Genomic DNA, 61,994 nt, shown 5'->3' on the forward strand with positions numbered 1-61,994 from the left:
TCTTTCACAACAGTAGCATCACCTCCTGTAGGATGCAGGGCTGTTCTCTCCAGCTCTGCTCCTCCCCCACTCAGAAACTTAACCCATAAGACAAGCATACATACAGAAGACATTCCCCATCAACAGCTTTCAGTTAGGGTTCTTCTGAGCATGTGCAATATCCTGCTGGGTTTTTCAAAGGCACAAGACCACTGTGAGCTCTGACACATGCTCTGTTCTCACTGCCCAGTATTCATACCAGATGCCTTAGGTCAGTGGCTTAGCTACTACAGAAAGTAGGGAGGACAGAGAAAATGTGTATAGTATGTGAATATTGGAGGGATCCTATGCAAAAAAAATATCTACAAAGGACACTATTGGGACAATGATGAAATAGGAATATAGGATATACATTTGATAATGACATTAAGCTGCTTAAATTGAATTACTGTATTGAAAGACTATCTTTTTTGTTTTTTTTGTTTTTTTTTTTTTGCTTTGTTTTTCAACACAAGGTTTCTCTGTGTAGCTTTGAAGCCTGTCCTGGAACTTGCTCTGTATACCAGGCTGACCTCGAACTCACAGAGATCTGCCTACTTCTGCCTCCTGAGTGCTGGGATTAAAGGCGTGTGCCACCACCCAGCCTGAGAGACCATTTTGCAGCAAATCATACTGAAAAATGAAGGAGGAAAACAGCATGGCATGAACATGCTGAATAAAAATAATACATAAACACATTAAGAGAAACCAATGGCACATTTTTTTAATCCAGCAGGCAAGAGACAGGGTTAGGTGGACCTCTGAGTTTGAGGTTAGCCTGATCTACAGAGTGAGTTTTAGGGCAGTCAGGACTACACAGAGAAACCCTGTCTTGAAAAACCAAAAGAAGGGTGGAAGTAAAATCAGAGTACAAATGAATAAAAGTTTGTTTATATCAATGACAGTGATACAGGACTCATGGGAACTATCTTGCAACTTGATTGTAAATTTGAGCTTACTTCAAAATAAAATATTTGACATTTAATACGAATGAAATTAAACAAGAATTAAGAGAAACCAAAAGTGTGTTTGGATGTACTAAATTGAGCATAATGATAATGAACAGGAAGATCTCAAGCTCAAGACTAGCCTGGGTTACATAGCCAAAATGAGGTCAGTACTAATGGCAATGTAACACTATCTCAGAAAGAAAGAGAGAGAAAACAATGTATTTAAGTTACTAAATTTTGTTTTATAGGAAAGGAAAATACACCTATTTCAGCTTTCCATTTCTAAATTCTATTGTTTTAATTTTTGAAAAATGACCTCATACAGAAGCCAAGCTGTCTCATACTCACAGCTCCCTCCCTCCCACCCCCAAGCCAGTCCAGTGCTAGGATTCTATGTCCTTAAGGAATTGTGTCATTATAGAATTTGACAGTGATCACTGAAGAACCAGCACTAGGTTTACCTCAACTTGTTCTGTATTTGTAAGATAAAATGTTGAGGGCAGAGCTTTTCAAATGGAGAGAGGCATTTGCTTTTAGTTTAGTAAGTCATAAAGATGGTTTTGAAAGAGAAAGATCAGTCTACGACCGTGCCACTCTGAATGTGCCTATCATTTTCTGATAAAGAATAAAATGAGTCCATTGATCTCTATGGGAATTGAGTCATATCATGTAGGGGAAAATCTCAACCACAGGATAGACATCTGAGTGAATCACCTGAAAAAGTTTACTGGGAACAGAATGTGATCCATCAATACCTCCATGTCCACACTTAAAAAAAACAAGACTAGGAGGTGTGGATGGGGAGGATGGTAGATGGGAGGTCGGGGGAGGAAAATGGAGGAGACGGGGGTGAAACTGTGGTTAGTATATAAAATAAATGAAAAAAATTAAGTAAAAAAATACAAAGAAGGCATCTGTCCTTCAGACAGCAATCCACAACTAAGACAGGACAAAAGGTTTAAATAAAGAGGACATTTGAAATGACACATGGGAAAAAAATAAATCAGCCTTTCAAAGAAAAAAAAAGTGAGACAACTCTTAAACTGTTTTACATCAAGTCATTGATCCAACCACATAATTCCTATAACTGCTGATACACATAGAGACAAGTCAGTAGGTGCAAGGTGTTCAGACCATATGTGGTGTTCAATAAATGTCTGTTGAAACAATAGAAACTAAGCGATTAATGAATTCATGTTTTTCATCAGACTTCTTTGTCCTCAGCTGAGAAGGCAGAGGAGGTACCAGTGTAAGAACCCACCCATTTTCCATTTTCCTCTCAGACACTAGACAACATTTGACCAGGAAGAAGAGGGAAAAGGAAGGGAGTTGACAGTGGGCTGGGAAAGAGCGTGGAGAATAGAGGGAGAAGAGAAGCATCCACCTCAAGTGTACTGACAAGTACACAGAGTGAGCTTCTACAAACCAGATTGCAACACACTGTCTGACAGCTTCATCCCTCCAACCAGACACAAAAGGCCATGGTCAACCACAGCTCCCCAGGGGGATTCCTCCTGCTGGGATTCTCTGAACACCCACGCCTGGAGAAGATTCTCTTTGTGGTTGTCTTGTGCTCCTACCTCCTCACCCTCCTGGGAAACACACTCATCCTCCTGCTGTCCACCCTGGACCTCAGGCTCCACTCTCCAATGTACTTCTTCCTCTCCAACCTCTCCTTCCTGGACCTCTGCTTCACCACAACCTGTGTCCCCCAGATGCTGGTCAACCTCTGGGGCCCCACAAAGACCATCAGCTTCCTGGGATGTTCAGTCCAGCTCTTCATCTTCATGCTTCTGGGGACAACAGAGTGCATCCTCCTGACCGTGATGGCCTTTGACCGCTACGTGGCTGTCTGCCAACCCCTGCACTATGCCACCATCATCCATCCCCGCCTGTGTCGGCAGCTGGCAGCTGTGGCCTGGGCTATAGGTTTGGCCCAATCCATAATCCAGACACCTCCCACCCTCAAACTGCCCTTTTGTGCCCATAGACAGATAGATGACTTTTTATGTGAAGTCCCATCTCTAATTCGTCTATCTTGTGGGGATACTACCTATAATGAGATCCAGATGGCTGTTGCTAGTGTCTTCATTGTGGTTGTGCCTCTGAGTCTCATCCTTGTTTCTTATGGTGCCATTGCCAGGGCAGTGCTGAGGATAAGCTCTGCAAAAGGGCGTAGGAAAGCTTTTGGGACCTGCTCCTCCCACCTCATTGTGGTCACCCTCTTCTACAGCTCAGTCATTGCTGTCTATCTGCAGCCCAAAAATCCCTATGCCCAAGAGAGGGGCAAGTTCTTTGGTCTCTTCTATGCAGTGGGCACTCCAACACTTAACCCTCTTGTGTACACCCTGAGGAACAAGGAAGTCAAGAGAGCATTCTGGAGGCTGCTGGGGAAAGATGGGGAGAGCTGAGGGATAAATACTTGTGTGCTTTCTGAATTAAAATGAATTTGAAACTTAGTGAAAAAAATTGAGTTCCCAAGTCTACTTACTTTTTCATACCTATCCAAGCCACAACAGTGGACCTAGTGAGTGACAAATTATAGTGGGAGGGGGCTAGTGAAAATGGAGAAGCAAAAGAGGATTCGAAAGAGGAAGAGTGCTAGATGTTTCTTTCAAAGTGAAGCATTCTTACTGGAATCATCAAAGAGACAACTTATTGGGCTCAAGAAATTTAGAAAGAAAACATGTTACAAAATCCAGGAAGCTCATGAAACTTACAGGACTCCAGTGATTCCTCCTTGAGTAGCTATAACCAGTAAACAATTGGAAGAGAGGAACCTCTCCAGAGACCTAGCTCAGAGACCTAGCTATAAGCAAGTTATACACCAGACTCCAGTAAGAAAACTTACATGTATCTTCATCCATGCATAAGTGAAGCTTTTTAGAGATGAAGCTACAGTTGTAATACATCACTCGTGCTCTATAAGTAACCACAATAAACCCATTAGATGATCAAGCTGTCTTTGAATGGGATAGCTTGTTTGTTCTACCTTTGTTGCCCTATCTAGGGTTTATTCTCATTTCTCTAGAGACAAAAGAAAGAGGGAGAGGATAAAGACAGACAAATGGGCAGATAGAGAGACAGAGATAGAGGAGGTATCTTTATTCCACATTTACAACGTGGTTAATATTTACCTCCTTATGTTTGCTTTCTTCTCCAGTTTTTAATTGCCTTCATTTTGTTTACAGATTATCAATCCTCTGTGTTCATTTCTTCTAGTTGTCCTTACCTTCATTACATACTTACATACTTCATTATAGGATTTTGTAGTTTGTTTTGTTTTTAGTTTTTTCAAGACAGGACATCACTGTGTAGCTATCGTTGACTGGGAACTCACTATGTAGAGCAGGCTGGCCTCAAAGGTATGTGTCACTTTAACACAAAGACATAACCCATAGAATCTGGAGTTTTCTCCACTGTATAACTAGAAAGAAGTCAGAGATGATCCCATTAAGACAAAACAAAACAAGACAAATCAATCAAACAAACAAACTCTAATCCAATGACTTTCCTACTCAAAGACAAGAGAATTCAGGGAACTGGTACACTTTTTGAAATGTGAGAAACACCTAGAATGTGATTATCTCTCCCTTTGTTCCTTCCTACATGGAATCCTTTCTGAGGTCAAACCAGAGACAGAACTTGTCCAGAGACCCAGATGTTCTTATTGGTAACCTTAGGAAAGAGTTCTTCTTGAGCCTTACATCCTTGCCTCCTGAGAAAAAATCAGAGGGGGACTCTTGTTCTGGGCCATAACTCTTTATCATCTTGTTTTCTAGGATAAAGAAAGACTAAAGAAAACAGATAAAGTAGTATTTCAATTCCAGGAGTTTTGGTGGGTTAAGGAGATGAAACAAGAAGCATAGAAATCCTTGAACCTCCCATTCTACTCCAAGATGATAAAATATCCCAGATGAAGTCAACCCACCCAGAGAGTCTGTCCTAGAGAAGAGCTTTCTGTCCAGGGATAAAAGTACATGAGGGAATTTGTCAGAGCTTTGGAAATTAATAATGCTCTATAGATGCAAAACAAACTCAATATAAAATCTACTGTGGGGGCCGGAGAAATGGCTCAGCATTTTAGGTCACTGGATGCTCTTGTAGAAGGACCCAGGTCCAGTTCCAGCATCCACTATTGGTTTAAAACTGTCTCCAGTTCCAGGGAATTCTATACCATCTTCTTGCTTCCCTAGGTACCAGGAACCCATATAGTACATTTACATACAGTCAATGCTCATAAACACAAAATAAGAACAAATAAATTTTAAACGTATACCATGTAATGAATAAATGTTTCTTTTAAAATCTACAGCGAATCCTTTTTTAAGATTTATTTTTGCGTGTGTGTGTGTGTGTGTGTGTGTGTGTGTGTGTGTGTGTGTGTGTATGCATGCATGCAGACGCCAGATCCTCTGCTCTTGTACTGCTGATGGTGCAGTTAACATTCAGTGGAAGCAGAGGGCTTGGGATATACCTTTGCCTAGCATGTGTGAGGCTCTTAGCACTAGAAGAAAAAATGGGCTTGGAGAGATGGCTCACCGATTAAGAGAGTGTACTGTTCTTGCAGAAGATCCAGCACCTATATCAGAAGGTTCACAAGCCAGGTCCAGGGAATCTAACATCTCTGGCCTCTATAAGCACCTGCATGTGCACACACCTACTTGCATACACACCTATACTTGTAATTAAAAATAAATACATATTTTTTAAATTCAGTGGGTACAATGGCTAGGTGAAAAGCTTGGAAAATCTCCCTGAAAATCATCACTGTATCTAAACTAAATAAACCTCACCATTTCAAGACACTGGAAATAAGCCAAAAGCATGCAATGAATTCTATTTATTCAAAGTAATTTACTGAAACTAAGAAAGAACAGTCTGAGACATGTTAGTCTGGAGCTGGTCCCAACATGCCTCCACAGATGGTACGAAATCAGGTTATTCAGGCAGGCCACAGGGATCAGGAATTCTGGTGAGGATGGAATTGCTTTTATTTGTATCAGGCAGAAAAGGAAAAATAATATATATTTGGAAGTTACCAAAAGCAATAACACCTCAGTGGGAACAACTAGGAAATGTCAACAACAGAGCTGGTCTCAGACTGCAGGGTTGTTTTGATCAAGTATCAACAACAAGTTCTAAACAACAAGTCAACCAAAGCCTTAGTCCAATTCAGCAAATCTCTGGTGTTTGGAACAGCTAACTACAGAGCCCTTTGCACTGTTTATCTTGCTGAACACCCAGATAGAAAATAAAGCCAATGTAGACTTGTAAGCTGCTTGAACTTGGAAAGTGTTTCCCAAGTTACATGTAAACCTGTCATAAAAGAGTAATACACATACTGGCTCAAAGGGTTTAAGTACAAAAACTCCAACCAACCACTGGCTGAGCAAAACTAGCTTTTGTTTCCCTGGGGAAATACATAAGAAGCCCACCTCTAAAACATAATTTGCATTTGTCATGGTGGCACATATCTGTAAGATAATCTGCAACAAAATAAGTAATAAAAGTTGAGCCTGTGGCCCAATGATAGAAAGAACACTTGCTTAGCATGCTGGGGGCCCTAGGCTCAATTTACAATAATAAAAATAAAAAACAATGTTTAAAAGTTTAGTTATCCCTAAGTAGAAGTAATAGCTACACACAACAAAGAAAACAAATTTCACAAAATTTAACCGCAAGAGAGATTCAACAAATAAGCAGAAAATATCAGTGGATGTCATCCGTTAGATGAGGGTTGATCACAATTGAGAATTGCTGCGTATTATCCAAAATATCTCATTTTTAGTGGTGCCTTGTGGCACATGCCTGTGATCCCAGCACAAGAAACTCTGGGTCAGGTGTACTGTGTGCAGTTCAAGGCCACCCTGAGTTACACAGTGAGTACTGGGTCATGCATACGTATTGGTAACACCCTATCTCAATAAAAAGTCCAGTTTTAACCCCAACATGAAACGTGCAAATATATGTATGAACGTTGTGATGTTAGACACAAAAGAGGGCTGTCAATAATGGTTTCTGGCAGGTCCCAATGTTGGGCCGGGGGTGGGGGCTGCCAAGTAAGTAATGAATGAATACGCATTTGTTCAGATGAACATATTTTTTAATCCATAGCAATTGTCAGAAAGAGAGAGAGAGAGAGAGAGAGAGAGAGAGAGAGAGAGAGAGAGAGAGAGAGAGAGAGAGAGAGAGAGCCAAGTTCACTCTGTGTGTTCTGGCAAGGTCCCACCCAGGAGGTCAGGCGAAGATTAAAATCTACCTACCCAAGAGCCACAACGTGGAGTGGCCTGCATCTTCCCAGCCTTTCCTGGGGCGATGGGCAGGGGCCCAAAGAACAGGTCAGAGCACCAAAGAAATTCAGATATGCTGTTGCCCTGTTGCGGGCTGCTGCTGAGTCCTCCTCTGGGGAAGTCCTGGGCTGCAGGAGCCCAGAGCTGACCTTGCCTTGGGTTTGTACCCCAGAGGACTAAAGGAAACCGATGGCTGCAGGGTGGCCGCCACCCAAGCTGTGCTCAGTGAGAGTAAACCTGGGCTACCTTTCCCGAATAGTGGTCTCCGTGGTGCAACCACTGTGGCTGGATTTCCAAGGTGAACCACAGCCATTCCAGACGCTGCTGCCGGGAGCCAGTCTCCGAGTAGACAGCTACCGAGGTCACCCTTGGCTCTTCAGGGATGCGAGGACAAACGACAGGCTCCTGGTTAACAAATCTGAGTTATTTGTGCCATCTCTCAATATTGACCGGCGGCCTGTCTTTGCCAACATCACCTGTTAGAATGGATAATTACATGGGTGGAGTGACAGGGACAACCAAGCCTCCATCCTTTACAGATGGCATCCACTCACCCTTGGCGTTATAATATTCCTTTGGATTATAATAACATGGTTCTGGATTTCCTGCCACATTGGAGAAGAGAGTGTACATTTGGGACTTATAGGCTTCTGTCCCTCAACACACCAAAGAGCAATGTAGAGGATCTATAATCTAAGAAAATATTAACACTCAGGTTACACATTTAGAGACTGCTGAGATGGTTGTCAGGTGTGACCGTGGATCTGAACCAACTACTAGGATGTGGACCTCATATCCTAACTCTAGGAGGTACAATTGCCTACATCAAATGAGGGGTAGATAGATGCCTTTACCTTTCTACATATACGCAAGTGTACACACACACACACACACACACATACAAACATACATGTAATGCAGACTTGTGTGGGTAAATCAGAATGTTTAGATGCTGGGTGGAAGGGAACAGATGTAACCCTTGTCATCTCTACTAACAGAAAAAGAACGGTTGACCTTGTCACTTATTCCAGTAATGGTTATTGCTAGCATACTTTCTCCGGAGAGTCCATTGTCCCCTCTACCATAATTACTAGCTAATTGTCTGTGGGCTGTGGAACCCTTGGGTCTCAGCTGAAATAATGAACTGTTTCTCTCCATAGGATAGGAGTTCTGGGATCTCTCTCTTTCTCCACAACATACCATGTCAGACTTTCTGCCACCAGGGTCACTAAAACAGATGCTAACTGCTCTACAGACTGTTTGCCAAAACCTTGCTAGTTAAGAGATGCCTCTGCCCCATTTGGCCTCATTTACCCCATAGAAAAGGCAGTAGACTTGGCTGGGGGAATGAATGCTAAGCCTTCATGTACAGTGTTTGCTATGTTTACACAGTACTCCTGGCATGGAAGATTTAGGTAATTATAATTTAAAAGCTATATCATAAAATATGAGAATTTAAGAATCAAATAAGTTAGTTCCAACAAATCACATGAGCGTGTGCTCAATAAAGAGCCTGGCTATAAAGCTTAGTGATTCTTATTGCAACCAGAGGTCTAGTTTCTCACTTCAAGTTTTCTTGATGTCCACGCACAGACCAGGCACCATTAAGAATTTCATTTTGGGCAATTGCTGGCAACCAAAGCAGATCTTCTTCAGATGGGGGTAAGTAGAATATTTGCTATCCTCTTATGAAATTCTGACTTCCATGTGACCTTAACAATAGAGTTCTAGATGTGGAGTTCAAGGGAGTGGGGTCTTTTATCTGCTAGTTTTTGGGGTTCTATTACTTTGGGAGTTGATTTTAGCTTTTGAGGCAAGTGTACCCCAGACTGGTCCCAAACAAAATCCACCCACTGCTACCTTTATATTTCCAAGATGACAGACATTAGGTACTACAACAGGGTGAGTTTTATCAGCCACATTAAATCACACTGATATTTTGGATAGGAAAATGCCACAGACTACCATAGATCTGCAATAGGTATTTTCCTTCTGTACTCCCGCAAGTATGGGAAAAATTCTCTAGAATTTTTTTGAGTGGGAACCTGAGAAACTTTATTTGCCCTGAGATAGTTCACTGTAAAAATTCACAGTAAAACTGATGAGATCTTTGCAAAGCTTCTTTGGAAGTCAGATGTCCAGGGAGCTGTTTGCCATACTGGGCACAAGTGATGCACAGTTGGAAAGTGCTAGTAGCAAAAGCAGATAATGATTTCCAGACCTTCATCAATCCCTTCAGGTGACCAGCTTCCGTCAATCCTGATGACCTGGATCCAACCCCATGAATTTGTATGATAGAAGTAAAGCAATTCCCACAAGCTCTCCTCTTACCTCCAACATATGCTCTCTCTCTCTCTCTCTCTCTCTCTCTCTCTCTCTCTCTCTCTCTCTCTCTCTCACACACACACACACACACACACACACACACACTAAATGCACTGTATCTTAATAAGATTTATTTATTTTATATCATGTATATGTGCATTTTGCCTGCATGTTTGTATGTTTACTCCATGGCTTGGTACCTCTAGAGACCAGAAGAAGGCATCATGTCTTCTAGAACTGGAGTGAGGGATGGTTGTGAGCCACTATGTGGGTGCTGGGAACTGACATATGGTCCTCTGCAAAAGAGCAGGTGCTCTTAAACGCTGAGCTATCTCTCCAGCCACTGTGCAATGTATTTTTTAAAGAAACAAAAGAGATGAGAAGACAGGGAATAAGTCATGTAAAGTCAAGAATGGTAGTTTCACCTTTGAGGACAGATAATGGGAAGCCAGGGAAGGGCACACCCACTAAGATACTTGGGATGTCTGTTTACAACCCTAATCTGGTTACTGGAAACATTACAAGGTGAACTCCTTACTGTAGATATTTGCTTTGTATGTACTTGGTTTGAATATGAAATAGTAATAATGAGAAATATTCTGTAAGAGCAAAAACAAGTGGGGGAAGAAACGAAACCAGAAGGTTCCAGAAAGAATGAGTGAGTGAGAGCCCTGTAACTGAGAGTTCTTCCATCTTAGAATGCTTCAGGCAAGGTCCCCACCCACCCATTGCTTCCCTGTCATCTGCCAGGCCAGAGAACCCTGTGTCCTCAGTTCTGCTTCCAGAGGAGCTTCAGCCCTCTCATCTGTCACTAGGCTGGCCTGATATGCTCCACTATTTCCAGTCACTTCACTGATGAAATTTTCCTGGATGAAATTCACCCTACTTTAGGAATTCACCTCATACACCTGCATGATTGGCATTTACATCCAATTGGGCCACAGTAATTTTAACAAGCCACTCTTGTCTCCTGTCTGTTAAATTTTAATGAGGACTGAGTGACTGGACCAAAGCTACTTCCTAGCCAGGGTAGCATTTAGTAATAGATAGTAAAGAAGCCAGGACAACTGAAATGATCAGCTATGTATGAATGGAGTCTCCCAAAATGAAAGAAAATCTCTCACAAACATAACACATTCTGAGTCAGACTTGGTAGCTCACACTTATAGGCCCAGCATTCCAGAAGCTGATGGAGGAAGATTACCTGGAGCCAGTGGCCAGCTTATACTTCAAACCCTATTTGAAACAAACAAGCAGACAAACAAAAAAAAGACTCATTCTGTCTCTGACACGCTGTCTTACAAAATAAGAAGTATAACATAAATAAAATATATTTTTAGTTATGCCAATAAAAGTATTCACACAGAAATGAAGAAACTGAAATTTACAGAGATACAACCTGAAAATTCATTCAAAGCAATTGGTTTAAATTCCTCTCTCTCTCTCTCTCTCTCTCTCTCTCTCTCTCTCTCTCTCTCTCTCTCTCTCTCTCCTTCTTCTTCTTCTTCTTCTTCTTCTTCTTCTTCTTCTTCTTCTTCTTCTTTCTTTCTTTCTTTCTTTCTTACTTAACTGCAGATTTAAACCACAGTTCGTGCTTAGCAGTTTTCTGCACAGAGGTGCATTCATAGCCATAAAACACAGTACTTAACTAGTTTCTCCAAAAGATAACAGGCATAGAGACAGCATAGAGACAAAACAGAAAAGCACTGAGAATATAGGACACCCAGCACATTTCTACCGAATGAGTGAATGAATTGTTTAACCAATCTGACATCAGCATTCTCCACCCTCAACCAGGAAGTCATAGGAACAGTGTGAGCCTACACCACATTCTTGGTTTCCTCATAGCCACTAGACAACATTTGGCCAAGAGAAACTGTCGAGGTCAAAGACCTGCTTGTGGTGAGACTGGAAAGGGAGCTTGGGAGAGCAGAGGAAGAAGAAATGTCCACCTGGCAAGTCTTGACAATGTCCTGAGAAGCACATGAAGTGAGTTTTCATCAGGCCCCTTAGATCACACTAACTGGCCGGGAGGAACGGTGGAAGAGGCCAAGTTAAGTGATGGGCCTGGAGAAGGGAGCCTGAGAACCCCGAGTCTAGCTTGTGTGTCCTGATAAGGGTGCATCTTTATCACACGACTCTGACAGCTTCATCCCTCCAACCAGACACAAAAGGCCATGGTCAACCACAGCTCCCCAGGGGGATTCCTCCTGCTGGGATTCTCTGAACATCCACACCTGGAAAAGATTCTCTTTGTGGTTGTCTTGTGCTCCTACCTCCTCACCCTCCTGGGAAACACACTCATCCTCCTGCTCTCCACCCTGGATCCCAGGCTCCACTCTCCAATGTACTTCTTCCTCTCCAACCTCTCCTTCCTGGACCTCTGCTTCACCACAACCTGTGTCCCCCAGATGCTGGTCAACCTCTGGGGCCCCACAAAGACCATCAGCTTCCTGGGATGTTCAGTCCAGCTCTTCATCTTCATGCTTCTGGGGACAACAGAGTGCATCCTCCTGACCGTGATGGCCTTTGACCGTTATGTGGCTGTCTGCCAACCCCTGCACTATGCCACCATCATCCATCCCCGCCTGTGTCGGCAGCTGGCAGCTGTGGCCTGGGCTATAGGTTTGGCCCAATCCATAGTCCAGATACCACCCACCCTCAAACTGCCTTTTTGTGCCCATAGACAGATAGATGACTTTTTATGTGAAGTCCCATCTCTAATTAGGCTCTCCTGTGGGGACACTACTTTTAATGAAATTCAGTTGGCAGTTGCAGGTGTCATCTTCCTGCTTGTGCCTCTGAGTCTCATCCTTGTTTCCTATGGTGCCATCGCCAGGGCAGTGCTGAGGATAAGCTCTGCAAAGGGGCGCAGGAAAGCTTTTGGGACCTGCTCCTCCCACCTCATTGTGGTCACCCTCTTCTACAGCTCAGTCATTGCTGTCTATCTGCAGCCCAAAAATCCCTATGCCCAAGAGAGGGGCAAGTTCTTTGGTCTCTTCTATGCAGTGGGCACTCCTACACTCAACCCTCTTGTGTACACCCTGAGGAACAAGGAGGTCAAGAGAGCATTCTGGAGGCTGCTGGGGAAAGATGGGGAGAGCTGAGGGATAAATACTTGTATGATTTGTGAATTAAAATTAGTATGAATTCATGGTTTCATGTTATCAGGTTGTATTCCTACCCAAGATACCCTAGGAGGTAGCCTATAATCTCACTGACCAAGTACCAGTGGTCATGACCAAGTATCAGAGGGGCAATGGGTGGCAATTGAAGTTAAAGGTGTCAGCCCACCAGGAGATGGATATCTGATGAGTGAAATTCACACAGGCAAGGCTCTAAGACCACAGAATCCAGAATGTCTTTTGCTTCTGCTGTGTCTTTACATGTTTGCTGCTGCCATCTTTCTCTGGTATCTGGCATGGTGTGAATGGGCACAGGGAGATCCCCACTTCCTGTTATGTAGTGTGTTTATCCCATGGAAACATCCTGTTCTACTGGGGATTTTTACCTGTGGATTATTATGAAGATGATTTCTTCCTAAACTGTACTGTCTAATTGATAACAACAATGTTAGTTTAAGCAGAGTTTTGAGGATAAACAATAAAACAAAGAAGTGTCACACAGCTAGAACACGTGAGTTTCTATTGAGCAGCCACATAGACTGTGGCTTAGGTTAATGATTAAGGGAAACAATTGAGTCCCAGTAGCCCAGCTAGCTTAAATTCTTTTAATCTTACTGTTGGGAAATGTGTTCATAGATTTTGGAGTGCATAGAAGCTGAAACAAAGCTTCGAAAATAACTTAAAGTTAGACTAAGATGTTTTTGTGAAAAACCAAGAAGACAATCTAAAATTTTAGAAAGGGCACAGTCAGTTGAATAAGGAACTCTTTAAGGGAAGGGAGCAAGAACAAAGCATCCCAATTATTATCAGTTAATGTGCCTTTCTTGCTAGGATTGGTTGATGACCAAAGGTGATGATTAATTTATTATACATCAGGAGATTGATATCCTCCTGAATATATATAATTGATGAGTGGATGTACACCCTAAAGATTTAAAATAGAGATGACTGATTCTTTTTCATATATAAAAGTTGAGATTTGTGATTCATTTAAGATTCCTTATAAGATTACCTTTCAAGATGAGAAATAAAGTGGTTGATCCTTTCTTTGTAACTGCAAAATGCAGCCTGACAGTAAAAGAACTGGGGGAGAAAAATGTCTTGCTTGCTTATACTCTGTTAATCTATAATGAGTTGCTTGGGTATCAATGTACATGGGTTCTTGGGACAACTTGTTTTTTACTTAATACATAAAATGTTTAATGGTATCAAGGGATGTGGAAAACATGCCGTTTTTTTTACTTGTATTCATTGTAATCATTCACTTGAAAAAAACAGAATGCAAAGAATGAAAGATTTGCCAGGCGGTGGTGGCGCACACCTTTAATCCCAGCACTCGGGAGGCAGAGGCAGGCGGATCTCTGTGAGTTCGAGGCCAGGCTGGACCGACAGCCTCCAAAACAATACAGAGAAACCCTGTCTCATTAAAAAAAAAAAAAGAAAAAAGAATGAAAGATTTGCTAGGGCATATAAGTGTAAGGGAAAATAGAGATAATGAGAAGGAAAACATCAAGAATGAGAGAATTAGAAGGAAAACATTAAGAAAGATAGAAGGAAAGCATCAAGAAAGACAGAGGGGACAATTCTGGATAGCGATAAGAATAGAGAAGAGAATGCAAGAGAGGAAGAAAGGAAGTCATCAAGAGAGTGTGTGTCTTTTACTTTTACCCCAGCAGATAAAAAAGTCTGTGGATTCCCTTTGAGTCCTGCACTGCTGGAGGTTGGTGTCCCAAGAAGCAAAATAACAAAGGGGGGGGATATTCTTAGCAACATCTTGAGATATAAGTTGATGGTTACCAAAAATAATGGCAGCCACTGAGAAAGAGCAAAGAGCAACTCTCTACTATGAAGTCCACACACACACACACACACACACACACACACACACACACACTGTCAGTGTGCTCTATGCTGAATCTATAGACAGTCTCTTCCTCATTAAATCAAGCTCTGCTTCACATCGGCCCACACTAGATTACTTTTCTTCATCCCGTCTTCTCTTACGTAGAAGTCTGTAAAAAGAACTCCACAGGCGGCTGCAGGAAGAAGCACGGAGTTGCATCTATGGTCCGCATTCTACCGCTCCTGACAATACAGTAGGGTATCTCCTTTTGATTCAGTGTCATCCTTTTATATAAATAATAAACTGTCTGATGTTAAGGTTAATTCTTATGTAATGAGACAGAGAAGGAAAAGGAGAGGTTGTCTTCAATAACGCAGCAACTGGTGAGGTGAGGTGTTCCTATAAATAACTCCTCACCCACATTACTGTAAGAAAACATGATATAACTCACTGGGTTGCACACGAAAAAAGGACATGAAAATAGATGGGGGAAGGGGAGAACAATGGGAGAAGTGGAACAACAGAAAGTAATAGAGGATGAATATAATCAAATTACATTGTGTACATATGTGAACATGTTATAATGGAACTCAGTGTACTAATACAAGGTAATAAAAAATTTAAACCCAAGTACTTAATTTATGTAAACTATACCTGAATTTTAACAAAGAGATAAGAAATAAAATGTAATACTTGTATATTGAGAGGGTTGAAACAAGACTTAAGAGAAATAAATGGGACACCCAAGAGGACACCATAGATAAAATAATGCCAATATGACCCCTAGGTGACAAAAATGAGTGTAGGGTGACCCGTTCAACACGAATATTCTAATGGAATGTTAACCTCCATCTTCTCCACTCTTAAACATCATTGTCTACAGCGGCTAATTAATCATCAGTGGGCAGAGGCCCCAGAGTCCTGGCAAAAATAATGAGCACGTGTCCCTATGGGATGGGAGTCCAGGGATTCCTTCTTTGTATCTCCAGTGCTAGTGAAAGGGAAAGTAACTTCCTGACTTTGGCAGAAAAATGGTGGTAAGATGCAGTTAGTGTCTGATCTTGGAATCAGTCTCCTTTTATTCAAGTCTCAGCTCAGATTATATTATCCTAACTAAATTACTTAACCTGTCTATGTTTCCATGTCTTCATTGGAAATCAAAGGCAAAACATGATAGTTGCATCCTGGTAATGCCATTGGGAAGTATACAGAATGGTATTCACAACAGCACTACTGCTCAGCCCTAATGCCCGTGCTTTCAAAGGAGTACAAGTCATCAATTTGCTCTCAGTTTTCATGCTGTGAAGATCAAGTGGAGGCTCCATTCAGACCAGAAGTTCCTCATTGAGGGGAAGCCTTGGCTGCCAACAGGTGAGAAGATTATGACCTGGCCATGGTAAGTCCTGGGATTTTTCTTCTCCTACAGTCCATCAAAATCTCCCATGTCTTCAAGGATGGAGCCATGTCTGGTGCACATAGTATTGTCCCAAACAAATGATTTAGCCTCTCTGTGTTTCTCTTCACTGTAAACAAGGGTAGAATACAGTCATTGTGTCTGTGTTACACAATTGATGCAGAGTGCTTGAGTACCTGATAGGAAGCCAAATGGTTCAGAATCCAGAGCTGGCCTTATTGGCTGTGTAGTGTTGGGCAAGTTGTTTCCATGCTCTGACACTGCTCCTCTATAAAAGGGACAACAATGCTAATGATTACTCCAGAAATGAAGCATGGGGCCAGACCTTCAGAAAGCTCTCAGCAGATGGTAACAGTCATGATGTGGACACCATCAAGAGCAGATATGACAACCCCTACCCTGCACCTTATAGAGCATGGCTAGGTCTTTAGACATCAGTAAAGAAAAAGGACACATCCATGAAGATAGACATAACTGGAAGACTGTCAAGTAACATTTGAGTTTTGGTAATGTCTCAGAATTAGAAGATCATGTAAAATGGGGAATGTTTTGAAGCACAGCAAAAACAAAGCAAAATAAACAAACAAACAAAAAATGAAAACAAAATAAAAAACACAGGCAAAGGATGATGAACATTTAAGACCTTTAAATAATAGACACAAAGTGACTAGGAGAGAGGAAATCCAGGTATGCAGGAAGGGTATTGGAGAGTCCGCAGCTGAGTAAGAAGCCCCTGAGTTGCTTTTTAGTAACACAAGAATGCAGTGCTATAAAACAACATAGGATAACTTATTATAAATAATCCAAGTAAGACTGATTGCCTCCTAAGGAGTAGGAAGTGAGTTTGGTCAGGAGGGGCATGCAAAGGGCTTTTAAGACTTTAACAGCCTTTTGCAGAAATTATTAACAATAAAGCCCTTGAAATTCAGGTTGAGGGAAAAGAGTGGGAGGAAGAAGAAGAGGCAGAAGGAGACTCTGTGAAACTGGAGGAGGAAAGATGGCACAGAATTTTTTTATTGCCTTTGAGACAGGGTCTCTCTGTAGACCTAGCTATCCTGTAACTCACTACAAAGACCAGACTGGCCTTGAATTTATAGAGATATGCTTGCCTAAGCCTCTAGAGTTCTAGGAGTAAAGGGTAGCACCACCATACCCGGCTCACCCAGAGCTTCTAAACATGCAAGGAGGGACCTGTGAGAAGACAGAGTGACCCACTGCCTCTGCAGGTCCCACCCTCAGCCTGCAGGGATCCTGCCTCTTAGTTGTCACAGTGGCTGACACTGCCTGCCACCTCTAAGGTGGGCTTCATTGCCCCAGATCTCCCCTCTTTCACAACAGTAGCATCACCTCCTGCAGGATGCAGGGCTGTTCTCTCCAGCTCTGCCCCTCCCCCACTCAGAAATTTAATTCATCAACCAATAAGACAAGCATACATACAGAAGACATTCCCCATCAACAGCTTTCAGTTAGGGTTCTTCTGAGTATGTGCAATATCCTGCTGGATTTTTCAAAGGCACAAGACCACTCACCTTTCCAGCCTGTGAGCTCTGACACGCGGTCTGTTCTCACTGTCCAGTATTTGAAGCAGTTCCATAGCTAAGTGACTTAATGTGGACTGCTACAGTAAACTGGTAAACTTAAAATAGTATATGAATTCTGACTTAATCCTATGCAAAAAGCAATCCTATTTACCTGGTTGGGTTTTTTTTGTTTGTTTGTTTTGTTTTTGTTAACATAATACAAGCTAGAGATATATTGGAAGAGGATCCTCAGTTGAGAAAACACCACCATCATCCTGCCTATGGTCAAGTCTATAAGGCATTTTCTTCATTAATGGTGGAAAGACATACCCTACTGTGATGAGGTGGTTCTGGATTATATAAGAAAGTAGGTATAACAAGCCATGGAAAGCAAGCCAGTGAGTAGCACTCCTCCATGATCTCTTCTTCAGTTCCTGCCCTGACTTCTCTAAGTGATGAGGTATAAGTTGAAATACACCCTTTCCTTCCCAAGTTGCTTTTGGTCATGGTGTTTTATCAGAGCAATAGAAACCCTAACGAAGACACCTCTGAAGGTAGTAGAACAATAGACAGCTTTGGAGTATAGGGTGTTTGTGAAGTAACAGTACTGTATCAATTATAAATTCTTTGAATTATGAGCTGGAGAGATGGCTCAGAGATTAAGAGCACTAGATGCTCTTCCAGAGGCCCTGAGTTCAACTCCCAATAACCACATGGTGTCTCGCAACCATCTGTAATTGCTTCTGATGCCCTCTTCTGGCATAAAAGTGTGTGTGCAGATGAGCACTCACATACATAAAACAATAAATCTTAAAAAAATAAATTCTTTGAATTCACTTCCTGTACAAAGTTTATTTCAGAGACCACGTTGTTGTAGCCAAAGCACAACAAAATATGAAGGAGGAAATTACCTTGATGCCAGCAACTTGCTCTCAGTGACTCAATGATACTCTGGGAATATAGTGTGAGTGAAAAAAAAATAACTTAAATGGTGAATCTTTTAAAAAGGATTCTTTAGAACCATTCTGATAAGTTTTACGAATACATAAACTTACTTTAGAATTAAATATTTGAAAATGTATCTTAATGATATTAACCAAGAATTATGCAAAACCAAACTCTATTTTGGATGTCCCATATTTCAATATTATGGTGCTGAGACAGGGGGAATCTCAAGCTCAAGTCCAGTCAGGACTACATAGTGAGTTTTACATCGGTCTCTGCAATGTAGCAATACTCTGTCTTTAAAAAAAGAAAGGGAGGGAAGAAGGATGGGGGAGGGAGGAAAAGAGAGAAGGATGGAGGGAGGGAGAGAAGGAAACAGGGAGGGAGACTAGGAGGAAGGAAGAGAGAGATTGGGAAGGAGGGAGGAGTAAATTGTACTTAAGATAAAATTTTTCCCTTATATGAAAACAAAATAACTAAATGAACCTCCTTCAGATTTTCATTAATAATTTGTATGGCATTTTAGTCATTTTCTTCTTGTTGTTGTAGTTTTATTTTGTGTGGCAGGACCTCACTCTGTAGCCCAAGCTGTCTCAAACTTCTCCTACCTATGCTAGACCAATGCCAGGATTGTGCTTTCTCTTTTCCTTTTCAATTTTTTTTTTTGGTTTTTCGAGGCTGTCCTGGAACTAGCTTGGTAGACCAGGCTGGCCTCAAACTCACAGAGATCCGCCTGACTCTGCCTCCCGAATGCTGGGATTAAAAGCGTGCACCACCAACGCCCGGCTCCTTTTCAATTTTTTTAAAAAATTATTTTTATTGTTTTTAATAATGTGCATCTGTGTGTGAGTATGCACACATGTCTACAGGTGGCTGAGGAAGCTGGAGGAGTCTGATCCCCTGGAACAGGAAGTCTGGGTAGTTGTGAGTGTGTCAACATGGGTCCTGGGAGCCAATTAAAGTTTTCTGTGAGAGTGGCTTATGCTCTAAACCACTTAGTCATCTCTCCAGCATCATGAATCTGTGGTACTTGAGGAATTATGGCAGGTGGTGTCAAATGGAAGTGGCTGTAGATCTAACCCTTTTTTCGCAAATTTTTCCACACATATATTAAGAATTTTAGGTAAGGGTTTTTCACTTGAAGGGAAAATAATTGTTCCAATTTATGAGCTGTAAAGATTGTTTTTTATTTAATTTTGTTTTATGTTCATGAATGTTTATAAATATTCAATCTGCAAATGTGCACTAAATAGAACACAAATGCCACCGGAAAGTAAGATAAATCCTTGCTAATGTTTATCATCAGATCACCAATCAGCCACACAATTCATTGTCATCCTGGCCACACAGAAGGAACAATTTCAACAGGCCAGTGTTCACAGCATGACATATGCTTAGCAAATGTTTGTGGTGATGGGGAAGATTAAAAAGTGAATTCATGTTTTTAATCAGTTTCTTTTGCCCTTAACCAAACAATTGGATGCTCCAGTGGGAGGAACCATTTGTTCCTGGTTTCCTCAGGACCACTAGACATTTGACTAAAAGCCCAAGGAGAAGACCATGAGCAGCAGGACAACACAAGGAGCTCCTGGGTCATGTGCCCAAGACAGCAAATGTCAAATAGCAGAATTTCATGACATTGAATCATGATGACAGGAGAGCAACTCCAGCTGGATTCATAGTAGAAAACAGTCATGGTCAACCACAGCTCCCCAGTGGGATTCCTCCTGCTGGGATTCTCTGAACATCCACACCTGGAAAAGATTCTCTTTGTGGTTGTCTTGTGCTCCTACCTCCTCACCCTCCTGGGAAACACACTCATCCTCCTGCTGTCCACCCTGGACCCCAGGCTCCACTCTCCAATGTACTTCTTCCTCTCCAACCTCTCCTTCCTGGACCTCTGCTTCACCACAACCTGTGTCCCCCAGATGCTGGTCAACCTCTGGGGCCCCACAAAGACCATCAGCTTCCTGGGATGCTCTGTCCAGCTCTTCATCTTCTTGTCCTTGGGAACCACCGAGTGCATCCTCCTGACCGTGATGGCCTTTGACCGCTATGTGGCTGTCTGCCAACCCCTGCACTATGCCACCATCATCCACCCCCGCCTGTGTCGGCAGCTGGCAGCTGTGGCCTGGATGATGGGGCTGCTTCAATCTTTAGTTCAGACACCTCCCACCCTCAGCCTGCCCTTCTGTCCCCACAGGCAGATAGATGACTTTTTATGTGAAGTCCCATCTCTCATTCGACTCTCCTGTGGGGACACTACTTTCAATGAGATTCAGTTGGCTGTGTCCAGTGTCATCCTTGTGGTTGTGCCTCTAAGCCTCATCCTTGTCTCTTACAGTGCCATTGCCAGGGCAGTGCTGAGGATAAACTCAGCTGAAGCATGGAAAAAGGCTTTAGGGACCTGCTCTTCCCACCTCATTGTGGTCACCCTCTTCTACAGCTCAGTCATTGCTGTCTATCTGCAGCCCAAAAATCCCTATGCCCAAGAGAGGGGCAAGTTCTTTGGTCTCTTCTATGCAGTGGGAACTCCTACACTCAACCCTCTCATTTATACCCTGAGGAACAAGGAGGTAAAAAGGGCATTCTGGAGGCTGTTGGGGAAAAATGGGGACTCCAAAAATACCTAACAGAGAAATCTTGGGGCAGGAGAATTGGTAGGTCATCTTGGTAGACACATTAAAATCTTTTTAATGAAACCAGGGAGAGATCGGTAATTGGAGCATGAATGACTGGTGCATACAACAGGAGAGATGTGAAGACAACAATGGGGACCTGAGTTACCTACTTAGGAGTCTTGCTTCAACTCTAGTTCCGCTCATGTTTTATCAGTATGTACAGTTACTATAATGTAGTGAAGGATTTTGTAACCATGTGGCTTTCAGTTGGTTTGACAGACCCCCACTGATGGTAAGTATTTCTAGCCTTGCCAACATTAGATATCCAATAGTTGGCAGCCTTGTCTCAACAGAGTTCAGTGAATAGCAGGCCTGAACCATTTCCTAATGGATAGTTTTCTTGCAACTGCAGGATAACCTTGACCAAGAACTCTAGAGGCCAAGAATTCCTTCCACCATTGATGCTTCAGTACTCTAGAATCTGGTGGGTCAGATGTGCAAAGCAGCAATGGTACAATAGCTCTTGCTCTGTGGTCTAGTCATTCACCAGTAAGTGGTTCTGTGACAAAAGCCCATCACTGAAATTTGCTTCACAGGCATTAGTGGTTTATTACCAGTGGTGCTAAATGTGAACACAGGAATCTGTTCTTACTGTGAAAGGATGTCACGTCAGGGTCCAGACTATCAAATCACTAACAACTTCAAAATTTTGAGGAGCCCTAGATCTTTATGGATTTTATTTCCCACTCTCTGAACTATTAGAAATGTCTCCAGTACACATCCCTTCTGGTTGACTCTGCTTAACCAATGCAATTTCAATTAAGCTGATGATTACATTTTCTGGCATACTAAAAAACAGTTGTTAAACTTAATCGCGATTAAAGAGCAAATTAGACAATTGTCAGTAGTAGCTAATACTTTCAAAGTCCTGTGAAAACACTTCATGTGGCAAATTCTACAAACAAGTGATGAAGATCCTAATACAGAATACTTTGTATAAAATTCTCAGAAATTTTACATCCTGAAGAAATGTTCTGAAAGCCATAAATAAGTTGCTTATCAACAAATCTTATTAAAATAAGCCTTGGGGTGTTATTTCTAATTTCACTATTAAAACTACAAGTAAAATGCTTTAAGTCTTTTTTAGCAATAATGTGTATTTTAGGTAATGTATATTTAAAATAAAATTTAGGTAATGAGTTTTGCTACATTTATTTCAAACCATGTTGAATCAATGAATGGACTGAAAGTCTTTGAATATTAGAGGGGTTAATACTTGTGTGGCTTTTAAACTTTCAAATTAATGGATCTATGAAAATGAGTTTCTGAAAAGTTTGGAAATTTGCAATTGATTTCATGTGATAGGCTTGTGTCATACAGGTGTGTTCGTGTGTGTGTATGTATGCACACGCACATGCATGCACACGTACACACATATATGTCTGCAGGTATATGGAGAACTCTAGAAAATGTTATTTTATGTGGATTTATATCTTTAAAAGCTTGTGAATGCTTGAGGGTATATATGAAATCATGTGTGTGCAGGAGTCCTCAGAGGCCAAAAGAAAGCATTGGATGCCCTGAAACTGGAATTATAGGCAATTGTGAGCTATAGTGTGTGTGCTAGGATTTGAATCCAGGTGCTTTGTAAGAACAATAAGCACTCCTAACTGCTGAGCCACATTTTTAAATATTTCATGTGAATCATCAACAGTTCTGAACATATTTCTAGAACTTTCTTAACTTTCAGACAATATTTAGAGTAGCAAATGTTACCTTTTTCATATTCTGAAAATATATTCATGAGCAAATTATCATAACCAAGTTTATAAGTTTGCTCAATTTTCCTTTAATAAATGGTCATTATTATCATGTGCCTACAATTAATATTCTCTTCCTCATATAAATCTTGTCATGTTTATTGTTACAACTTTCTTTTCAGTCCAAATTTGTGCTTACTCCTAATGCTGTTTTTCCAGAGACCACCACAATCATTCCTTTGTCCTAGAGAGGAAAAAATATTATGAGGTTGGAGAAGTGGCTCGATATTTAAAGTACTTGTTCCTCTTCCAGAAGACTCAAATTCTGTTTCTAACACACTCAACAGGCAACTCACAAATACATGCCAGCCCAGTCCCATGAGATCAGAAATCCTCTTCTGGCCTCTGTAGGTATCTGTCTTAAACAGCATACACGTAAATAAAAAATCTTATTTTAATTATTTAAAAGAATAGAATTGTTATAATAAAATATGTCCAAACATCATTAAAAAGTAAACTTGTAGAAACCTAAATTGAAATAAATTGTATTCAAACAAAGATAATAAATATTTATATTCATGATTTCCTAGTTGTTTTATTTATGCTCTGTGGCCATTTGTGTCCATGACTTCTAGATGATAAAATATTGTATCATTCACTGACCACAGTGTGTAACTGTCCATTTCTTTCCAATTCTATGTAGTTGTGATATATCATCTCAACAGGTTTATTTGTTTGGTTGATTAGCTGGGAGTTTTTTTGTTTGTTTTGTTTTGTTTTTGAGACAAGGTCTCCTTATATAGCCTTATCTGTCCTGGAACTTGCTATGTAGAACACTCTGACCTTGGACTCACAGAGATCCATCTGCCTCTGACTCCTGAGTGCTAGGATTAAAGATACAACGTATAATGCTGTTCTCCTCCCTCTGTCGAGTGAATATAGATTCATGTTTTTACCGTTGCTACAACTGTGACTCAACACACTAAAGAACCACTGTGGAATCTGCCAACTACTAACTATATGCATTTGAGTTCCATATTCAGAGCTCAAAACTAAGATCCAGTTATAATCATGGCCCTGATACATCCACCTTCATTTGAACTAGGAAAATGGAACATATATTCACATTATGATGCTTGGTTTGCATTAGATGAGCGGTAGACAAGTATCCAAGTCAAACCTAGGATTTGATCATCCTGTGTTATTACAATGCAGGATGTTTCAGAAGAATTAAGCAGAAGCGGGGGAGGGAGTTTGAGAGATGCTTAAAGTATAATCCAGTGTAGATAAATGAATGAAGAGGAATGTCTGGATGATTGTTGTGGGATATTTGATCTCACTGTGACATCTCGAGCCTGTGTTAATACAACAGTTAACTTAAAATCAGGGGTTGGAGACAGCAATTAGCCAACCAGACTTAGCCATAGAGAAGCCGGGAATATGGATAGAGAAGACACACAGGAAGGAGTAGGGAGGGACTTGGAGATTTCCTGCTTCTTCAATCTGGGATACGTGGAGAGAGGTGCTTTCTGGATCTCCATTAAAAAAGGGAAGGTCAGCTGGTCACTTCTCCGATTCTTTGATCTATCAAGTTTTCACTCCAATATCTGATTCCTCAGTCTTTATTGTTACTAGAACAACTTACATAAAAACAATAGATGCTGGGTGGAGGGGACAGATGTGGCCCTGGTTATTCCAAATACTATCCTATTGAGAGAGAGATGCAGTGGGTGAACTATTGACCTACTGCAGTGGGGACTATTTGCTGTCATGTTTCCTCCAGAGTCCCATGCCCCCTCTATCATAATTACTAGCTAATTAATTGTCTATGGACTGTGGGACCCTTGGGTCTCAGACGAATTAATGAGCTGTTTCTCCATAGGACAGGAGTTCTGGGATCCCTCTTTCCACTAAATACCATGTCAGGTATTCCACCACCAGGACCACTAAAACAGGTGCTAACTTCTCCATACACCAAGGGAGAAGGCCATTTCTCTTGACCTCATTTGTGCTACAGAAGGTAGTGTATTGTAGTTGTTTACACAACTCTGATTTCTTACAAGTAATATTCCCTTAGCTTGTTGATTTAAACTTTCTTTGCTTCAACTTCTCATATTAGGAAGGTGCAGATATGTAGAGTTGTGGGGGATAATCTTAAGTGTGTAGACAAATGTTTAACACCCAGTTTGGCTAGAGGTGTGCAGGGCCTTATTTTGAAGTATTTGCTCTGTTTACACAATGTAAATATTCCTGGCAAGGAAGATTCCAGCTAATGATGGCTTAATAGCTAACTCACAAAACCTGAGAATTATCAAGAGGCGCTATGAGCTAGCTTTAACTCGTTGCATATTCATGTACTTAGAAAACTGCCTAGCAGTAAACATTAACAATTCTTATTAATACTAAGATCTAGCCACCCTTTCAGAACTGAGTAACCTCCTTATATTCAGTTTTCTTCTTGATGTTCATGAGGGGACTAGGCAATTGCTAGCCAAAGAGGCTATTCTCTGGTTGAAGGTAAGTAAAATGCTTCTATTCTGTAAATATTAGATGTATACTCAACAACCAAGCCTCAGGCTGTAAGGCAAGTGAATCCAGGGATTTTGTTTATTTGCCTCTGTATATTGTTATTGGAGGAGGCTCCTTAAAAAAAAAGATTTCAACTAGTGTGTGTGTGTGTGTGTGTGTGTGTGTGTTCATGTACATGTCAGTGTTTGCAGAGGCCAGAAAAGAACACTGGATTCCCTGGAGCTGGATCTATAGGACCTTGTGAACTGCCTGACATGGATGCTGGGAACAGAATGTTGGCTCTCAGGAAGGGCACCAAGCACTTTTAACTGATGAGCCAACTCTCCAGCCCATTCTGGGGCCCAAGCTGGCTTCAAGTTCACTATCCTCTTTCCTATGCCTCCTAAGTGCTAGCATGAAAGGAATGTGCCACCATGCTTGAACTAAGAGGTGAATTGTTATCACCTGTATTGAATCAGGTGGTCGCATGGTTTCATTCCTTCAACCTCTGAATAGGAGCAAACCACGGTCAGCACTGTTCCCCAGCAAGAATCCTCTTTCTGTATTTCTCTGAACATCAGTTCTGGGAAGTGTTCCCTAGAATCTTGGGCCTAATATCTATTGAGTGGGTGACCTGAGAGATGTTATTTACCCTGACAGTTCAATCCATTATAAAATTGGTAAGATCATTACAAGGATACGACGAAACCAGATGTTCACATAGCTGTGTACCACAACTGGCCCAAGGCAAACAGTCCACAGGTGTAAAATTCTATTAGAAAAAGGAGGGAATTATTACCAGACCTTCAATGACCCTTCAGATGACAAACCCCTGCCCTGGCTTGTAGCACAATGTTGCCACCTTAAAGCTTAAGAAAAAAGACAAATGCACAGACTAACAAATGCCAGGAAGACAGCTGGGTAGCGGTATGTACTTCAATCCCAGCATTCAGGAGGCAGAGGCAGACAGATCTCTAAGTTCCAGGCCAGCCTGATCTAGAAAGCCAGTTCCAGGACAGCAGGGCTACACAGAGAAACCCTGTCTGGAAAACGAGAGAGAGAGAGAGAGAGAGAGAGAGAGAGAGAGAGAGAGAGAGAGAGAGAGAGAGAGAGAGAGAGAGAGAGAGAGAGAGAGAGAGAGAGAGAGAGAGAGAGAGAGAGAGAGAGAGAGAGGAAGATACAGACTAGGAGGAACACTGCAAATGGAAGACATCAAAAGAGTAAAGAGAAGTCACTAAGGTAACAGAAATAAGACAGAAAAGGAGGGAGCAAACAGGCAAGAGAATAACCAAATTAGAAACAGAAGGTTGGTAAGAGCCATTGGTTGATGGATGAATGTGAGTTGGGTATCACTAAGGTAACACTAAAAAACAAACAAAAAAGAAAGAAAGAAAGAAAGAAAGAAAGAAAGAAAGAAAGAAAGAAAGAAAGAAAGAAAGAAAGAAAGCAAAGGGTGGTTAGCTACTATTTGACATCAGCATGCTTTGCCCTCCACCAGGAAACCAATGAGGATCCACCCGTTCTCCACCACGCCCACTTTTCTCTCCACTACCAGCTACCAGGCACTAACTGGCCGGGAGGAACGGTGGAAGAGGCCAAGTTAAGTGATGGGCCTGGAGAAGGGAGCCTAAGAACCCCGAGTCTAGCTTGTGTGTCCTGATAAGGGTGCATCTTTATCACACGACTCTGACAGCTTCATCCCTCCAACCAGACACAAAAGGTCATGGTCAACCACAGCTCCCCAGGGGGATTCCTCCTGCTGGGATTCTCTGAACACCCACGCCTGGAAAAGATTCTCTTTGTGGTTGTCTTGTGTTCCTACCTCATCACCCTCCTGGGAAACACACTCATCCTCCTGCTGTCCACCCTGGACCCCAGGCTCCACTCTCCAATGTACTTCTTCCTCTCCAACCTCTCCTTCCTGGACCTCTGCTTCACCACAACCTGTGTCCCCCAGATGCTGGTCAACCTCTGGGGCCCCACAAAGACCATCAGCTTCCTGGGATGCTCTGTCCAGCTCTTCATCTTCTTAATCCTGGGGACAACGGAGTGCGTCCTCCTGGCAGTGATGGCCTTTGACCGCTATGTGGCTGTCTGCCAACCCCTGCACTATGCCACCATCATCCACCCCCGCCTGTGCTGGCAGCTGGCAGCTGTGGCCTGGATCAGCGGCCTGGCGGAGTCAGTGGTTCAGACGCCAACCACTCTTCGCCTGCCCTTCTGTCCCCACCACCAGGTTGACAACTTCGTGTGTGAAGCCCCTGCTTTGATTCGACTGTCCTGTGGTGACACCACCTATATTGAGATACAAATGGCTGTTGCCAGTGTCTTCATTTTGCTTGTGCCTCTGAGTCTCATCCTTGTTTCCTATGGTGCCATCGCCAGGGCAGTGCTGAGGATAAGCTCTGCAAAGGGGCGCAGGAAAGCTTTTGGGACCTGCTCCTCTCACCTCATTGTGGTCACCCTCTTCTACAGCACAGTCCTTGCTGTCTCTCTGCAGCCCAGAAATCCCTATGCCAAAGAGAGGGGCAAGTTCTTTGGTCTCTTCTATGCAGTGGGAAATCCTACACTCAACCCTCTCATATACACTCTGAGGAACAAGGAGGTAAAAAGGGCGTTCTGGAGGCTGCTACAGAAGGGAGCAGAGTCCAACTGACTCTCTTTCTCTCTCCCTCCCTCCTTCTCTCTCTCTCTCCATATGCTGAAGGGAGATTCTGCATGCCTTTATTAAAAGGTTATGCTGTCATCCTCCTCAGACCTACCCTGCCACTGCAATGGATGACACAGTGCATGCTATGCAACACAAATATGAGAGATTCAGCCAAGGAGTATAGTTACGCCACATACAGATTACCAGAGGAATCAAATGCAATCTATCTGCATTATACTTTTGTTAATTCATATGCCTCATTTCACTGATTTTGCTTTTGATTTTATTCCCTCGCCAGAGAGTCACTGTCTTTTAAAGATTTTACTTTTATGCTATGTCTGTATGTGTGTGAGCAGGAAGAGGGTGTATGATTCCCTGGAGCTCAGGTTACAGATAGTTAATTTGAACTCTGGCCCTTTGAAAGAATATGAATGCTCTTAACCACTGAACCATCTCTCTTGCCCCTCATTACTATTTTTTTCCACTTCCAATTCTATTTCACACTCCAGTTTTGCTGTATCTCCCTTTGAGTTTCTTTTTTTATATTTCTTTATGCCTCTTCCTGTTTCAACCTCCAAATATCAGCAAGGGTTGAGAGGAAACTGAAACTTAGTTCAGAAACCCACCCCTCCCCAAAAGAAAATAATGTTAGTATGTTTGCCTAAAATTTAGACCCTGTGACTTCCAGTCAGACCGTTCCCAAATGCGTGCTGAGCTTCCCACACCATAATAGAATGTTCCAGTATCCTTACCTTGAGGCCAGAACAAAGCCTTGGGGAGCAGCCTGAACTGCAGTCCTAGTGCTAGTCAGCTCACAAAAAGAAATGACTTCCCTTTAAGGGGGGGAACTGGGCAGACAGAACAATTGAGCGCTGATATTTTGGTGTCATCTACTGGCCAGATTTGGAACTGCATTAATATACCGACAAGTCATCTACTCATTAATTTGCAGCCAATGTAATATTCTTAGATGTCTCGTGATGCTCCAGGTACCATTGAGAGTATTTTACAACCCTTGACGCATTTAATTCTTGTGGCATTACAAAGCTTTTTCAGGAGCAAAAACTAAGAGTTCAATTACCATCTCAAAGTTCTCAGTCAGGACTGGCAGCCAGGAAAGCAGAATCCAGATCCCCAACTCTAAGTCCTGCTTTGATATACATAGAGCCTTCCTAGCCCAAGTGAGAAGCCTCAATCTGTCCTCAAACTAAAGAGGAGCCCATCTTAACTAGACATGTGTCCATCCTGAGACTTGCCTCCCTATTGGAAGTATCCCAAGTGAGAACAGTAGAAACAGAAAACAACTTTGGCAAGAAATTTGAGCCTGGGAGTTTGTCTCAGTTGGGCAGAGCTTCCCAGCATGTGCAAGGCCAAGGCTTGAGTCAAGAGGAGTCACCGCAAATCTGTGCTGTGTTGTGTTTACTTCCCAGCCTCCATCAAAGCGAGCCTTCCAAGTCTCACACTGTGAACGATTAACCATTCCCCCAGACCTGCACTAAAAATGAGCCTTCAAAACACACAGCTTCATCTTCTGTATTTATTTTTGAGTCAGGGTCTCACTATGTAGCCCTGGCTTCTGACTTCTGAATGGTGGGATTAAAGGCATGTCGCTAAACTCAGCACTACATGAGTCTCCTTTTGTTTTTGTTTGTAGAAGGGGTTTCCTGTGTGGCCCTGGAGGTCCTGGAACTCACGCTATAGACCTGGCTGGCCTGGAACGCTGGTATCTGCCAGCCTCGGTGCTGGGATTAAAGGTGTGTGCCACCAGCTAACACAGGTCTCTTTAACAAGCTGATTACTTTGAGCTAAAGGCTACAGGAAATCAACCCCCAGGGAATGCTGCCTAGCAGGGAACAAATTTTCCTTTTCTAAAGTAAATTTACATTTGAAAAGGCCTCATTCTTATCAGTGAAGAGGGTACTTGCTTAAATCTGCATAACAAGTTTTTATTCACAGGCCCGGTATTTACCACACTTTCCCTGATCTCCTTTCTGTTAACATAACTCCCCTCCACCAGCTTCCTAAGAAGCGAAAGACCCTTTCTCCTTTGGGTAGACTAACTTGTATAAGGTCATTCCCACCACATCACTAGTTCACATTATTAATCTTTTACCTGCCTTCAAGACCTCAGCTAGAGAACCCATGACAGAGGACTTTCCCCTCTTCTACGTACACCATTTTGCTGCACCAGAGCCTGCCATGCCCACACACCTGTATTTCTAGGCAGCTGGAAGATCACCTAGAACAGTGGTTCTCAACCTTCCTAATGCTACAACCCTTTAAATAGTTCCTCACGTTGTCGTGACCCCCAACTATAAAATTACCCGTTTCAACTTCATAACTGCAACTTTACTGTTATGAACAGTAGTGTAAATATCTGATACGAAAGATATCTGATATGCGAGCTCTGTGAAAGGGTCATTGATCCCCAAAGGGGTCATGAACCACAGGTTGAGAATGCTGCACTAGAGTCTGGTGTTACTTCTTGCCCCAGGGGGGGCTATAAAAGTGGATAAAATGCAAATGATTGTTAATATTTTTTTTAAATCACATGCTTGAGAGGCAGCTTGATGTGGAGCCCACTATTGCCTTTTGGTTAATGGAATGCAAAGGATAAAGTAAATAATCCCTTGCTCTAAAAGCCTTAACAAATAAGCCAAAATCTGCCTGTCTCAGGCAGCTGAAGGTTATGGAGTATTGTGAGGGGGAAGCTGCAATTAGCAGAGTCATCTTTAAACAAGACAGGCAGAAAGGGCAGGTCTGAGGTGGCAATGCATAGTCTGGATATTGGCTCCACTTCCTCTTGCTGACAATGTTCCTTCCCCGCCCCTCCCCCCAGTTTCAGTCTCCCGGCCAAGAAAAGAGCATACAACCCCACACTCCATAGACTGTTTCGAAGGATCTGTCTCTCTCTCCTCTCCCTCTCGGAGGCCATCTTGCTCACTTCTCTTTCCCAGTAACCAACGAGTCCAGTCAGCACTTCTTAAATGGAGCCAGGTGCAGTGGCTCATGACTGCAATCCCTCGGAAAGCTGCAAGGGAACTTCTGTAAATTTAAAACCTGGACTACCCAGCCAGAGCCAAATAACAAGACCCTGTCTCAAAAATAAAATCAGTTGCTGGGCACAATGCTTAACACCTACAATCCAGCACTTGGAAGGCCCGAGGCAAGATCACCATGATTCAAGGCCAGCCTGGGCTATATAGTAAGTACCATGCTCCTATGTGACAAGGCACTGTATCAAAAAACAAACAAATAACAGATGTTATGGTGGAAGCTTCACCCCAGCCCCTGGCGCCCTTATACCTAAAGAGTCTGGAATATTATGGAGGAGGTTTCACCCAAACTCTCCATCCCCTGTCTCCCTCCAAACCCTGCTGCATCTCAGAAAGTCTGACAAATGATGACCCTCTCTCCCCCAGAGATGTTCAAGACCACTGCCACAGGGTATTTTAATTGGCTCCCAGAAAATAGACTTGTGGTTCTCCAAGCTCTCTTTCCTTTCTGGGTTTGAGAAATGCATCATCATTACTGTTATTACCAGATTCCCAAAAGTGGGAAACAGAGATCAGGAGACCTTTCTGCGTGTGGCGCAGGCCTGGCAGGCTGGCAGTCCACACTTTTAACCACCAATGTCACCACTCACTAATCAGGGCCTTAATCTTGTCCTGCTTTGCCCTGCTAAATCCTGTAGGGATCAATCACGGGTCTCTTTGCACCTCTCCACTTCAAAGCCTTTTCATTAACTCCGAGCCTGAGAGCCTGGGCTTCTCCCTTCCTGGCGTGGAGCCACTCGGCTCGCAGGATGGAGGATGAGGTGCAGAGTCACACTGTTCACTGGTTTATTGGGATTCAGGGAGATCCTTCCCCAGGAGACACCACAGTGTGAAAGGGACATTGCCTCCCGCCCCATCAGTCCATCTGTCCACGCCTTCGTTTGGTTAGGATGTGGACCTACTATCCACTGGAAACAGCCTCCAATCTGTACCCGTTTCTTTTCCCTTAGTTCTGAAAAATAATAATAATGATAATAAAGAAAAGAAAACTAAGATGCAGTCTTGAGAGATGACTGTGTGGTACACATGAGAGCAAGGAATTCAGGGGACATCTGAGGGGAAACATAACACCAAGGAGAGGGTATGGGCAGCCCAGAACACACCAACTGGGGAGAATGTGCTTAACTATGTGCATGTTGGGTGCACACGACTCTGTTGGAAAAAGACACGGCATCAAGGCAGGTAAACAACTGTAATCCAAACACTCAAAAAGGTTGAGTGAGACAGAAGACTGCCGTGAAGCCAGCCAGGGAAACATATACACACAAAACACACAATGACGTTAAGACGCAAGTAAGTAAATACAGAATGCAGTGTCACACAAGTAAAACACAGAAAGACGTGACATGTGTACATGAGGAAGACAGCTTAGTGTGCTCAACATACCATACACACCTATCCAAGCACACCACAGCACATATCCATAACCACTGCGCACTCACAGGTGCAGGGCACTCAGAGAACGCAAGTGATCAGGCAGCACGAGAAAGCACTCAGAAAATATGCACTCAGAGGGCGGGGTGCGAGGCTGGAATCAGGGGCACACAGAGCAAAGAGGCCAAGAGCATGTGGGCCTGGGTAGGGGTGAATCCCCTGAAGAAGCAACATTTAGGGAGAGGAAAACACGGGATGTATAGGGCAAGGACGGCAATGAAAGGACATTCTGATGCTGAGAAACGGAGAGGGTCCTGCTGGTGTGGGAAGAACACTTGTGGGGAGACCCCTGCTGCTAAAATCGCAGGAGTTTCCGTGGTAACTATACAAGACAGGCTGTGGGAGAAAAAATATGGTGAGCTGCCCCTCTGGGGTTATGAGTGAACAGCTTCAAGCAGGGTTCAAACTAAACTGTGAAGCAGTGATACAAAACTGTATGAGTGAATAAGAGAGAAGACGGTCTGTTTCCCAAGAGTATTGGAGACCCAAATAACCTCAGATTCACAGAGTGACGTATATTTATAAGAGGAGGATTGGAGCATGTTCTTCCAGCTGGAGACAGGAGTCCTGGCCCTCCTCCCAGTCCCCCACCCTCTTCCCACACCCTTCCCTCCCCTACTGGCCGTATCCTTCTTGGTACCCCCTCACTTGTAAAGCAAATGCACTCGACTCCCATCACAGCTAAGTCGGTCAGGGGGCTCCGAGGGTCCCCTGGGAAGGCCCCCAGAGGGGTCCGGGGGTGTTGGGGGGTGGCGCCGTGAGCGAAGCTGCTGCCGAGACTGGAGCTGATGGCGCAGTTCAGAGACACGCTCCTCTTTCTGGAGGGAGAAACACAATTGGAAGAGTGGGAGGAACAGACGGGAGGAGGGGAAGGGAGGACAGGCATTAAAACGAGATGTACAGATGAGAGCGGAGGTTAAAATGTGAATCAGGAAAATTACAAAGAAAGCCAAAGAATGTAAAGGCACCAAGAGAACAGATCGAGGAAAATAAGTGAATTCAAAAACAAAAGAATAAATGGCAGGAAGATTGCATCAACCAAGCTGGAATGCCACCCTCCACCCCCAGCGCTGCACTGGTCTCTAACTACAGCCTGGACACAGCGGACACTGTGGGCAGTTGCCTAGAACCGATCTGCTGTGGCTACTTGCCTCGCACAGCAATGTGAATGTGGGCTACAACCGCTCACAACGGCCTCCCCCTGACCACTGCCAACGACTGCTCCTTTGCCTCTGGAGGGCTGAATCTGCAGGCACCGCTCCACAGCTTCCTCCCTGCCCTCAGGCTAACATGAAATTTTAGTTGAGACTGACTCTCAACCCTTTCCCTTGCAGGGCTTATGAGATCCTCTGCAAATCACCAACACTTGAACCTGTATCTAAGGCTCAACTTCCCTTAGACATGGGCCCCCAGTTGTCACCACACACCTCAGCAATGATCTTTTCCAGTTCACGGTTCTCTTTCTCCAGCAGCCGTGACTTCTCTTCCTCGTTGTTGTTGGTGGATGACCCTGTCTTCATGGTGTCCTGTGCTTCAGATTGCCACTCCCCTCGGGTAATCAACCTACGCATCTGGGAGCAAAGGTTGGGGCCCTGGGTGGGTGGCTGAGCAGGAGCTGTGTGAGTGAGCAGCTGGTAAAGGGTTGGGCGTAAAGACAAGCTGGGCCAAAACAAGGAAGTCCTGGTTCTATCTAGGACAGGCAGGGGGAGAGCCGGACCTCACCTTGGGCACAAAGAGCACAACCAGTGTAATGTAGGAAGAGAACACTATGGCCAGAGAGGCAAAGGCAAAGGCTGCATCCTGCTGGCTGGAAAGAATCATGGTGACAGGAGCAGTGATAAGACACAGGACCTGGAGAGACAGCATTTGGGAGACTCAGATCTAATGCAGGGTTTCCTTTCCCGAAGAGAGAGCCCATGAAGACACACTCCTGGGGAGTGCTCCACAGATTCAGGAGGACCCTCAACTTTAAATAGATAAAAAAAAAAAATCAGGAATAAACTACCAAACCGGTTCTCAGCTCTAGATCAGTGCTTCCTTCTAGCTTATCTGTGTATGTTATATGTGTGGTGCAGGAGCACATGTGTACACACGCCTGTGAATGCATGTGCATATGGAGGCTAGAGTTGTCATTCTTCCTCTACTCCAGTTTTTCATACAGAGTCCCCCATTGCCGGAGGCTGCCTGGTCATTGAGAACTGAGGACCTAGCACTGGGATTACAAGCACATGTCATTACACCCTGCTTTTCCTGATTTGTGTTCTAGGAACCAAACTCAGCTCAGTATGTTGTCTTGAAAGCATCAGGATCTATCACCCCAATGCAGTGCTCTTTCTAAACTGCTATGCTGTTATATCCTTTGAATTGAAACATCCCATTCCCTAAGAGAGGGAGACATGTGAAACTCCAAAGACTAAGGAGGACCATCCCCAATGTTTCATAAGCAGTAGCTAATTCCTGGTGAGAGAGTGCTTTCCTGTGGAACTGCCTGCAAGCTGGGCAGGGAACTTGAGGTGTGCACTTACCATGAGCCATCACCCATGCTATAGTGGACTTTTCAGATGGCATAAATGCCATTAACTCCCTCATGCTCCTGTAGTGACCTCAACAAATGCACAGATTCTCCAAGTATGAAAGTTAGTTTTGTCAACCTGACAGAGTCTAGATTCTAGACTCTAAAATCACACAGGTGATTATCAATAAAGGATTGTCTAGATCATGTTGGCTTGGAGGGATTATCTTGATTTCTATTGTTAAATGATGTGGGAAGACTCCGTCACTATAGAGGGTGCCAAACTCTAGGCAGGAGGACCTGGATTGACTGTGAATAAACACGTATGCATTTATTTCTTTTTGCTCTTGACTCTGCATGAGTAGCTCTGTCAAGTTCCTGTGTTTTGACTTCCCTCATTGATGGAAGTGTGAGCTAAAATAAGTTCTTTCTCCTCAAAGTTGCTTTTTGCCTGGGTACTTTATCACAGCAACAGAAATGAAAGTAGGATGCCAAGTTAGACTTTGATAAAGTCATTTCTTCTGTCTATTGCGATGCCCTATCTAGAATGAATTGACATTTGTTCATGTCTCCATAGGAATGTCATACAACAATGACATTACAAATCAGATATTAACCAGTGTTTTATGACTTCTACACAAATGATTTCAGATCTAGTTTCCTAATTCTTCTCGTCCTACCACCTTAACAGTTTCCAGGTCGAACACCAGGTGTCAAGGGAGCTTACCGCAACATTGTAGATAGCCATGCCCACAGCCCTGTGGTCGTTGATCTTTTCAGTGGAAACACTTTTGGTCTCATATGCAAGAAAGATTCCCAGTAGCAGCAGCAGCCCCTTGTAACCATAGAAAATGCCTAGGACAACAGGAAAGCATCACCTGGGCAACAGGACCATCACACTCCCTACTCAACCCTCTTCCTATCTTTGTCCTTCATTTACTTCTGCTCTTTGTAGCTCCTCTGTGTAAAGGAAGCCTTCCTCTCTATCTGACATAGCAAATTCTCAGTGTGGCTGCACCTACCTGGCCCAGACCTCACTTCAGCCTCCAATGGAGCAGCTAGGAATGATCCAATAGATGCTACACAGTGTCTCAACCCTTAGCCCATCAGGCAGGAACATGCTTTAACTCACCGTGTGGATTTGTAGAACGGAGGAATGTTAGTCAGGCTGAAGAGAAGCTAAGCCTATGATCTTACAACCTTGGTCTTACTCTCAGGAGCTGACCAGTCACAGATGGGTGGGTCACTCACCTGCCCTGGCCTTCTGCTGAACATCACTATTCACAGCAAAAGTCCAAAGCTCTCCTACTCTTGAAAAGTTTAGTGCAATGATAAAGGCATTGAAACTGGCTCCTCTCCCAATGGTCCTTCTCCCCTGGCCTCCTGCTGTTACCCATGCCTCCTGCCTCCTCCCTCTCCTCCTTCAGCCCACATCCCACACACCAAGCCACGTATTCATCTTCTTGGAGCTGCAGTGCTCCAGCTGAGGCAGGATGGAGACATCAATGTCCTCCTTTGGTTCCTCCTTGGCAAAAGTCTGAGGGAGGAAAGGAGCAAAAGGATGCATGACTGAACTCTTCTCCAGCTCCTCAACCCCCAGCCCTGCCTGTTTTCCCGAGACGCGGTACTGCACCACATCCTACTTCAGGCCTGGGGACATTCTCCTGAGCACACTAGAAGGGCTTATTCTCCCCGTTCCCTGATGGTTGGAAACCCTACACATCCTCCCAGACCCCTGATAAACCAAGAAGCTTCGATAAGGCTCCACCCGGGAAAGACGGAAGAGCCCCTAATCTAAAGAAAACTGAGAAGCTCTCTCCCTGAGTTTTTAAAGTCAGGGTCTCACTATGGAGACCAGACTCAGAGATCTGCCCACCTCTGCCTCCTGAGCTTTGACATTGAAGGCACGCTGGAATTAAAGGTATGCGCCACCAGCCTGGCCTTCACTAAGTAGCTGTATCCTTCAAGACCACATATAGCCCTGGAAATGCCAAGCTGATGGGCCCTGCTCAGCTTCCCAAGCTCAGCAACTCCTCTCAAGTGGTAGATACCTCGATGGTTCGATGCAAGGGATCCACAATCTGCCAGATGGCAAGAGTCAGAACATCCATGCCCACCAGCAGGCCTACTGTGGCATACAGTTTCCAGGGCTCTAGGGTCTGAGTAGATATCCAGAGAAGACGGGTCAGAAAGGTCTTCTCTATGCCTGGGATCAAAGGCTGGGTCTGGGAAGTCACTCACCTTCCTCCATTCCTTCTTCTCCTCTTTCTTTGTGAAGACTGTGTGGACCCACCAGATCTTGGTGAACATAGAGCCATAGCCCAGACTAAAGCCCAAGCCCAGGAGCCAAAGGCGGGCCTAGAAAGGAAGAAAAGACACTGGTAATAGGTGGGCCTGAGCCCATGCTGGATGGAGCTACAGGAAACAATGTGAACAGTGACCAGGTGGCAAAAAATAGGCAGGACAAAACAAGCAGAGTATGGAGGGGAGGGAAGGGAAGGGAAGGGAAGGGAAGGGAGAGAAGGGAAGGGGAGGGGAGGGGAAGGGAGGGAGGGGAGGGAAGGGGAGGGGAGGGGAGAGAAGGGAGGGGAGGGGAGAGAAGGGGAGGGGAAGGGAAGGGGAGGGGAGAGAAGGGAGGGGAGGGAAGGGAAGGGAAGGGGAGGGAAGGGGAGGGGAGGGGAGGGGAGAGAAGGGGAGGGGAGAGAAGGGGAGGGGAAGGGAAGGGGAGGGGAGAGAAGGGGAGGGAAGGGAAGGGGAGGGAAGGGAAGGGAAGGGAGGGGAGGGGAGGGGAGAGAAGGGAAGGGGAGGGGAGAGAAGGGAGGGAGGGGAGGGGAGGGGAGAGAAGGGGAGGGGAAGGGAAGGGAAGGGGAGGGGAGGGAAGGGGAGGGAAGGGGAGGGGAGGGGAGGGGAGGGGAGGGAAGGAAAGGGACTACAGAACCAGAGTATTCTTTTAAAGCCTACTGATCTATCTAGCGCCTACAGTTACCACCTCCGAATGTAACTCAGCACAGACCATCCCCTGGTCTCCCAGGCCCTCACCTTCCCTGTGCCCCAGCCAGCTATGCTGAACCACTCAATCTGCCTTATCTACTCTCTTTCTGATCTCATGCATCAAACACCACCTCCTTGCTGAGGGCCATTCAAACATGGACCATGAGCTGCTTCCCTTCTCTCTGTCCACAGCACTTTCTACAGATCCCTCCCTAGATGTTATCTCCTAGTTGCCTCTCTCCTGCTGCATGCTGATCCCAGTAGGAACAGACACTTCCCGAAGGCATGAGTGTGCGTGTGTGCACACAGAGTGCGATCAGGACAGAAACACAATGGAGGACAGAAACGGAAGGAATCAGGGAAAGAGTGGGTGCCTCGTTATAGTAGAGAACCATTCAAACATCACTGAAGCCAACTTTTCCCCACAGTCCCAGAAACTCCTTGGGCCAAGAGTCCCCAGAGGCCCTCCTCCCTCTGTAATGATAAGTCCTTTGCCCTAACTCTATCTGCTTTGATTCTGCCTTCATCCTTTCAAACTCCAACCGAGACTCCCACGGGAAAGCCCAGTTTTGTTTCTCAGCCCACACACCACAAACAAGCCACTATTGTTCATAAGTTCCGAGCGCGGGCCCCTTCCTTTGTCTTCAGTACTTCACGGCTCTCCTCTTCGAGGCATGCCTAGCAACCTTGCAACCAGCCAGAGAAAAGGCCTGGCACCCCCAAAAAAGGGACAGAGCCAGAGAGAAAGAGATCAAAAGGGTGGTGCTAGGGGGAAGACAGGACAGGAGACACTCGTCAGGGAAAGAAGAGAGACACGGGAGGTGCTCCTGAGAGGACCAGGAAAGCCATATTCTACAAGGTATAAGCTGGCTCACCATCTACTCACCTGGCAGACAAACGGGAACTGGCCATTCCCTATGTGGTAACCATCCAGCCCAAGGGGGAAGACAGCAGCTAGTGCCAGTGAGCAGCCCACAGCAGTCAGATTGTTCAGGTTGGGCTGGGAGTTCTGGATATAACTAGGGCAGAGGCGGTAAGGGTGGGAGAGAAAGCAGAATTACCCCATCTCCTCCAGGGAGGCTTGGCTCTCCAAAAATGTCATCAACAGCATAACCCTATCCCTAGGGCGGATAGAGGAGACAGACTGGGAACAGACAGAAAGAATACTCAGGATAAGCTGCTGGGCCACAGGTTGGGACCTAGGGGAGCACAGGGCTCCTGCAGCACAAGGCCCTAGTAGCAAACTCTAGTCAAAGCCCAGGATTGTGCACTGGGCCTCACATATTTTTGCCGTTTTAGCTGACTTCTTTAAAGCAAGGGTAGGGGGTCATGCCTGGTTCTCCCTTACATTTTTTGGTGAGTCATCACTCCACACTCTATGACACACAGCCTTGAGAGCTCTTGTTTTCTTACTCTTCAGGAAGTATGGTCAGTACCTCAGAGAGGCAGCCAGGCCAAGGATCAAGTCAGAAGAGAAACTTACCGAACATGGGAGTTGTAGATGTTAAAGGACAGACAGACAACAGCAAGAACAATGCCCAGGCTGGAGAGAACTGAGACGGAGATAAAGAGTTTCTGTGACAGGAAACGGAATGTCTTGATGACCAGGGTCTGGTCAGCTGGGGGAGACCCTCCTGCATGGCACAGGGGAGGAGGGGAAAAGAAAAAGAAGGGAGGACAGTGGCATGAAGGCAGGATAGGAGAAAGGGGTGAAAGGCCATCTGCTGGGCCATCAAATGCACTGAGGGGCTATGGCAGGCAGAATGCTGGAGGACACTGGGAACCTTGAGAAACAACCAGAAAATGAGAAGATGGGGTCTGTGATGAGGGTCTCTTGGGCTGCATGTTCATTTTGTTTGTTTTTATTTTTCAAGACAAACAGGATTTCTCTGTACATCCTGGCTGTCCTGGAACTCCCTTTGTAGACCAGGCTGGCCTGCAAGTTAGAGATCTATCTGCATGCCTCTGCCTCCTTAGTGCTGGGATTAAAGGTGTATGCCACCACTCCTGGCTTTGATTGTTTGTTCTTTTTGTTTTGTTTTTGTTTTTGTTTTTTTTGTTTCTCTGTCTTACAGGGGGAGGGGGGCTGGGACAGCTACAGAAGGGAACAGCTGAAATAACCCTACATAACATCCCCTGCTGCACTATTAAAGGTGCAAAAGACAATTACAGAAGCAGAAAGCCAGGAGAGCCTCAGAGTATCCAGTGTGCTCTTCTAACCTCCAGGAAAAGGCACAAGAACAACCCTAGCAGGGTAGTATTCCCCAAAAGTGTTTCCATATTATTAAGGGAAAGCTCAAATTTGTGTGTGTGGGGGGGGGGAGGATGATGACACAGAAAACACCTACTTAATTTCAATTAAAAAAGAAAAATTATAAAGTTCAATTTAGGCCAGGCAGCGTCTATAACTGTACAGAACACTGCCCTAAATTCAAGCTACAAAAATAAATAAATAATAAAAATGAAGCAAAGCACAGGCATGTTAACTCACTCAGTAACTGAAGCAATGCTTGGGGGACGGAGGCAGGAGGATTGACACAGTTTGAAGTCAGTTTGGTCTACAAAGTAAAAGTCTGTCTCAAAATAAATAATAAAATAAAATAGGGAGCTGGGAAGATGGCCCAGCAGTTAAGAGTACACTGCTCTTCCAGAGGACCCAAGTTCAGTTCCCAGCACCCAGGTGGTAGGTCACAACTATTTGTGATCCCAGTTCCAGGACACCGATGCCCATTTCTGGCCTCAAGCACACAAATGGCACACATACACATATATACAGGCAAAATGCCTATAACACATAAAAATAATTAAAATTAAAAAGATGGAAGAGGACCAACTTCACAAAGTTGCTCTCTAATCTCTACAAGAACACTATGGCATACTGGCCACACAGCATGCATGTGTACACACACACACACACACTTCACTGGGCAAGGCAGGAGCAGGTGGCAGCTGCCTTCAATGGCCTTAGCATCCTTCCTCATCAGTAGGAACTTCCCTTTTGCTTACCTCCAGTATCTTTCCCATTTCCCGTCATTTAGCATACCAAAATAACTGCTTTCTTTCCCTCTTTAAAAAACAAAGTGCATAGTAGGGCAGGTGTGCTGGCACAGACCTTTAATTTCAACACTCAGAAGGAAGAGGCAGGTGGGTCTCTGTGAGTTAGAGGGCCAGCCTGGTCTACAGAGCGAGTTCCAGGACAGCTAGGGCTATGCAGTGAGACTCTTTCTTAGATAGATAGATAGATAGATAGATAGATAGATAGATAGGTAGGTAGGTAGGTAGGTAGGTAGGTAGGTAGGAAGGAGAGGAGAAGAAGAGAAAAAAGAAAAGAAAACAGAGAGAGAGAGAGAGAGAGAGAGAGAGAGAGAGAGAGAGAGAAAGGAAGGAAGGAAGGAAGGAAGGAAGGAAGGAAGACAGGAAGACAGGAAGAAAGGAAGGGACCTGCAAGGTAAGCTGGGCATGGTGGTATACACCTGAGATCCCAACACTCTTGAGACATAGGATGAAGGTCTGACTCAGGGAAACAAACAAACAACAACACAAAAACCAGACACAAAAGCTGGTGAGGCGGCTCGGGGCGTGAAGGCCCTGAGGACCCGATGATCCAGCCTGATGAGTTCAATTCCCAGGACCCACATGGTGGTAGGAGAGGCCTCCCATGAGTTGCCCCCTGACCTCCATATGCATACAAAATGAATATATAAAATTCAGGGGAAAACAAACAAAGCAAGTCAAAAAGAACAAAGGGCAAAGTAGATAATAAGAAGGGTATGAAATTTTGCTTCCTCTACTACAGGCTAACAGCTATTTTCCTGATAGGGACCTGAAGTCCCCCCTGTTCCTAATGTATCAAGGCTGGAGGAGAGCTTCCGTTTCTCTGCGCCTCTGTGTTGCTTTTAATTCCCACTCATTGCAGCAGAGCCAGGATGACCCTTGGCCTGTTCCAGCTTTACATCAACTGGGCCCCCCCTTCTTGGAGGCTGTGTTCACTCCCATTCCTCTGCCATTCCAACCCAACCGTACCTCGCTCCCTCATCCAAAAGTCTGACAATGATTATTCAGAAGGACCAAAGAAGAACTCACCAATCCACTTATCTGTTTTGGACCAGGAAAGGGCATCCTTGGTGCTGTCGTAGTAGCCAATCTTCTTGTAGCTGCCACCTGAGCAAAGGACTGGAGTTGTCATGGGCAGGGAGAAGCCACCCTAGGCATTTTCAAGCTTCCGTTTCCCTCAAAGTTGCCCTCCATGTTTGCATATAATGCCATTGACCTAAGCAACTGAAGGACCCAAAGTGACCTGGATGGGCAACTTCACAGCAACACAAGGTGGTTCCCAAGGCAATCTGAACACCTGGAATAACCCTTCAGGTATTTAAGGCTCTTAGAGGAAGGCGCCTTGCAGGTCTACCACCTATTCTATTGTCTCACACCTCTCCAGCAACGTGTCTCTCACTTTGAGTCTGGCTTCCAAAGCTTTAAGCAATTTCTGCCTAGTCTCCCTCTTATGATGGAGAGAATTACAGGATCTTTTTTTTCCCCCAATGGCTTTAATTTTAGAAGCCTCTCTCCCTTTGGCTTGGGTTCTAATGCCTTGGATAATACACATCTGCCTCTTAAAGCGCCACTAAGGGAAATGCAGTTGCTCCCAAGGTGTCTCTTCCAGAAGGGCCACAGTTAACACAACTTTCCTTCCAAACACCAACTCACATCCACTGCACCCTGGCTGATGTCCAGCCTCACTTGTCCCATATACAAAGAGAGCTGACAGGATTTGGTGGCAGAGGTGGGGGTAGAGACAAACTTTTCACAGGAGGCTAAGAAATGGGCCTCTTGGCCACGCCACAAGAGACTGAGTTCAGGTGGACCTGAATGATTAACCCACAAAAGCTCTGTAGATGCCTCAGTGCTAAGCTATATGGAAATGCCATCTAGAAAGGGCCAGCTATGTGTACTGTTCTCACATAGCAAGAAACTGAGAGGATTCCCTTTATAAAGAGCCAGCTTCCTAGGTTCAGCTTTTCTTGATCTTTCAGGACACACATACAGCTCCTAATCCCTCAACCTAGCCTGAGGCAGGCAACTTCTGGGACTAAAACTAAAGCCACTGGGAGAAAAGAAAGGCTCTTTTTAATCCACATGCCCCTTTGAGAGAACAGAGTCACTGCAAAAGACCTACCCAAGACTGTTCTTTTTATCATTGTCTAAGGCCTGACGAACAGTGCAAGGTAAACAAAAAATACCAGGTCTTATTTAGATGCATCGATGATCTCCCAAGTGAGCACTCGGCTCAACCCTGCCTGCCCCTTCCCCAGCCTCTCAGGCCTGAGCTCACCCTGTAGCTGCTCGATAAGTGTCCATGCCATCCGGGAGCCACTGGCATCAAAGACCACATGGCCCTGAGGAGAAACATGTGGAGGAAGGCAGAGGGTATAAAAGCAGGAGGAAAAGAGAACATCAGGGATTCTGAAACCTTCTGTTTTTGATGTAATTGAGCTTCTGAATGAAGGCTATTTATGGCATCTGCTGCATATAGGACACACCCCAGATGCACATACCCTAGATTCTGGGAACAGCTTTCTTTTGAGAAGCTTCACCCTTGAGATCTGAGTGAGAGAGTTCCCAGAGAGGGGCCCAGGAGCAATCACACAACCCTATTGGACACTAATTTCCTTACTTTAAAAGGGATGAGGAGATTAATTCTTGAGTTGTTAATCTCTTTAAAAAAAATCCTACACTTCTCATCTGACCTGTAAACACCAGAACCAGGTTGAAAAGCAATAGAATACAGCGATTCTTTTCATTGTCATCTTTTCTGGTTTGGGGATCCCTCTTTCTATAGCCTGTGACTAAGAAGGTGTGCATCTAGGGGCCCTCCAAGGTGTCCCTTACCATGGGGTACATGACAAAGCTGCTGTAACTCACAGAAACACCCTCAAAGGACGAGGAGTTCATGGCCCGGTAGATTTGGTCTGTAATGGTCTGGTTGTTGTAGTTAAAGTCCTCCAGGCGCACACCCGAACGGCCACCTCCTCCAGAGGTCTTGTTCAGGGCTAAAGCCAAGGCCCAGATGGCATCATAGGCCAATGGTGCCTCCTGGAAGCCTCCGGTCTCCTCAGGGTGTCTCTTCAGCCTCTTGGTTAATTTCTCCACAAATTCCTGAGATGTCTGATGAAGAAAGAACAAGAGGAAAGCATTGGAATGTGTGTGGGCACAGGGGGAGAGGCTTCAGTTCTGGCTCAGACACCGTGACTCGAGCGGATGGTTTGTGTTCGTGTTGTCGGGTAGACCATATGTACAGACAAAATCGTTAGCTATACCCATGTGTCTATCTTGGGTTGGAAGCTACAAGACTAAAGCGGGGATTAGCTGGGTCCAATGGTCTTAAGAGTGTACAGCTGCTAGCTCAGAACTACAAACAACAGAGAAATCTGATGCATAAACACTCTGGAAAATGAATGGCAAAGGAGAGAAGTAGACACAGAGCCAAGGAGGAGATGGGTATTGCAACGAAGAGTGGCAGAGCTGGCATTCTCCCAACCTTCAGACTTTCACAGCAGAGTTGACCCAGGAGCTAACAGCTCCTCCAATTTTGAAAGATCCAGAAAAGGCGACACCACAGCCTTTCTCGGTCTGCCTGCAAACCAGGAGGATTGTTCTTTAGGGTGCTAACGTCTTGCTACCCTGGTATGACTTCTGTTTGCTGCCTCCTTAGACTGTTGACAGCCATCAGAAATACCCTTCGCACAGTATGGGTCCATATTCAGTCCTACTCACACCTCTCTTGGCACTCAACCTTTTCCCAAGACATCTAAAAAGAATGGTAATTCCTTAGACTCCTGGATGAAGAGACCTGGCCATATATGTTGCAATGACCATGCTTGTCTTTCTGCTTCTGGGTGAATGAATTCCTGAACCTCTCAGCACTGCCATTCACATAACAGAGAACAATCAGACCATCCATCCCTTCCTTACCACCCAGACACACATAGGAAAACGTTTAACTTCATCTTTGCAAAACACATGTAAGACATAGATTCACCACAGGTAACTGTTTGGATTTGGAACATTCACAGGTATGCTCTAGTGTAGGAATGGTACCTGAATGAATAGTCTTTGCTCCTGGACAATGAGATGACTCAGCACATAAAAGTACCTACTGCCAAGCCTGAGTTGGAGTCCTGGGACACACACAGTGGAGGAAGAGAACCAATGTCTTAAGGTTATCCTCTGACCTTCACATGTGCACCCTGGTGTGGCACACATACACAAAATAAATGGATAAAATACATTTAAAAAAATACTGCTGGGCAGTGGTGGCACACACCTTTAATCCCAGCACTAAGAAGGCAGAGGCAGATGGATCTCTGAGTTTGAGGTCAGCCTGGTCTACAGAGCAAGTTCCATGACAGGGCTATGCAGAGAAAACCTGTCATGGGGGAAATTTTTTAAACCTTGTTCCCATGACCCCAAAACATGTTTTTTTTTCTGTTCCATTTTTTAGAAACAGCCTGGGCCTTGAAACACAAAGGTCTAGGCTCAACTCATAAGCATTAGTACCTAGCATTGCACACAGCTCGCAGTGGACACACTAAAATCACCCCCTGGAACTCTGTGCACTTCATACGACACTGTAAAGGTAGACACAAGGCACATGTACCCACAGAATGCAAAAAAAACAACAGCTGGCCCAAACATAAGTCATGTGCTTTGGGTGACAACAGACAGTTGATGAAGATCACCAACTGTAACCAATATACTCATGGTGATGGAATCTGATAAAGGAGAGGTTATACATGGAAAATACGGGAACTGTGGACCTTTCAATTTTGCCGTGAATCTAAAACAGTAACATCTTTAAGTAAAAAGAAAGTCCATTGGATGGATAAGTAGATGAATGGATTCTAATTCTAATTAAACCACTTACCTACTAAGAAATCTCAAGCAAGTTATTAAATCTCACTAAACTGGCTATTCGGTTTTAAAACGGGAATAATACTGTGTTAAAGAGCCCCTGTAAGGATTAAGTAAGAACACATAAAATGCTGAGTATGAAGTCTATTACACTTCTCCCTGTGAGTTTCCCTGGTTGCACCCTCATCTTTGTTCCCAATGCTCAGGCCTGTAATTCTGGCCCAACACCTTACATCTTATGGGTCTCATTTACTCTAACACATTGTAGTTATGTATGACCACTGATCTCAAATTCAAAGAAACAACAGTGGCAGCACGTGCAGTCCAAGCTCTTATGAGGCTAAAGGGACAGACGGTGGGGGAAATACAGACACATGAGTCTGAGACTGTAAGTTCAAGATCAACCTGGGCAACACAGTAGGTCCCACCTCAGACAGACAGACAGTGCACAATAGTGTACATCTGTAATCTCAAACTCAGGAGGCAGACAAAAACAGTAAGATCTCAAAGAGGTGATTCAGAGCTACAACATAGTAAGACTCTCATCTCAAAAAGGGAGATGGGCTGCAGAAATGGTTCAGTGGTCAAGAGTGCAACTCTGGCTCCAGGGGATCTGATACCTCTGGCCTCCACTAGCATCTCCATACATATGCTCAAATATACTTAAAAATAATAACATAAAAAAAGACAGAAGAAGAAAAAAAAGGATACAAAATTAAGCTCACTTTTCCCTCATACTCCCACACTGTCCAGTGCATAAGACAGAAAAGTAGACTACATATTTCAAATCAGCAAATCCTCTTAACCGGCTTGTTCTAATGTCTCATTAACACTGCCCCTCTATATACACGAGGAGGAAAAAGAGGCTGATGATGGTGGTGATGAAGATGGTGATGACGTAGGGGGTGGTGATGGTGACAGCAAACATTTGTACAGTCCTTTGTGTTACAGGCATGAAGGTCAATGCATTTAATCCTCAAATGTTTTAATGAATGGGCTCTATTGTTATCTCTATCATGGAGATGAGGAAACAAAGGCACAGGGTCCTGCAACTTGCCTGAAGTCACACTGTAGCAAGTGACGATGCTGGGATTCAGGCCCAGGGTGTCTGGCACCAACCAGTTGCATTTATTGTGCACTGTCCTGAGCTACTTCTGTGCTGAAAGCCTCTGCAGGTACCAGTGCTCACAGACAGCATCGAGCTAACACTTTCTGAGCAGTTAAGTCCTTCAGCTTTCAGGTCTAGCCAATCCTCAGTTCAAAGTCAAGATTACATCAGAAAATCACCATATTGGGAAGGGATTAATCTGCTCAGCATGATATTATCCCCAGATTCTCAGCTCACTCAGGACAGCACAGCTAGCCAAGAAGAGCACTACCGGAAACCATGAAAAAACAATCTTTCCCCCTTGAGTCGGCAAAGATTACTGTTATACTTCTCTCTCTCTCCCTCTCCCCCGTCTCTCTCCTCCCTCTCTCTTCCCACCTTCTCTTAGTGGAAGGTGTAGGGTTGGATGTACATGATCTTACACCTGTAGCCCAGGCTGGCCTCAAATTCTCCATTTCCCAGACATGGTGCTTAAAATTATTTCCCTGAACCAGGGTTTCTCAACTCTCATACTGCTGCCCTCCTTAGCAGGACAGTCTTGTTGCTGGGGGCTGAACTATGAACCATAGGATATTTAGAGGCACCCTGCCTTTGCCCTCCAGACATTGCAACCTATAGTTCTCATGGGTGACCAGATCAGCAGCATCAGAAACTCCAGAAGGGAACTTCAAGGAAAGGTTCAGTAACCTATGTACTGACCTAATCTTCCAGGTGGTTCTGATGGAAATTTGGGGAATGGTCCAAACACATCTGAGGTAAACCTTATGGGGATTAAGACACCTCTGCTCTTTCTCTAAGTCTCCAGGGTTCTGCCCACTCCACCCTTACCCTTGTCCCGATCTACTTCTTTTGATGCTGTTTGGACTCACCTATAATCTTCCTAGCCACTTGAAAAAGCTGCTTCTCTCCTCCTTTGAAAAATCTAGGATTTTCCATGAGATGTTTTTAGCTGAGGATTCAAGAAGGTTCTGTGTGCCTCTGAAAAAAAAGGCACTTTCTCTGGAAACCAAAGGCCAGAAAAGACTCCTGCCCCCAACATCCTACCCTAAGGCCCAACATCCCCACCCACCTCTAAGCTCTCTGCCAGTTCCTTCTCTCCCCCCAGTGTCAGATAGAGTCCTAAAATGGTGGGTTGTGGACTTAGGGGACCATTAAGTCTTTCTGACTTTGGTAACCTGCTCCACTACTCTGCGTTCCAGAAAATGACTCAGCTCTCTTGCCCTGTGCAGGGAAATGGCTGTCCAGTGTTTCCTCACTGTAGTTTTTAATCAAGACAAATTAAACCTAGCAGCCCCTTAGAACATTCCAGAGCACAGTTTATAACCAGATCCATGCTGCAGCCCACGCTTTATCACAATCTACTGCCAGAAGCAGATTCCCGAACCTCGTTTCTCCTTTGCTAAACACTACCATTATCTGAACAGTATTTGCACATAAACATGTAAAGTCTTTTGGCCAGGCTTTGAGCTTTCCCGTGGGAAATCATGGGGCAGAACAGGTTGGAGTTCAACTCAACAGGGCATTAGGAGATGCATGACCCAGGACAAGTCATTAAAACTCCCTGGTTCTAATTTTCTAGCTCAAAAGATGTAAATAACAAACCTAGTTTAGAGTATTGCTGTTAAGATCCTGAAATTATATAACAACTATCCTAACTTTCCTCATAAAATCAACCATTATTAAAAGTATCATTAGCTCACCTCTCTGAAAGAAACTATTTTGCAACTGGAGTTATAACAGGTATAATTAACAGACACATAGGTTACCCCATGGGCCTGTCATGATCCCTATACTGTGGGGGTATGGTGCTGTACAGCAAGAGCCTCTTCCCCACATACCCACACCCACTCATAGCCCCACACACAGGGCTAGCCTGGTCCTCCCATGTCAAGACAGAGTGCCTTCCAGCTTCAAGTGCTATCACCAGAAAACTATCTGGGACTAACCAGTCTTTAAAAAAAAGTGAGGGAGAAAAACATTAAAAATAACATCAATCAAAGTGAGTATTAACAATCCCAGTACTAGGAAGGCAGAGGCTGGAGGATCTCTGAGTTTGAGGCCAGCCTCATCTACAGAGCGAATTCCAGGACAGCCAAGGCTACATAGAGAAACTCTTGTCTTGAAAACCCAAAATAAATAAATGAACAGTGAATACTAAAGCCAGGAATGCTTGCATATGACTTAACTCCAAGCACCCAGAAAGCAGCCAGAGGCAGGGGGATCTGTGTGAGTTTGAGGGCAGCCTAGTCTACATAGTGAGTTCTAGGGCATCCAGAGGTACAAAGAAAGACTCAAAAAAAAAAAAAAAACAAGAAAGTAAATATTAAGCAATTCTCTGAGGTACTAATGTAAGTCTCTCTCACACACACACACACACACACACACACACTAGCAACAATAATAAATCAATAATAAATAAAAACACATCTGTGCCCAAGAGAAGCTCTCTGGAAAAGGTGTGCCTTGTACACAAGCTTCTATATTACCATTAATGCCTCTCCCTCACTTGACTTCTCACCAACTGCTCCTTGTTTCCACGGTAACAGCCCTTCCAGTCATCAGAAGCCTACTGTACATGCCACTTTTTTTCTCTCTCTTGCCTAAAGTAATCACAGCACGGGCAGAACCCACGAAACATGATGTAAAAAACCAGAGTATGGGCACAGGCCCCTTTCTGCCACCGGGCTCTGCTGCTGTCCTCCCTTCCTTTCTCTCCCCTGCTCCTCCCCTTTGACGCTCCCACAGCCCCTTCCACCCCAGTGCCAGTTTCCAAGGCCCCACGCTCACCATGTTGGAAATGCTCCGGGTGTTGGCAGGGTTCAGCATGACAATCTCGGTGGTGATATGGCCCTCCACCGCCTCGGTCATCTCATCCACTGTGCAATTGATTGACGGGTCATGGGTCTTGAACCAGTTGTCAGCATACCACCCGATGAGGAACCAGACATACTTCTTCCCAAAGAGCCGTTCCTTATAAACCTGCATTCAAAGTCGGGAAGGGGGCATTTGAGGTTTGGCTTTGTTCTGAGGGAGGTGGTATTATCTCTCTAGACATTGTTTAGCCGCTTGAGAATCAAATAACACGACCTCCTTTTTTAAATCTTCACTAAAATCCATTACTTTGCATGTTAATCTCAAGCTTTAATAATATATATATTTTTTGAAATCTTCAAACCACAGGAGAGGCTCAACAAGATGCCTCCACCAGTCACTCAGAAAAGACTGTGTTAAGACATAAGAGAGGAAAATGAGAACGTGCATGTGCATGTTGAGTCAGTGACGGAGACAGAGTCTACAGACAGGCTTGGTATTCATTATCACCTCAGGTCATTTGCTATCAATTTGAGCAGAAATGCCATAAGGAGGACCCACGAGAAAACCACCGCAGAGAGCCCATCCAGCCCCTCCCAGCTCCAGATTCCATCTCCACCTCACAAAAAACTTTCCGGGCTTCAGTCTCATAGAAAAGTCCCACGATGATTCGAGCATCTTGACGCTATAAAACAGAAACAGAAACAGAGCTCCTGAGGGATGCTGAAAGCGCCTGAGGGTTAAGCTGGTGCTTTTGAAGCGTTGATTTCCCAGCTCTAACTGCTTAGTGCAAAGAAATGTTCAATGGGCAGTGGATAAATGTCAACTGAAGAGGCAACTAAACCTTCCCAGGAGACTCGGCTGCCTCACAGAATGGACTGCCTCTTCTAGACTCTCCAGATGACCACCTCCCACAGTGAACCCTGGGCAGGCTAAGCCCACCTGCCCTGCTTGCCCACCTTCAGGTTTTTAACAGGCACAGCTGGATCTGAGAAGAAGCTCTGGCGGAAGGTGATCTCAATCCCAGCCTCTTTCACTCGCTCCTCTAGGTCATCCAGCGTCTTCGGTGGGAATAAGAAGCAGGAGGAAAATGGGGGTCCACATAGGATTAAGCAGAGCCCATGAGTGAGAACTGACTGTAAACTCACAGCAAAGGAGTAGTGTCTGACCCTTATTCCAACTGCCCTGGGCCCCATGAGGAAAGGATGAAAGAAAGCACCCCCAGTCTTAGGAGGCACCTTCCAAGAACCACGATGAGCCCCTCCTCAGCATCTGAATCCAGGGACACTGCCCCATCCACCCCACTCCTGACACTGAGAAGAAATGAGAGGAAACAGAAAAAAGCAGGACAGGGTCCAGAATAGACAGGATGATGCCAACTCAAGAGGCAAGTGTGCAGACAGACAAAAAGATCACAGGAAGATGGACTGAGTCACTGAAAAAAAAGTGGGAAGGGAGGATTAAAGGGCCACTGGACATGAGTTCATAGAAGACTCAAAGAATGATCAGGCTACTTCCCTCGAGGGTGGAGCCCTGAACTTCCTCTATACCTCTGCAAACTACCTGTCCCTCTTCAATGTATAAGCATCTCTCTGTGTCAATACCAAATGACAACACCTTTGTCATTTGACTCTTATTTGTCCCTTCATCATCTTCTTTCCCACCCAATGCAGCAGCCCCACACTCAGCTGCCAATCACCCTCCACCCCTGAAAGGACTGAGGTCCACTGCTTCCTTAAGACCCTATTCATATTCCCTCTCATCTCAACTTGGAATTAAACCTACTTTCATAGAACAGTCCTATCTGTCTGGGGAACAAAACAAAACAATGGCGAGGATTCCAAAAATCCAACTCATGTGTTCCCCAGGCTACAGAAAGAACAAGCACTTCGCCCACTTGGAATGTGTTCTCTTTTGATAAACCATCAAAATCTCCCCCAACAGAGCAGATGCCCCTGGGACCTCATGTCCCATCCCCTGTCCGAACTCACTGAGGTGAAGACCTCTGTGGTCTGTTGGATGGTGGCAATCTTCTTCCAGCCCCACTTTTCAAAGAGTTTCACCCGGGTGGGATTGTGCAGTGTGGCGGATGGGTGTGTTCGGAAGAACGTTGGAAAACGCTGTCGGTTTGACAGGGCTGGTGAGCTGGAGCCATATGAGAGCTGAGGCAGAAGGATGAGAGGTGTCCGCGCAAACTGAGTATCCTTTCTTGGCTCTGATTTTCCTCCCAACTCTCCAAACTTCCCCACCTTTGTCCTAGGTAAACACACACACACACACACACACACACACACACACACACACACACACACCCCTGAGTCCTCATCCATGGATCCCCATAGCTCCTTCAGGCAATCAATACTACTAGAAGTACAACCAGCTCAGGTTCTCGGCTGGGTGATTCCTGGCAGTGGGTCCCTCGCTCTAGCCCTCTTAAATATATTCACAGCCTCTCTACTTAGCTCAAAGAGAGATGACCCTCCCTCCAACTGCCTTGCATACCACAATAAGGTTCCACATGCGGGCAGCCTCAGCTACAAGTGTGGAGACAGAGCTGCAGCCAGGCATGAGGATGATCTTGATGGGGTCATTGTAGAGTAGTTCATACAAGTACTTGGTGGCTTGCCCTGGGTCGCACTGAGGGAGGAAGGAGGAAATGAAGGCTGGCTCCCAACCGCCTCCCCACCCCACCCCCCATCTTGGAATGCCTACTGTCTTGAGCAACCTAGCCCCTTCCATCATTTTCACCGCATTTTTCTTCCTGTCGAGTTTCTAGTTTCTCCTCTTTCATTAAGCTCCCTTCTCTTGACTTCCATCTGGGACCTTAGCCCTACCCACTACTGCACGCTCTTCCTTCCATATTAATGCATAATCTACTTCCCCCCCCAATTCTGCTCATCCTTAATCATTCCTAAACACAGACTCATTTCTCTCCAGATCCCCAGACAGCTCCCTCAATGGAATTTCCACCTTCAGTTTGAGAGAACGGGAACAAGATCAGTAGGGGGTCAGCTCAGCACCCCATCCTTTCCTGCTGTGCCCTGACATTTGACAAGTCCATTAGAGAAAAAAAAGGGGTGGGGGGAGTAAGGAAGACTCTAAAATGAGGGAAATAAAAAGAATGGAACTCTCCACAAGCCTGACGATATTAGAGGTGCCTGAAAGAGACAGGAAAGCAGGAGAAGAAAAGTAGGAGGGGAAACTGGGGGAGGAACAGCCAACCGCGGGTCCCCCACTGTCTGCTCCCCTCCTGCTGAAGTATGACATTTCAGAAGCTGCTGGAGCCCCCCAAAAGAAGTGGAGAGGAAATGGCAGCCAGTGGGGAGTCAAAGCAGAGGGGCACAGGGGACTGGAGAGAGTGAACCAGGTGGAGGGGGTTTAGAAGGGAAATAAAGAAGGCACCTGGAGTTTGCTTGCTCCCTACTGAGGTATGACATTTGAGACGCTGTGGGAAGTTGGAGACATGAAGCCCAGGGAGCCAGGGGGAGCTGGCAAATCTGAGCACCCCCCCAAAAATGTGCTCAGAACTCAGCTATCTGCTCTGCTCTGTCGCGCTGTCAAGGGCAGGGCTCACCTGTAGGTTTGGAACACTTCCATGCCTCCTACTTAGCATCTTCACAATTTATTTTTAACCACTATAGGGTCCTTCCCAACTCACATTAGAGCAGACACTGCTCCCAGCTTCTCTGCAGCCCTAAAATTGTCCCCCCACTGTTTGCCACAATCTGAAGAAATTATTTAATATGAACGATGATACTCAGAAACCTACAGTTACATAAAACAGGGAGCGTGTGGCCTGGTGTGTATGCCATCTTCTGCTTCATTTCTTCTCCTGTTCTTACATACCCCCCCATCCACACCCCACTCATCACTGCCAAGGTTCTAGACCTATCCTCTGCCACACCCCCTCCTTCACTTCTACCTTCTTCTAGTACCCCACACCCCATTTGCTTTCCAATATCTCTATGGAATCACTCGTATTGGGGGATGAGTTTAAGCTCAAGCCATGCCCCCTGTCTTCTTGTAATACCCCTTTCCCAAAGCTGGCCCTATCTTTGTCTCTCTCTAGCTCCCTCTCATAGTCAGTTATCTATTTTGCCCTCTCTCTTCCTGCCTCCCTACCCTCACATGTAATTTTCCCCCCCTCTGTGCCCTGCCATTCTTCCCATGGGTATCCTGGGGTATAAGCTGCAGGCAGGCATTTTCTAGGCAGTGTTTCTGTGGGTGAAAATGAAGACACTACCTGGGATTCCTTCCTGACTAAGGAGTTTGAACTAGTGTTTTAAACAAACGGTGATCCTTGTTCAGTGACGCTTGAGACCCACAGAGAAGGCAACAAACAGTCCAAGGGATTTCAAGTTTTCTCTCTAAGCCCCTAACAACCCTTCCCCTGCCTGCAGGCTCACTTCTGCCCCCCCCATGGAGGCACGTGTCTATTTTTAGGTGCAGATCGATGTTCCACACACCCCAAATATAAAATGGCCACATCTCCCACCTGTACTGTTTCCCTAACCTCAAGTCTCTGGAGCCACAAGTCAGAAAGGATCTAAACCTCCTTCCCTGTCGTGTCAGTTCCCACTCGGGGAGGGACCTGGTAAAGAAATCTTATTACAGACCATCCTCTAGCACGGAAATTTCTCCCCCCATCCACTTCCCAACCCTGCAGGCTGTTTCTCCTTGCAGATCTACCAGGCCGCGATAATAAAACCAGAAGCTAAAATCGGACCCCAAGTTCCACAGGAGGCCCCAGGTTTCTTCACTGTCCCCACCCTCCTCCCCGCCCCCTCCCGTCTCCATTCTTTTCTGATCTCCCTGTATACTGACTCTCCACCCCCAGTGCTGTTGTAGGGGCTCCTCACGGACCCCAATACTCTCTCCCAGTGCCCAAGCTCACCTCTTGACTATTATTAGTCTTTCCCAGAACCACAGGCCACACATCCTCACAGGAACCCCTCACAAGGTAGATGAAGAGTCAGGCAGCCCTACCTTGCTGTTTGTTTTGATAAAGTAGAGCCCTCTTGTCCCTCTAAATCCTCCCCCTTCTCTCCCTGTTCCTTCCAGCCCCAACCTACGCCAAGATTTACCTTGTTACCATGGTAAATGTAAACCCCTGAGCCAGCTACCCAGCTCTGACGTTCCTTCCAGCCCCCAAACCTGGCCAGGGACAGTTTACTCTGAAAGATCAGCACCTAAGACCCCCCCCCCACCACCACCATTTCTACGAATCTCCTACTGCCTGCAAGAGTCGGGCCTTGAGAGCCACTGAGACCTCCCTAAGCTCCTGCACCTCCTGCGCGTCTCCAGCCAGTCACACTCGGGAGGGGTCTGCTTCGCAATCCCAAAGAGAATTCACAGCCCCGGCCTCCCACCACCCCAGCCACTCTGTCCCTCACCCCGACTACCTTGCTGTCGTGGTGGATAAGCTTGAGCTCGTAGTCCGGCAAGATATCCCTGCGGCTGTTAACGTCCTCCAGCGCCATCTCCACCGCGGGCTGGCAGGCCTGGCCCCCCGGCCAGCCCCCGCTCATGGGAAACAGAGCCCCGATGTACACTGCACGCCGTTCTGAGGAGGGGTGCGGGGGGACCCTCGGGTGAGGCCGCGGGAGATGGGGAGAGTGAGAGGCCCACACCGAGGCCACCCCAGCCGCCATCACCAGCAGGAGCGGCAGCGGCCACCCCACCGGGAGACAGGGGCCCCCCGGGCCCATGGCGGGGAGGGGCGGGGGCGGCCTCCTTGGGGTGGGGGGCAGCTCAGGGGGGACACTTCTTCTGGGAAAGGCTGCTGGGAGGGCGTCGGGGAGGCGCCTCCATCCCAGGTCTCATGGGGAGGAGGGGGCCGGAGACCCGAGAAGGCAGAGACGTGGGCTTCCTAGGGCCAGGCGGCGCTCGCTCCCGCCACCGCGGACTCTCCTCGCCGACTGACCGACCGACAGAAGGGAGGAGGGAGAAGAGGAGCTTGGAGGGGGGCTTTGACGTCACGGACTGGGGGCGGGGACAGGAGGCAGCTCCGAGGCCCGGAGAGGAGGGGAGAGGAAGGAGAGAGCAAAGAAGGGAGGGGTCTCCGCCTAAGGAGACTGGAGGGGAGGGTACCAAGAGGATTTGGAATGCGAGAGGCTAAGCACAATGCAAAGATGAGAAGTGAGGGTGGGTTGGATGGGGTGGGGGCTGGTGACAGTTCTTAAAGGGGGCCGTGGGGAGATGGAGCGAAGGACTAAGGGTGGGACTAAGGACTAAGAGAGAGCAATGGAAAGGGTTTTGCAGAGCAAAGTACGGGTCGAGAAAGTGAGGACTGGTGAGAAGTGAGCGTTAGGGGAAGGACAGTGTGGCCGAGGGAAGGCTTGAGGAAGGGTGATGCGAGAAAGGGTCTACGGAGGATGCGAGGCCCCGCGTGGGTGGGGCCGGTGAGCAGGGCCATGGAACCTCGCGGGTAAAACCTAGGTAGGGGTGGCAGGAATAGGTCCCTGAGGTCTGAAGGAACCCCACGCAGGAGAGGCCTGGGATCCCCCCCGGCACACGGCTGCCCCCTACCGGGCTTCGCGAGCCCGCAGAGCGCGGCCAAGCAGGGAGATGGGAGGGAGCCCGACCCGCGGAAAACCACGATTTAGCAGCAAGAAACAGGTAGTAAACTAAATGGGTTGGGGGAGATGAGTAACAGGACACCCACAACCTACGAAAAGAAATCCTGGTGGTGGAGGGTGAAGAGTGAGGGGGTGGGGGCGGCAGTGCACGCGGGAAGGGTTTCTGATCTCACCTGAGTGTGGCGTTCGATTCACTGGCAGCAGGAAAGACGGGATCAGAGAAGAGTTACCACTGGCGCCCAGCTTCCCAGGCCTGATCCCTAGCCCCCTCCCACACCTGTTCATGCGGAGCGGAGACTGCGTTGAGGGTTAGGGTGCCTGGGGATAAGAGCAAGGCGGGGCTGGGGGTCAGGACTTGGTGTTCTCTTTATTTTTCAAAGGACAACAGAATTTGTGCCAGCAATTAAAAAAGGAGTCGGGGTATAGCTTATTTCTGCAGAGCTTGAATATTATAAAAAAAATCTGTAGTCTCTTTAAGAAAAAAAAACTACAAATACAATTGTTTTTAAATGGTTGCCGTTCAAATACCTTAACTTAGTAAATTCTTCAAAAGTTGGCTAGCATATGAACACATTCTTAAAAGTTCAAAACAAGGGCTTAGTCAAAACTGAGGACCCCTGAAGCTTAATTTTCATTCCAGGAGAGAAGATGAAGAGTTTCGGTGCCCAGAAAAGGGAGATGTTTGCAGAAACAAAGAGTAGGGCAAAGAAGTGGCAAATGCAAAAGCAATTATTCCCTCAAGGAATGACCGAGGTTGTAAAAGGTAGAGATAAGGCCCAGTCTTCCCATCAGCCCTTGAGTTGTCCTTATTGTATGATCATTCTGCCCCCATTTTGCCTCTTCCACATGTTTCCAATCCCAGATCTCGCCGATCATTTTTTCTAAACGTAATGCATGGTTTAATTCCCACTATAGAACTCCATTATAGAATGAATAGCGAAGAATAAATTCCAGAAGAGTGATACATAGGATGTTCTAAGTCTACGGAAAGGGGAATGGTTTTTTCCAGGAGAAAAATCCCAGGCATTAAACTTTAAGAAGGTGAGGGTTAGGGTGACATTAATGAAGAAAAAGAGAAAACAAAAGGCCCGAGATTTGAAAGCAGAAAGAACACACTAAAGGAAAATGGAATGGAAGGAAGCCCAGAAAAGTGAACACAAAGGATTGTGGGACCAAGTTTGAGGCAGATGGATGATGGAAAGAGCTGGGCTTTCACCTCCGTCTTCCCGAAGTCCTCCCCAGCATCCTTCATAACACCCGTCCTTTCCCTCTCTCCATTCCCCACTCGCATTCTAGTGCAAGCAACCTCATCAGCTGCAGGCAGGCAGCTGTTCCCCTCACCCTGGCAGTGGGGCTTGGGGGTGCTCCACTGGCCCTGACTACAGATGCTCCGGGAGCTGCCCACCAGATGGAAGTCGGGGTCACATCGGAAATCCACCCGGGCTCCATCCAGAGCTGGGAGGTCCCCACCCGTCAGGAAAACCTTCCCATTTTCCAGGGCCAAATAAGACTTGGAGCAGATTCGGACTGTAGAGAGACAGGAAAATAAGGAGAAAGACAAGTTGTAGAGGATTTTCCCCTGGGAGGACAAGGAACTCAGGCTTGGGTTTGGGTTCACAAGCATCCTGCTCCACAGGAAACCAGGTATGCAATGGCTATGCCTCTGTACCTCTCCCCCCCCCCCTTTCTCCCAGCCCCCAGTATCCATCCACATTCCTATCAGGAAAAAAAAAAGAAGAAAGAAAGAAAGAAAAAACCCAGCAATTCTATTGTAGGAACCCAAGATGGAGCTATAAACACACAAAATAGGAATTGCTCACAGTAAAGCGGGTAGTTCTCTGCCTTTGAAATATGTAGATGCACGTAAATTTGGATGCATGATCAGGCTTGCTTTTCTTATTATGGCTAGTCTATAATAATACTAAACTGGCTTATATGGTCATTGAGTTAGAGACAAAAGTATCAGAAAATGTAATGAGATCGTTTTGTAACTTAAAAAAAATTCCTTCGCTAATGATCCTCAAAGAACTCAGATGGAAAAAAAAATCAAAGTTATTTCATCCAGTGATCAGTGCCCTAATAAAGAGGATGAAGTGGGTGTGCTGGCTGCTAGCTTGCTACCTCCCACTAACAGCTCACAGCACCGCCCCTCCTCCTACATAGTACTCATTCATTAAACGCATTTGTGAATTTGTTTCCACCGCGTTTAAATTGCTGACTTGCAAAAATAACTATGGTTCGTTCGTTCGTAACTTGGGAATGGAATGGCCTGAAAATGGGGGGGGGCGGGGGGTGCTTCCCAGGCTACTCACCACAGCGGCTGGGTGTGTCCATATCCGTCCAGGAGCCGTTGGCCAGGCACTTGCGCACCTTGGGCCCCACCACCTCACGCTCCCCCCGGCACACATATTCAATCTCATAGTCCACCGGCAGGAAGTTGATGGCCTTCACCTGGTCGCGAGTCAGGCCGCGGTACCTGATGCCCCCTTCCCAGGGCGGGTGTATGATCTGGCAACCTGAGAGGGAGTGGGGAGGCACAGGGGAACCGTGGGAGCGGGAAGGCAGCGCCGCAGTGGAAGGAGGAAGAGCAGGGCGTGGTCACTGGTAGGGCCCGGGATGGGGACAAAAACAGTGGGTGGGATGGGGGAGGACCGAAAGGTAGGTGTGGGGACAGTTAAGGAACCCAAGCTGCAGAACCCAGAGTCATGGGTTAGGGCAAAAGCCGATGCGATAGTCCACCGGTAGAGAAGTGCAATGGAGAAGAATAGCTAAGAAGAAATCGTAAGGGGTATAGTGTTCTGTGGTTAAAATGGGGGAACAAGGCTAAAGGAGGATTTCAGAGCTGAATGAAGAGAGGACCGACCACACAAGCCCATCTGAGCAACGAAGTGGACCGCGGAAGGGGGGCGCTGTAGTAATGTGGGGCCCGGGAAGGGAGGTGGAGCTGAGAAGATAATTCGGGGTCACGGAAAAGCGGTGTAGTGTAGCAACGTGAGGCCGAGGAAATGGGTGCTGGTGGTGACGCGGGGTGACAGAAAGGAGGTCAGGAGTAGTGAAGTGGCTGCTGGGCGGTGGGGGTGGGGTTCTGACGCGAGAGTGAGGAGGAAAGGAGACGTGCAGGGAAAGGAGCTAGAGGGTGGAAGAGGTCCGGGGCGCCGGAGGAGGGTGCACCTTCCGAGGTGGCGTTGGGGGTCTGCGCCCCGCCTGCGCCCAGGGGGCGGAGGAAGAGAGGCACCAGCAGCAGCAGCAGCAGCAGCATCTGAGGAAAAGGCGGCCGTGAGAGCACGGCGGAGCCCGCCGGCAGCGGCCTGGAGCAGCCGACGGACAGACCTCGCTCTGCGCGCCTCGCAGGCTCCGACCGCGCGGTTCGGGACGCCGAGGGCGCCCCGCGGAGGAGGCGGGGGCGGAGCCGCACGGGCTGGGGGAGAGGAGGAGAGAGAGCCTGTCCCCACCCTCCTCCGGCCTCCCTCGGCCCCCCACCCTCCCGGGACTCCACCTCTCTCCACCTCCTCTCCGCCGCCCCGGTGGCTGGCTAGCGCGAGCCCAGATTTACCCACGCTCCAGGGTCCCGCTGCCCCATCGCCTGCCACTTGCACCCGACCCCCAAGCCCCCCCGGCCCTGCCCTGCGTCGACCAGCCTCCCTGAGCTCCCCTCTCCAAGCCCGGTTCCTGGGGCCCTGCTCTTACCTCGGCGCCCGGTCCCGCTCCCCGGCTCTCCCCGGGCCTCAAGGCCCCAGGCCCGGCCGCTGCTCCCCGTTCTCCCTCCCGGTCCTCCAGCTTCCCCTCCCCCTGTCCTTCTTCCCTAGGAATCCGGGCTCCAGCCGGCCCGGGTCTCGCCCCTCCTCTCTCACTACCCGCAAACCCCACCCCCGTCTCTCCTTCCCCGGGGCGACGGCGGCCGCGAGAGCGCGGAGCCGGGAGGGAAGGAGGCGGCGCCGAGGACCGGGGAAGCTCTCGGGCGGAGGGAGGAAGGAGGGTGCAGGGGAAGACGGGGCGGGGGGGAAGGGAGGGGGAGACCGGGAGAGGGCGCCTCCCACAACCCGAGCCCCGGGAGCCGCCCCGGATCCTGGCCCCTCCCTAGACTGCCCACGGCTCGGGAGGGAGTAGAGGTAGGATGGAGGGGACAAGGGTGCTCACGCACTCGGGCGGGGACTGATTGCAACCGCCGAGAGACCAGCCGGCTAGACTGCTGGAGACTTGGGGGGGGGGGCGAGGCGGTGAGGCGACTGGAGCCCAAGGGAGGGGAGTTGGCAGGGAGACAGAAGCCTGGATGAAGGTGGAGAAAAGGATGTTTGTACAAAGAGAAGGAAGACAGATCTGGATCCTGGCAAAGGAGGGAAGCAGATGCCAAGGGCCAGAAGAACAGACCTTGGAAGAGAAGGGAGAAGCCAGGGTCAGAAGGGCAGCTGAGGTTGGCGGGGACGCCAAGAGCCTCCTAAGCGGGAGAAAAATGGGGTAGGAAAGCCAGAACCAGCTTCTTGCCGGTTTGTGGCAGGGAGCAAAAGACCTGGGACATCAAGGAAAGAAACTGAGGTAGATGGAGAAAGGAGGGAACATAAAGAAAGAGAACCTTCAGGTGAGCAGGAGCCAGTATTGTCATCCACACTGGCCACAGACCAAATACCAGGAGTTCTCTAAGGCAGAGAGGTCTGACAGGCAAGGTGCCTGCATTGCAATTGTCCTTACTAATGATGATGTATGGAAAGATGTGAAAGGGAGTCCTGCCAAGAAAAAAGAAAGGAGGGACACTCCTTTGCGGCTAATTCTTCCAGAAAGGTGAACGGAAACCAGATATTGTGAGACCCAAGAGAACTGAGTCTCAATCTTCAACCCTATATTAGGACAAATGTTTGTAATGGCTCTTAAAACTACGAACTAATATTCATAGATTGATTACATCAGTTCCTTGAGCACATGACTAAAAAGATCAAAATATTTCCCTGTCTCTAAGGAGGAAATAAGAGCATAGTGATTTGTAATAAAATAACATAAACAGCATTTTAGTGCATGAGTGCCTACTTTCACTCGAAGCAGGGATATGCTTACACCTCTCCATAGAATCACAGAGGTGAAACTTCTACCAACACACACTGATACAGCCAGTGACTCAACTACCTCCAGCATGCTGCTATCAATGAAGTCACTTCAGAAAATGTTGAGCAACTCTTGGTAGCAAAATCAAGCTTCCCTAAACTCACACAGAAATGTAATTGTATTCCTAGAAAGTTCACTGCATATTCAGACTATTAAAAAAAAACTATGAAGTTCTAGGCTCAGATAATTAAATGAAAGTTTTCACCTACATGAATGTCCCAGGGGACTTCTGAAAGTCTGGATAAAAGAGAACTCTTTATCTGGCAGAAGGATAGCTTTTACACCTGTCCTGCCCATAAGTAAGCACACCCCCACACACACACACCACTAAATAAAAAAGAAAAAAAGAAACCCCACAAAATGTTAAATATTGTCTGGAAAGAGACTCGAGAACCACTGGACTAGATAACCAGCAAAGGAGAGTTAAGAAGGAGTTCCACCCACTGGAAATGACAGCCACCCTTCTCTGAGTGGACAAAACCAAAGAAGTTTAGCCAAATGAAGTTACGGACACCAGCAAGCGAAGA

The 61,994-nt window shown here is 46.0% G+C and overlaps 5 protein-coding genes across 8 annotated transcripts; 4 read left to right on the forward strand and 1 right to left on the reverse strand.

Moving 5' to 3' along the window:
* Positions 1–2,449: 2,449 nt before the first annotated feature.
* Positions 2,450–3,389, forward strand: LOC121134280 (olfactory receptor 2H2-like). The gene has a single exon (XM_040732312.1). The coding sequence runs from the start codon at positions 2,450–2,452 to the stop codon at positions 3,377–3,379; it is 930 nt and encodes a 309-aa protein (XP_040588246.1). The 3' UTR covers positions 3,380–3,389.
* An 8,374-nt stretch (positions 3,390–11,763) lies between these two features.
* LOC121134281 (olfactory receptor 2H2-like) lies at positions 11,764–12,693 on the forward strand. Its single transcript, XM_040732313.1, has one exon. It carries the CDS (start codon positions 11,764–11,766, stop codon positions 12,691–12,693), a length of 930 nt encoding a protein of 309 aa, XP_040588247.1.
* Positions 12,694–19,901: 7,208 nt separating this feature from the next.
* Positions 19,902–21,141, forward strand: LOC121134279 (olfactory receptor 2H1). The gene has a single exon (XM_040732310.1). The coding sequence runs from the start codon at positions 20,128–20,130 to the stop codon at positions 21,064–21,066; it is 939 nt and encodes a 312-aa protein (XP_040588244.1). The 5' UTR covers positions 19,902–20,127; the 3' UTR covers positions 21,067–21,141.
* Positions 21,142–27,045: 5,904 nt separating this feature from the next.
* Positions 27,046–28,103, forward strand: LOC110339532 (olfactory receptor 2H2). Its single transcript, XM_040732311.1, has one exon. The coding sequence runs from the start codon at positions 27,046–27,048 to the stop codon at positions 27,976–27,978; it is 933 nt and encodes a 310-aa protein (XP_040588245.1). The 3' UTR covers positions 27,979–28,103.
* A 3,697-nt stretch (positions 28,104–31,800) lies between these two features.
* On the reverse strand, positions 31,801–60,134 carry Gabbr1 (gamma-aminobutyric acid type B receptor subunit 1). Of its 4 annotated transcripts, XM_005087199.4 has the most exons (23): positions 60,061–60,134; positions 59,545–59,632; positions 58,686–58,889; positions 57,715–57,900; positions 56,547–56,567; positions 55,198–55,358; positions 52,298–52,432; positions 51,787–51,957; positions 50,755–50,856; positions 50,415–50,480; positions 49,772–49,963; positions 43,888–44,130; positions 43,298–43,361; positions 42,049–42,126; positions 39,449–39,599; positions 38,852–38,984; positions 37,216–37,332; positions 37,026–37,133; positions 36,418–36,511; positions 35,702–35,829; positions 34,185–34,313; positions 33,890–34,033; positions 31,801–33,280 (listed from the first exon to the last, which is right to left on the reverse strand). In XM_005087199.4, exons 2-23 carry the CDS (start codon positions 59,630–59,632, stop codon positions 33,107–33,109), a joined length of 2,889 nt encoding a protein of 962 aa, XP_005087256.1. In that variant the 5' UTR covers positions 60,061–60,134; the 3' UTR covers positions 31,801–33,106. The 4 variants fall into 4 exon arrangements, with proteins under 4 accessions (XP_005087256.1, XP_012981547.1, XP_012981548.1 ...); XM_013126093.3 differs by lacking the exons at positions 57,715–57,900; positions 60,061–60,134 and having other exon boundaries at positions 59,545–59,701; XM_021223676.2 differs by lacking the exons at positions 31,801–33,280; positions 60,061–60,134 and having other exon boundaries at positions 33,890–34,077; positions 59,545–59,707.
* Between the last annotated feature and the right edge of the window lie 1,860 nt (positions 60,135–61,994).

The sequence above is a fragment of the Mesocricetus auratus genome, unplaced genomic scaffold, assembly GCF_017639785.1.
Source record: "Mesocricetus auratus isolate SY011 unplaced genomic scaffold, BCM_Maur_2.0 Super-Scaffold_100027, whole genome shotgun sequence".
In the NCBI taxonomy this organism is placed as follows: domain Eukaryota; kingdom Metazoa; phylum Chordata; class Mammalia; order Rodentia; family Cricetidae; genus Mesocricetus; species Mesocricetus auratus.

Coding starts and splice junctions, on each gene's coding strand:
- LOC110339532 (XM_040732311.1), top strand. CDS start 27,046: ATGGTCAACCACAGCTCCCCAGGGGGATTCCTCCTGCTGGGATTCTCT.
- LOC121134280 (XM_040732312.1), top strand. CDS start 2,450: ATGGTCAACCACAGCTCCCCAGGGGGATTCCTCCTGCTGGGATTCTCT.
- Gabbr1 (XM_005087199.4), bottom strand. CDS start 59,632: ATGCTGCTGCTGCTGCTGCTGCTGGTGCCTCTCTTCCTCCGCCCCCTG. Junction 43,362..43,887: donor CGTCCTTTGAGGGTGTTTCT/GTGAGTTACAGC, acceptor GTTTCTCCTCAG/GGCCATGTGGTCTTTGATGC. Junction 35,830..36,417: donor GAAGATGAATACGTGGCTTG/GTGTGTGGGATG, acceptor CTGTTGTCCTAG/GCATTTTCTATGGTTACAAG.
- LOC121134279 (XM_040732310.1), top strand. CDS start 20,128: ATGGTCAACCACAGCTCCCCAGTGGGATTCCTCCTGCTGGGATTCTCT.
- LOC121134281 (XM_040732313.1), top strand. CDS start 11,764: ATGGTCAACCACAGCTCCCCAGGGGGATTCCTCCTGCTGGGATTCTCT.